We start from the raw sequence: 72,089 nt of genomic DNA, 5'->3' as shown, positions 1-72,089 counted from the left end.
TTGTCATATTGTCATTGGAGGCTACTTCAATTTTCCCCACCAATACACTTTTGACTCTTATTTCTTAGGGGGGTGTTTGTGAGTTGGGGTTTTGGAGGGAAAGAGAGGGAAAGAAAACATTTATGGTGTCATATTATGAATTTTTTATGCTACAATCCCTTCTTTCTCTTCCCCTCCCTCCAAAGTCCCACCTCGCAGATTCACCACCTTCTTTTTCTACATATAAGTGAAATATCCTCAAAAGAATGGATTGCCGGTATAACTATGCCGTTTGATATCATTTTCTTAATGTAATCTTATAATTTTAATGTACTATGTGTGTTGATCTTTGTGTTATGGGCTGTGGAGATTCTTTATTCTAATACTTTTTGGAAATGATTCTGTATGCTTCAGGTATTTGTCTTCAACTACTGCATAAATGCTGGGATATACCTGTTTTGGGTGTTTGCCTCGGACACCAGGTATTTTCTCCTTTTTTATGCTTTGTTTTTGCCCTTTTTTCCCATATAACGGTCTATTGTATGATAATATGGTAAAGGAATCCTTGTCCAAAAATAATTGATATTGGCTATGAAGTTATTCACCAATTTCTCTTGTAATCTTGGTGTGTTTTCACATCTTACCTGCTGCTATGTAGTATCTTAAAGTTAATACTTTTGTTACTCATCTTTTTGGTTCATGATATCAGGTTTCATCCTTTGCCTTTTGATACTGTAGCTCATGTTATGTTATTTTGGTGATGTATTTGCTTAATGTATGATTTGGTAGGCATTGGGATATGTCCATGGAGCTCACATTGTCCATGCGCCTGAACCAATCCATGGGCGTTTGAGGTATGACCCAAAAATTTAGTAACTTGTATGCTGGTTTTTCAGTAATTATTATGTACTTATTATCATCAGGAAGAAGCTTTCACCTAAATTAAAATGTCATTTAAAGGTATCATATTTATTCCTTACTTCTTTGTTTGTATTTTCTCTCTTTCTACCATGAAGTGAAGTTGAGCATAGCGGCTGCGAGCTTTTTCATGGCATACCATCTGGCAGGAATTCAGGTTTCAAGGTTTGTTTTCCACTATAGTCTAAAGATTATGAATTTGAATCCTCAAACATTTTAAAGAATTCAAATATTCACGTAGTATTCAATCCCGAAGTTATCATATTCCTAATTGAGACATAAAAGTTCTTCAATATTAACCAAAGATTGTTGCATTCAGCAATTCTAGAACATTTCACAAACTAAATGTCACTTGTTGTAGATCATTATGATAATTTGGATTTCAGGGTGAAAAAATTGCTGTGCAATTATATAAATTGTTGATAACATCAGAATATTACATCTGGTGCACCATGATGGGGATTGGATGTAAACTGTTCCCTTGCAATTTATGGTTAATTTGTTTTATTCTTGTGAAAAGTTGAACAAGAGCTATCTGATCTACCATCAGCTGTCGTAATCATTGTTTATCCTATATTTCAGGTGGTTCGATATCATTCATTGGTTATAGATTCTGAATCACTTCCTGAAGTGCTCATTCCAATAGCTTGGACGTCTTCCTCGAACACACTTCCATTTGTTGGGGCCAAGGATCATAATATCTCCAATGCTCTTGGAACACAGACAGAACAAAATGTCTTCGTTGATTCTTGTTCACCTAAAGCAGGAAACGGAACACCAAGAAGTTCAAGAGTTCTTATGGGGATCAAGCATTGTACAAGACCGCACTATGGTGTGCAGGTGTTATGTACAAACATTGTTTAATTATAATCGTTCTTTGTTTTTATTGGTTTGATCTTTTTTGTGAACTATGTTCAACTCAACACTTTTGACCTTCAGTTTCATCCAGAGAGTGTTGCAACATGCCATGGAAGTCAAATATTCAAGAATTTCAGAGATATTACAAATGAGTATTGGCTGAGATACAAGTCATCACAAAGCAGAGAAAAGCGTGCTCATTCTTATGGTAAAATGAAGAACTTTTTGTGTGTAAATGCAAATTCATTCTGTCATGTGTGCTTATCAAATTATTTTTGTATGGCCACCCTTCTTGCACAGTGTGGTATAAATATTAAACAGTATGTCGGGTGTACCAAAGTGATTAAAATCTTTTTAACACTGTTTACATGTTCCATGTTTTTATTATTATTTTTAGACATCCAAATTACCATTGAGTTCCTTGCAATTTACTTGAGCAGTAAACTTTCTTTAGCACACATGCAGGTTTCAAGTGCTAGTAGACATTGTGGAGATTTGCATAGAAGTATTAGTTCAGAGACCAGTACAGTTGATCAGCTAAATAAGGTAGTTAATGGTCATCGACATATGGTAGATGATAATGCTGAGAAGACTCGTTTAGAAAAGTGCAACGTTGCAAATGGTCATCATGCAAGAACTGATCGAAAATGTTTGAAGTTGAAATGGAGGAAATGCACTCACCTGGCTAGTCAAGTTGGTGGTGCGAAAGGTATATTTTGTGGGTTGTTCGGACATGAAACTGAAAACACTTTCTGGTTGGATAGTTCTTCCACAGAGAAGGTATTTTTTGTATGAATTCATGGCTTTTCTTTCCCCTCCTTTTCTTTTTAGCGTTTTTGGATAAGCAAAAGAAAACTCTTACTTTAATCATCTTCCACAGGGTATATCTTGTCACTTGGATCATCAAACTGTAATTTTTGTCAACTTGCATCTCATCATCTGTGCTAATGTATATGCCACATCTTCCATCACAACTTAACTGTTCTATATTTAACATTATTCTTGCCATTCTAATTAGGGAAGAGCACGCTTCTCATTCATGGGAGGAAAAGGTGGATCACTTTGGAAGCATTTGACTTTCAGATTATCTGATCAAAGGTTTGAAATTTATCCTATTTACTGTTGAATTACTTTGTAATTATCGTTTCCCCTTTCATCTATTCTCTTCCATATTATAGATTATTTTTCTCTATCATCATCATCGTTAATATAAATGTTATTTTCAACATTGGTGAATGTTCTAGTGTGCTTGTGTTTCAGTTTATGCATCATGCATTGTCATAGTTATCTGCATTGATGGATTGACATGAAAAAACCTTTCTATTTACCATTACAACGGTCATACCTTTGAGTCTATGGTATATTCTTAGATAAATAATGTATATTTCATTATTTTTCCAGTGATCGGTGTTCGAAAGGTGGTGGCTACTTGTCAATGGAAAATTGTCAAGGTTCCACTGAAACAAGATTTTTGGAAGAAGGTTTTTTCGATTTTTTGAACAAGGTTTGTAATTGTACCTTGTACCTTGGAACCGATAAGCTTCTTTATTGTACCTTGGAGATATAGGGCTACGCCTAATCCTTTTCTATTTGCTTAAGGTTGCTGGGAAATGGGTTCTTGACATGGGATCAGTGTCTTTATTAGGAATACTATCCTTATCATCTCCATTTACCATAATTACGTCGAATTTAAGCAGAAGGTAAAAATGGGTCCACACGCCTATGTTTCAATGCCGAAAATTCCACCCAGAAGGAGAGTGCTAGAGGGTAGAGATATAAAATCACTATTGGCTCAATGGCTCCTGCCTATCAACTTAAGATTTCAAGATAGTTGGTCTTGACACTTGTCATGTTTAGTTTCTATGGTTTGGTTTTTGGAGGATATTTTGCCTTTCCTTTGCTATGTTGTCCCCTTTTTCTCCAATGAAATTTCTTTTTCCCAAGGGAATATGTATATCCTAATTAATAAACAAGAAATATGTAGATATGACATATATAATAAAGATCCTTAATGTGCATGATTGTGATTTAGACCAATAAAATGCCATATATGGCCTTGAATTTTGCTCTTCTGATTAGAAATGAAGAAAAGGGGTATTTAGGATGCAGGATAAAGTAAACTGAGAAGAGACATTAAAAAAGTATAAATTTTCTTTAAACAGCCTTCATTGTGTACTTTGTATTTTTCTTTGTACAAACTTGTATCTTCTGAATATTAACAGGTCTATATTCATTTATCTAATTATCGTAACGAAATATCCAATATATTCTTTTTTCTTCCCATGTAAATAAATTGCCTTCTTCATTTGGCAGGAGCTTCAATCATATCACTATGATGAAAAAGATTACGAAGGTCTGCCATTTGACTTTCATGGTGGATATGTTGGTTACATCGGGTAGGTGGTAAACTCAAAGCTATTGTATGTCTACACTGAGTAACCTGAATGCTTAGTTCAAGCAATTACATTTTTTTTCCTTCCAGTTGTGCCTTTCTAGTTGTGATCTCTTTATTTTCTGCACGCGATCACCTTTTCTTTCTCACCTGTTAATATCCTCTGTTGCAGGTACAACCTCAAAAGTGAATGTTGTGTCACATCTAACCGTAACAAGTCCAAAACTCCAGACGCTTGTTTTTTCTTTGCCGATAACCTTATAGCTATTGACCACAAAAATGACAATGTTTATATATTGGCTATACATGAAGAAAGCTCAAGCATGACACAATGGTTGGATGATGCTGAGGAGAAGCTTCTGAACTTATATGGTTCTGAGATAATGGGGTCAGAAAAGCAGTATCCACATCCTCTAACTTGTTCCTCACAAAAGGTCGGTTTTGCAGCTGAAAAATCTAGAGAGCAGTACATTAAGGATGTAAAGAAGTGCCTGGAATACATTAAAGATGGAGAAAGCTATGAGTTGTGCCTCACAAATCAGATGAGGAAACCGATCAAGAATTTAGACTCTCTTGGACTTTATCTTCATTTGAGAGAAAGGAATCCAGCACCTTATGCTGCATGGCTTAATTTTCCGAAGGAAGACTTGTGTATTTGCTGCTCTTCCCCTGAAAGGTTCCTGCAGTTGGATAGAAATGATATACTAGAAGCTAAGCCCATTAAGGGTACAATAGCTCGTGGTGCTACCGCCGAGGAAGATGAGCGACTCAAATTGAAATTGCAACTCAGGTGATCCACTTTTCTCTGGGTACTATATAGGTCTTTTCATCATCATATCCTGAAATATTGCTACTGCAGTTTAAACTTTGGTTACTCGCTTTCTCGAAAGTTGTTTTGTCATGTGATATATTGATTCTCGGAGTTTATCTGATGCTTCTGTGATTTGAAAAACTATCAAGACTCTTTGAAATGTGTGATGACCTATGCTTGGTTGCAAATGAAGTTGTGTATGTAGTTCAGAATATTTTATCTATAGACTTGTGCTGTTTAAATTAACAGAATCCGAAATTTTAACATGCTGGTAGTTTAAGATGAAGATGGGTGAATATGTTATGAACTAGCTGGCTTGCTCTTTCAGTGAAAAGGATCAAGCTGAAAATCTGATGATTGTAGACCTTCTAAGGAATGATCTCGGTCGGGTCTGTGATCCAGGATCTGTACATGTGCCACGTCTCATGGATGTGGAGTCATATGCAACTGTTCACACAATGGTGAGCACGATTCGTGGGAAGAAGAGGTCTGACGCCAGTGCAGTAGATTGCGTAAAAGCTGCATTCCCAGGTGGTTCGATGACCGGTGCTCCAAAGTTGAGATCGATGGAACTTCTTGATTCCATTGAAAGTTGTTCTCGAGGTATATACTCCGGTTGTATCGGATTTTTTTCGTACAACCAGACATTTGATCTTAATATTGTCATAAGAACGGTGATTATACATGATGGTGAAGCTTCAATAGGAGCTGGAGGTGCCATTGTTTCTTTGTCGAACCCCGAAGACGAATACAAAGAGATGATCTTGAAAACAAAAGCCCCAGCAAAGGCTGTGCTAGATTTTGAATAGTTTTGAGAAGTCACACGGTAACTTCCCCCAACAAACTTCAATCAAAGCATTTATTTCATATCATCCCACTAATTATTTAATCTTTACATAGAAGGAATATTAAAGAATATATTGGTATAGGTACTTGATTCAATTGTTTTGGGGTTAGAATTCAATTGGTTTCCTTTTCAATCTGAAGTGTGTCTTATTATTCTGTTGTAGCAATGACTGCATTGTACTATAGGTTTCTGTATACTATAATTTCTCCAGTTTCTTGTATACATGAATTTCCTTGCAGTTTGGTGACAATTTTATTCATATATAAATAAATATACTCGTGTTTGCCTCACGCTGTTTCTGCTATTATGTTGCTGCTACATGAAGAATAATAAAATCATTTACTGTTAGAAAGATGTTTATATGGAATGAGAGTGGTTTATTTTGTTGCTTGGAAGCACAGAACAGAAGTTTTGTGAAAAGCCTTAATTTTGCGTTAATTCATGAATCGTTGTAAGCTCACAAGATTTAGTGTTTTTTTTTTCTTTTTTAAATGAAACTCCAACCGCTGCAACAATTTATAACCAGCATGTAATATCAATATTCAGCCATGGTCATTGCTTAGATCACAACAGTTCTCTCCTTGAGTTGGCATATGAAAAAACTAGGGGTGGCTGTTGCGGGTAGGGTTGAGTGCGGAGCAGGTTTGAGCGCAGGTCAAGTAAGGTGTAGGTTGAGTTTCATATTAGCAGCTAATTAAGATTGGGTTGCATCAATGTGTCACGTTAGCAAATTTTAACACTATAGGCTATTAGCGGCGAAAGTGACAGAAAGACTAAAATGACTAACTTAAAATCTTTGAAAGATGAATTTGATTAAAATTTTTTTTTTGAAATTCAATTTGAAAAACAAGTGATTTTTTAGAAATAATTTTGATTATTTACTCGTTTACTATTAAAGTGATAATTTGACAAAAATATATTAGCAAGTATTGAAATTTCAAAAATTCAAAGGTGTTTTAGAAAACGACCCTTAATTAATTGAGTATAATTGGCAAAAAAAAAAAAAAAATCGTGGTGATTGTTATCAATGTGATTATTTCGTTGGTAATTTAATTTATAGTGGTAAAATTAAAATAAGTGAGTATAAACATGTCTAAGAGATGACAACTAAGAATGAAGTGCACTTGCCCATAAGGCGCTCCCCTTGTACATCAGAGCCATGTCTCTTCCCTAAACCAAGACAAATTACAAATAGCAGAGATAAGATACCATAAGATCTTTTTTTTTTTTTCAGAAAAGAAAAGAAAATATTAAAAGCCACCTTGTGAGTTGTGACTCTCTAGCCGCCGTCCAATTATTAAGAGTGTTTTGTTTTTCTCAATTTCTTTTTTATAATAATACAACCTAAAGGAATAATATGAAGCACGATAATGAAATTATGATGGAAAGTTGGAAACTCAACTCAAAATTTATAGTAAGATGTTGAACATATCAAATTCCACCCCTTTTATAAAGGTTGGGCCGAGATTAAGCATTGTTTCCTTTAACACCAGCCCAAAATTATATTCGGAAGTTGAGTTTGTCAGAACAATATGCGACTATCACGACCACAAGATTGTGGCGAGAATGATCCTTTGCTGTTCAGATGGCATGCGCCTCTGAACTATTAATTACGCTCTGATCTCACTGTTATAGTTTATCCACCAACTTTGGTTCCTGTCCCCTTAGAACTTAAAGGATACAGATATATGAGCCTATAAAACAGTTCCTGTTCAAGTAGGGTGGTTGTGAGAATGGTGAGAATTGTGAGAATGTTGAGGGAACGGCTGACGGAAACCCATGAGGGGAGGTTATGTGAGAGGGGGGAACTCTCGATCGCATGAACCTAGAGAATATGCAAGACAAGATGGAGAACTTATACAAGAAAGATGAAAAAGGTGAGAAAATCCATGGAACGCGAGGTCTTTTTGGAAGGGCGACCAGTAAACCCCATGCATGAAGAATGGATGACTAAAGGGGAACCCAATCTTATGGATGATAATAACTGGAAGGGTGGCCAGAAGGAGAAAAAATCCTTTGCTAATGCAGTTCGCTCAGGAAATCGGGATGGAAGAAGGACAACAGAAAACAAGGTCAATAAAAAACCAGTCACAAATTAGAAAGATGAATTACAGGAAAGTATAACTGCAACGGAGCTCTATAACCTTGTTATCAGTGAAGTAGTGAAGAAAGATCTGATAGAGGCATGGTGGGAGGCCCTGGTCGTTAAATTCCTTGGAAGGAAGATTTTCTTACCAGTGCTGAAGAGAAGGCTCGAAGCTATGTGGGCCAAGATGGGAAGTTTAGACGTTATAGACATTGGAAATGATTTCTTTCTGGTCAGGTTCTATAACTCTGAGGATTTGGATTATGCTTTGATGGAAGGTCCATGAAAAATCCTGGACCATTACCTGACCATCAAGTTCTGGCAACCAGATTTCAACTCGAGTAATGCAAACATAGAGAAGATTGTAGTTTGGATACACCTTCTGGGACTACCAATTGAATATTATAACAGATTGATTCTGGAGAAAATTGGAAGCATTATGCGGAGAACTATGAAAATTAATACAAACACGGCACAAATACAAGAGGAAAATTTGCCAGGCTCTGTGTTGAAGTCAATCTTGATTAACCTTTAGTGTCTCAGCTCCAGATGAATGGGGTAACTCATAATGTGGAGTATGAAGAGATCCATCAAATTTGCTTTCACTGTAGGAAGATTGGACACGAGAAGGCTGATTGCCTAGAGAAAAAACAAAAGGAAGTAGTTATTCAACATAGAATGGAGGTTGAAGGCGGGAACAAAACTGGAAATCCTTCTCCTTCCAAGGGCAAAGAAGTTGCTGAAGAGGATTCTGACCGTTTTGGTCCTTGGATGCTAGTACAGAGGGCAACACGTGAAAGGAAATTAGTGAAGAATGGGGAAAGCTCAGGTAGTGGAAGAAACAAAAAAGGAAATGATCAGGATGGTGTGGGAGAAGGAAGGACGTCGCATTTTGCAGCACTACGGCATGAGGTAGTGGAGGCAGAGAAGGAATCTAAAGAAGGTACAAAAGCAGATGAGGTAATAGAAGCTTCTACCCTATCCAGAAACCCGACTAAAAACCCGCAAATAACCCAGAAACATAACCTGTCACCCAAAACTGGCCCAAATAAGACCCAAATAAATGTTATTAACCCCTCAACCCTTAAAACCCAAAGCCCAACCCAAGTCGTTTTTGTATCAACCCAACCTGACCTTATTGGAACCTCAACCCAGTGTCCCAATTTCTGAACAAAGAATTTTGTGAGCCATATCCCACCCTCTAACCATTTGAAAACAAACCACCCCCTAATGATCAACCCATCCCTCCACACCCTCTTCCGATCTCTCAATCTTCTAATGCCAACAACCAACAATACTTCCAGGAGAACTGGATGGACACCGCTTCTAGTATGGACATACAAACTTCAGTTATTTCGATTACTGAAAAAGATGATATTGACATGGAAACTCAACCGAAATCTAAACCACTAGATTTTAGTTTGGTGGAATCTGAAATATTGGTTAATGCCATGATTCAGGTGGAGAAGCATATAGCAGAAAAGAATGAAGAGGAGGTTCAAATCCAATATGAAAAAATAATCGTGAAGAATCCCTACTGCAGGGAGATAAAATGCAATTGGTGTGAAAGGCCTCCTTAGCCAACTCCTGGGGTTCGTATTTTCCTTCCTTCCTTTCTTTTACTATGATTATCATGGCTTGGAATATAAGAGGGGTCGTGAACAAAGCTACAGTTCACACCCTTAAGAATCTTGTTAATCAGAACAGACCTAGTATAGTCATGCTACTTGAACCTAAGTGCAGTGGAGATACTGCTAGTAAGGCTATTCGAGAAATGGGTTTCTTTTTCTCTATTAGAGAAGAAGCTGTGGGATTTTCAGGTGGAATTTAGATTCTTTGAAACAATAATAATCTAGGAATTCAATGCATTACCTCCCATAGGCAGTTTATCCATCTGAGAATCAGAGATAAAAGAAATAGGACTTGGCTCCTAACTACTGTCTATGCAAGCCTATAGGAAGGAAATCGAAAAATTTTGTGGGATGAACTTGTGGGGATTTTTATTAGTAACAAGGAGCCATGGATGCTGATAGGAGATTATAATGATATAGCAGATGAAGGGGAAAAGAAAGAGGGAGCTAGGGTAGACCTCCATGCTTGTCGCAGGTTCAAATGCTGGATTGAAATATGCAAATTAATAGACCTGGGATACACAGGGTCGAAATTTACATGGGTTGGAGACATAAGAGACAGTATGGATCGAGTATTTAAGAGATTAGATAAGGCCTATTCACACGTTGAGTGGCGTATCATGTTCCCTGAGGCCAAAATCTAGGTGCTTCCGCAAGTTTAGTCTGACCACCATCCTCTGCTGACAGTGCTTGACCCGGATCGTGTTGATAGGGGAGAGAAGCTCTTCCATTTCGAAAGAGTTGTGACTGAGTTTTGGAATGCACAGCTATCTTTTTCGCGTGCCCTGTCAAAATTCGGATGATTTGAGAAAATGGAATAGAGAGATTTTTGGCCAAATGTTCAAAAGAAAGGGGAGAATTTTAAATAGGTTGGCTGGAATACAGAAGGCTCCATCTTACGGACAAAACTCTTTTTTGGAAAGACTCGAAAAGGAACTAAAAAAAGAGTTTCAAGAAATTCTCGAGCAAGAAGAAATTTTTTGGCTTCAAAAATCTAGGCAAAGGTGGATTGTGGAAGGTGATCAAAACGCTAAATTTTACCATACTAAAACGGTTATCAGAAGGAGGAAGAATAAAATCATCAAATTGAGAGATGAAGGAGGAGCTTGGTGTGAAGATCAGGAAGAGCTGAAGAATAAAGCTTTGCATTTCTTTAAAAAGCTTTATCAGAAAGAAAATACTTCAAGGCCCTATCCCCAAACTTTGTTTACTTTCCCTGACATGACAAGCCAATAGAGAATTGATCTATCCAAGATGTCGATAAATGAGGAGATAAAAGCTGCTATCTTTAACATCGGTTCCCTTAAAGCGCCCGAAGAAGATGGGTACCATGCTGTCTTTTATAATGAAAACTGGGAGACCATTGGAACATCCCTTTGCCAATTCATCAAAGAAGCTTGAAAAAATTCGTCACTTATACAACATATGAACTAGACGCTTATAGCTCTCATTCCCAAAACTAACCAACCTGAGTTTATAACCCAGTTTAGACCGATCGTCTTATGTAATGTTATTTACAAATGTCTCACAAAGTTGCTGGTTGAGAAAATATAACTCCAAACCAGACCAGTTTTGTCCCTTGACGAATCATCCATGAAAACATCATAATAGCAAAGGAGATGGTGCATGATATGAAGAAGATGAAAGGGAAGAGTCAATTTATGTCTATTAAAATTGATTTTGAGAAAGCTTATGACCGGCTAAATTGGCATTTTTTGGAAGATGTGTTGAAAGAATATGGACTACCTGAATCTATTATTACCATCATCATAGACTGAATCTCCTCGATTTCTTATAAATTAATTTGGAATGGGGTCAAAATTGAAGCTTTTCATCCAGGAAGAGGTTCTCATATGATTAAGGAGAAAGTGATGAATGGAGAATGGGTTCCAATGAAAGCTGGGAGGAATGGACCTCCTATCTCTCACCTCCTTTTTGCCGATGACATTCTTCTTTTTGCCAAAGCTTCGGAGGAGCAAATGAGAACAGTGTTGGATGCTCTTCATCAATTTAGTGAGGCCTCAATATTGAAGGTTAGTGTGTTTAAAACATCTATTTATTTTTCCAAAAGTGTGCAAAGAGGAGAAAGGGCATATATTTGTGAGATTAGTGGATATAAGGAGGTCCCTTACTTGGGATGTTATCTGAGTTCCATGATAACGAATGAAAGAAAAATCAAGAAAAATTACAAGACAACACTTGAAAAAGCTAAGGGAAAGATGAGGGGATGGAAAGCACATTGCTTATCCTTTGTAGGTAGAATAACTTTGGCTAAGTCTGTGATAAGCGCAGCTATCAACTATAAGATGATGCATGAAAAAGTCCCTAAGGGCATATGTTATGAAGTGGAAAAAATGCAAAAGCAGTTAATATGGGGCGATAGTGAAGAAGGACGAAAGTTTCACGCTATTGGCTGGAAACACATGTGCAAGCATTTGAATTTGAGAGGATTGGGTTTTCGAAACCTAAGCCTGTTGAATGATGCTTTTCTCATGAAATCGACAAATTGTTATGGAAGATAATCATAGAACCGAAAGCTCTTTAGGCAAGAGTCCTGTACAGTAAATATGGGAGACAAAAAAACGTATGTGTTAAGTTTCCTATTACAAGCTCAGATTTGCGATATTGGAATAACCTTGCAAAGGTAATTGGGAGGAAACTCTGAGAAATATATCCTGCTCCATTAGATATCGGGAGAGAGTTAACTTTTGGCTAGACAAATGGATGAAACAGGAGAAACGTTGGTTAATTTGTTAATGTTCCTACAGAGAATTCAAAGCGAAGGACCTTGTTAGAAATAACAGGGAATGGGATCTGGAGCTCATAAACAAGTACCTTCCCACTCATATAATAAACAAAATTCGAGCCTACCACCCTCCAAGGGAAGATCTGGGCCTGAATAGATACTTTTAGAGCCTCACCAATGATGGAAGCTTTAGCGTGGCAAGCGCTTACAAGAACATTACGCAACATGGGAAAGAACAAGACCAAATTTGGAACATTGTGTGGAAGTGAAAAGGGCCGCAAAGAGTTAAAACTTTCAATTGGCTTGCTATCCACAACAAGTTGTTAACCTCTAGTAGAAGAGCTTGATTCATGGGATCATATCCGAACTACCACAAATGCGAGGGACAACTTGAAAACAACTACATATCCTAAGGGATTGTCTACTTAAGACATCCTGTATTTGGTCAGTCATGATCAATCATTCTCATCTAAACTCCATCTTTAGAGCTCCCTTTGATGTCTGGTTTCGCTAAAACCTTACAGTAGAAATCGGAGAACCAAACCACAATGACTGAAAATCCCTTTGTTTAGTAACTTATTGGTGGCTATGAAAATGGCAAAACAGAAAGGTATTCTCCCCACCTTTCCAAAGACAATCGAAGGCACACAAATTCATATTCGATTATGTCAAGGGCATAAAACAAGCCTTTGATAAGGAAAGTCTTGTCAAACCTACGCCCAGGAGAAGAGAGACACACATAGCAATGACAACCCCACCTAACGGGTGGATCAAGTTTAATCCGAAAGGAGCTTCTATAGGAAACCCAAGCATAGCCGGATGTGATGAAGTCATTAGAAATGACCAAGGCATGTGGGTGGCTGGTTTTATGACTAATATATGAGTGTGCATTGCATACCAGTCGGAACTTTGAGGAGTTTTACATGGCATAAACATTGCTTGGGACTTAAGGTTTAAAAAAGTGATGGTAGAAATAGACTCAAAGGCAGTAACAGTGATGCTCAATGCTAGAGAGAAAAGCAAATATCACCATGACCCTTTAATTCGGAGAATTGCTCAATGTATAGATCAAAATTGGATGGTAGTATTGAAACACAACTTCAGAGAAAGCAATCAACTGGCGGACTAGCTTGCGAAAGAGAAAGAGAATATAAGCATGCATCCAAATTTTCTTTTTCTAGATCAACCCCCTAAGGTGTTAAACAAATCTTAGCTGATGATTTAAGAGGAGTATTGTTACCCCGAATGACCTCTTCTCTGTAATCTCTTCTTGGGCTTTAGCCCCGTTTTTTTAACAAAAAAAAAAAATAATTATATTCGGAGGTTTATCATCCAACTCCTCTTCTGAACTTAGTTGTAGAAACTTTATAATTTTCGAAGTTCGAATATTGATCACAGCAACGACAAAGGAGGAAAATATCTTTCAGTATAAAATATAGGTCAATATAGACTCATTTCAACAAAGAGCCAAGAAACCATTGAAGGACACATCTAATGACAAATCCACCTAATATAACATAGCACATGGCACACCTAACCAAATGGTATGGATTTATGTTTATTTATTCAAACTATCAAGATTTGAAACCAAAACCTCTATGGATAATTTTAACGATATTAAGAATAACTCTAATAGAATGGTTTTAAGGTTTTAAAATTTACGTGTGTATAAAGCAAAATGGTTTTAATAATTCTTTGATTGAGACAATTAATAAAATAAAACTTGTTTCATTTTAGAAAGACATTTTTACTTTGGTAAAAATCTATTAAATTTTTAAAAATATTATATGCTCACAAAAAATAAGTCACCGTCTATGTTAAGTTTAAAAAATAATAATATTAGTTTGATTTTTTTTTTTTAGTTTACCCAAACAGTATCCCCAACTCGACACGTTAAGAACTAATCCGTTGCGGATCTGAGCTTCAATTAAGGGTCTGCCGCTGGCCAATGGGTTGCTGCATGCACAAGGTGAAATTTGAACTCCCGACACTTGTTTAAGCGGATAAGTGAGCTGACCACTCGACCAACCCAAATTGGTTATAATATTAGTTTGATGATGACAAATATATAAGTGTTTGGGTTTTTTTTTTTTGGTCGATAAGTGTTTGGGTTTAAAAGTTCAAATGGTATTTGATGAATGTTATTTATGTAGATCCAAATAAGAAAAGTTGCTCAGTACAAAAAAAACATTGATCAGTTTTGGACAAAATTAAATGGGCATTGCAGCTATAAGTTGGACAGGAATAACAAAAGTATTCTGCATTTTAGTCCATCATTTCATATTCGAGTATAGCCCATAGCAAGAAGAAAAAGTGTGTTTATTTCATCTTTGGCACCAAATCATTTACATCAAAGTATGATGGAGGAAAATTAACAAAACTTGGAGCCAAAAAAAAAAAAAATTAAATGGTGCAGTTTTGGTTTGTACAACCAAGGACAACTTGCTACCCACAAAAGAAAGAAAAAGAAACAACAAAGACAGCACATTCCTGCCCATGATCTTCTGTCACTGTAACATTGTTTCTCTGTCATTTTGCACCTCCACTAATCTTATGTTGTATTCATTTTTTGAAGGAGAATACAATCATGTTTTAGCCCTTGATGCTCAACAATTGTCACCAAGAACAACTTCAAGTTTTAGAAGCAATGCACTTATATAAAAGGAGCATTCAATCAAGAATTAAAGGTAAGGAGTAAGAGCACTAAATCTGATTTTTTTTTTATAGCATTCTTGTTATATTTATCTTCTCCTGTATGTTGTTCATTGAATATGTTATTTTTTAGTTTAGTTTTTTTTGTTTTAATGATAAAGACAAATATGTGAGGCATTAGTAAAGTTATTGAGAGAAAAGACAAAGAGAGATATACTTGTAAAAAAAGTCATTGAATGTATCAAATCTTTTTTATGTATTTTCTGTTTTTTGTCATGAACTTGCCAGGTTCTCTTTACTAAGTTTGGAAAGTACTTAGTATTAAAATCTAAATTAGGTAGCTTAATGGTTACAAATTTAGTAAGAAACTTATGTGTTCTTTGATAGGATTAGAAATAATCCTAAGAAATTAATGTATGTAATTCTAAAAACTATAATAAAAATTCTATCATTGTTATAGTAAAAACTAGATGTAGATCACATTATATTAAGTGGCTAAATTAGGATATACATGGTACAAGTTTTTTTTTTCTGTTCTATTTTTTATTCTATTTTTATGAGATAAAAATAAAAAATTTCCTACATAATTATTTTAACAGACACTATAACATTTAAGATTCAATCTGTTTTAGTTACTAAATTAAAAAGTTGTCTTAGATTCAATCCTTTTTTTCTAAGTTATTAATAATTTTTAATGTATTTATGTATAAATACATATAATTTATTTTTAATATATATTTATATTTTAATATATATTTTATATAAATAATTAATTTGATAGTTAATCTTTTATGTATATTTAATATAATTGTAAATTTTATCATTTTATATAAAATTTAAAATAAATTTAAACTAAATATTAAAACAATAAATTTTATATTTAATTTTAAATTATTATTTATCATATGTGATTTTACAAATATTAATAATATAATATTTTATAAAATTTAAAATAAAATTAAACTGAAACAGAATATTAGAAATACTTTAAAGTAACACACTATGAATAGTTACTCAGGCATTTTCTTCAATTTCTCTTTCCATGTTTTACAATGGTCAACAAAATTAACAATTTCATTTTCCATCAGGATCAACAACTCTTATGTTTTTTATGTGGACCATGTGGACAGCTAATCACATTACTTGGTTGCGTAAGAGTTTATTACTTCCCTTGGATAAAATTCAATTACCGGCCAATAATATCTAATTAATTAATTAACAATGATCGGTCAAGTGGATGATGATCACAGGATCTTATCCATGAAGCCATGCTACTTTGATATTATTTGAAAAAAGAAAAGGACACTAGCTAGCTGACACATGAAGCCATATGGTTTATTTGATGATTCTGGAATGCGTTTTTGTACTTATCTTTACTCAATTTCCTTTATCTTTTTAAAGAATTTAACTTTTATTTTATATCTAATGAAACGTTACTTTATTAATGTCTGTTTGGAAGACATCAAAAAATAAATAAGATTATCAGTTTGGAATGTCTTTAATTTCTTGGGTTAGTTCTTGGAAGCATTCTATCAACATCTTTGGACTTGTAATTTTTCAAAGAAAAGTGGCGTTGGATTACACCGCACTGGAATTTACTAAATTTGATAAAATTTTCATCTTGAAACCTTTATTGTAGTTTTCAAGTTTGTTCTCTCTCATTTAAGATCTCATATATACTACTCAAATAAACCATTATTACTAGACTGCTTGATTGCTCCTTGTGTGGGGTTTTTTATTTTCCATTTTTTGTGATTTATTCTCTGGACCATTTGCTTTGGATTCATTTTTTTCCACCAAAATACTATAATTGTGATGAATAGCAAACTTAATTAGGAGACTGATAATATATTCTAGTCCGTCATTTTTTCTGGCTTACTAACTCACTACTCTTTGTTGGATTGTCTTCTAGTGTTGACACACATCATAACTTCTTTTTTGGATCATCTTTAATTTCTAATTTCTTTCATCTCATCTTGATTTATTTATTTATTTTTGGGATAAAAGTTTTCTTACCTTTTTGGTAAACCCTCATATCATCTCGCATTAGAATGTCATGTGTCAGAGTCTAAGATTATATTAACCTTAAAATGTTAATTTTGTTGAGTTTAATTGTTAATGTACTAATTATCATCTAATTCGAAACTTACATTATTATTTACTCAGGCAATTTTTTTTATATAATAACATATAGTTGAATGTCTATTGGAAACGTTTTTACATTAATAAAATAACAACTTTCAATAAGCAGGATTAAATTCCAAAGTGATATCTAAAATTGGTATTGTATATTAAAATTATTCTAAAATTTTAATTATATTAAATACATTTTTGAGATAGACAAAAGTGTACTATCACGTTGATTTCTGACCTATTTTTTGTTACTAGTGTATTGATGTAATTTGATGACGTAGATTATTAACGACACATGTCAATTCATGGTTTAATCACATGTAATAATATGATGACGGGTTGATCAACGACATGTGACATGTCGACATAGACAAATGTGCCGCGCGCTATAATACTATTTGGCCATGTATCAAGTTGTGTCACGTGTCACAACATTATTCGTCTATGTTTCATTTATTATATCATCATTGTATATGCATCAAATTGGTCATTGACTTTACATAAATAACTCATTTTAGTTTTTGAAACTAAATATCATGTATCAAATTAGTTATTTAACTAATTTTTTTATTTGTTTTATAAATTCAAAATTCTCAATATCTTTAAATGCACTAATTTTAATTCTATTTTTTACATATTATTTAAATACAAATATTTTATATATATATATTTTTTAATTTTAGTTTTAATCATACAAATTTTTTCATAATAATTTAATACTAATAAATATGCAATGTGAAATAACTTTCCATACAATAAAAAAAGAAATTATACACTCGTTTTAGATAAGATTATCAATTCAAGCATCATCTTTCTCTATAAATATCTCAACAAATTCACGTATTTTTCAACTCAGTTCTCATATAAACTAGTTTAAATTCAAATTAATTTGACATCAAAGTCTCTTACAAATATCTTCAACCACCACCTTAGAATATATGAAGACACTTCAAATATTTTCACTATTATCTCTGGCCTTTTTCTCTTAGTCTATTTACACACAATTGGCTACAAATACACCTTATAATAATGATTATGATATTTAATAAAAGAATCATATAATTAATTTAAAAAATATATTTTTTAAGTCTAAAAGATATGTATTTCGTAGAAATCAAAAGATAAAAAATAGTATATTTTAATTTTTAATTTCTTAAAAAAACACGCGTGTTTTTGAAAAAACAAAAAAAAGTGTATTTGATTAATTATATAATTTTTTAAATAATATATTTATATATTATAAAATTTATTAATGTTAAATTATTGTAGAAAAAAATGTATAACTAAAACAAAAATTTAAAAACATTTTATAAAAGTACTTATATTTGAACGGCATATGAAAAAATAAAAGTGAAATTAGTGCATCTAAAAATATTGATAATTTTTAATTTAGAAAAATGATGAAGAAATTAATTTGGTTGAGACATTTAATTTTAGAAACTAAAATAAATCATTCAATATAAAATTAAAAACTAATTTAGTATATCTATAACAACGACATAGTAGATGATATATAAACGAATAATACTATAATATATATAGTACAATCTGACACATGTTAAATAGTATTGTGATATGTGATATATCTTTTCACATCATCATGTCATATATCATTGATTAATTTGTTATTGTATAATTATACGTGATTACATCATAAAATAATATGTGTTATTAATGATCCATATTATTAAATCACATTAACATACACACTGTTGACAAAAAAAATGATTAAGGACTAATGTAGTGTATTTTTGATAATCTAAAAAACGTATTAATGCAACTAAAATCTCACGAAGGATTTTACCCTTTTAGTAAACTATACTAATTCCTGAGACCACTTTAAAAATTAGATGGTCTTTATTATTATGTTTTTTTATAGGTAAGCTATATATAAATTCCAAAGTTAGAGAGGGAGACCCAAACAAGACAGCTAGACAATACTTACAAAAAAGAGAAACAACACATGCAAAGGTATATATGAGATCAGGATAATTATGAAAAAAATATTTTTCTGAGAGAAAATGTATAAGAGTATATAATAATTATAAAATAATATATTTTTTTATTTAAATATCTATTTTTTTATGAAAGAGAATTTTTATCTTTTTATTATTTTTTTACTATAGTATATATCATAAGATAAATGTCGGATTAAAATAAATAAATTACTATTTATTTTTTAAATATCATTTTTTATTCGATCTTTAAATTTAATATATTATTATTTTATTTTTTAATTAATCATATTTTTTATTTTTCAAGAACCACTATTATTTTTATTTAATTTAAATTTCATAATAATTATACTTAGCACTACAAAAATGATAACCACCTCTAATATACTGATATTTTTTTTCACAAAATCAGGATAGTTTTCATAACAAATTTAATTTTGTTTCTTAATTTACAACAAACTCTTACAACGGGAGTAAATGAGGGGATTCAATTTTATTCGAAGGAGGTGAATATTAAAGAAGAGATAGTGATAGTGGTGGAGAATAATAATATTGTGGGATGGATTGAAGGCATATATCAAGCTGGTTGGGAGCAAACTTTTGTGCGTAACAGAGTTGGGAATATGAGTAAAATGATGTAAAATGTGGATGTTAAGTACAAGATAGGAGGTGTATGCTTCACTAAGCGAATAAAGTGGGAGAGTATAGTAATAACAAAGAATGAAAGATGGGTGAGATGAGAATACAAAAAACAAATTATAGCTTGAAGATGGAATCAGGTGTAAGAAAGATGGGGAGTAATCTTGAGCAACTAACAAGATGCATTTTCAAAAGGTAGAAGTATATTGATAATTTTCCTTTTTGTTTGTATGCATTAGGAACTTATCTATGTTGTTGCTTTACCGTAACAGTTTTATATTCATGACACATCTAAAATAATAAGATAACATATAAAATATTTTTAGTATATATTTAAAATTTATTTAAATTTATGCTGATAATTTTTTAACATATTTAAAATAATAAAATAATACAAGTTATTTTTTGTAAACATCTAAAATTCTTTTAAATTTGTATTTATATTTTTTAATGTAATTTTTTTAAAACATCTAAGATTATATAATTGTGTTTATTATTCTTTTTTAAATAATAATATTACACTTAAGACCCAAAAAATTAATTTTGATAGTATTATTTTAATTTTAATTTATCTAGGATTTAATTTAGTTTATTATTTTTGTTTTTTTATGTTTAAATTTAAATATTTTAAATTTTGAAGATATTATTTTAAAAATATAAAAAAATTGAGACATAATATCTAAAAATAATTATTATAATTATTTTTTTAAATTTTTTTAGATAATGACCGAGTAAATAATAAATTTTGATAGATACCTAATTATATTATTTTTAAAAAAATACTAGGCGTCTCACATTCAAATATTTTTTTAAACCAAGTCTGCACGCTTTTTCTCTTTTGTATACACACTGGACTTTTTCTTTTCTTGCTTCTTTTTCTCATTGTCATTGTTCACTCATTCCCATTGTTGTCTGATCTTCTTCTTCTTTTTTATGTTGTTGTTTAATTTTTTTCTTTTTATTTTTTGTCCTCTTTTGTTATCATTATCATTGTCTTTGTTTTTATTAAGAAAACTAAAGCACATAAATTTTGATGTATAACACATAAATTTTGGTACACAACACACAAATTTTGAGTTAATACTTAAAATGGTCCCTGAAATTTGACCAACAACTCAATTTAGCTTTCAAGGTTTCAATTGACTCTAATTGTACCCTGAAATTTTGACCCGTGATTTAATTTGGCCCTTCTATCATTTTTCGTCATTGAAAAATTGACCTGACAATTTTAGTTAACACCTTGCACTGTAAAAATAACGTCGTTTAATTCTTGGCGCCAAAAATATTTAGAAACGACGTTGTGTGACATGAGAAAGAAGTTAAACCAAAACCCAAACAAAAACCACTTTAAAAGTGAAAGCCCAATTGACCCTTCTTCTTCCTCCTCCTCCCTTCATATACATACCTTCAAAGAAGAGCCATGTTGTTGCTGTAACTGAAGTTTGAAACTTTTCTTACTTGTTTCATCCCCCATTGTGAAGACTAATTACTTGAAAATTATCATCTCTTTAAAAACAGATTTGTAACAAAATCATTGCACTTAACATACCATGCTCTGTTTTTTGTAAAATGTTAGTTGAGATTTGTTTTCATTTTTTTCGCTCTATTTCATCAGTGAAACTTTGAGAAATTTTGGTTGATTATGGTTGTTGATGATGGTAGAGTTCTTGTATGTTAGGGTTTAATTTTTTTGTATCTTTATGGCTGTAATCAACTGAATCTTTTAATTCTTTGTCCGTTTAAACAGTCATTGATTCTTCATATTCTATTTTAGAATGACAATCTTACTTCTTCATATTCTATTTTAATTTAATTATCTGTTCAGTATTTCTTAGTTGAAATTACATATATTTATTTATTGAAACAACCATTGTTAGAATAATTGTATTACTCCTTGATTAATTTAAAATGACATTCTTTTTTTTTTATGTTTCTCTAATAGTATAACGGTACAATTACATATATTTAGACAATTATATTACTATAGCAATTATGATTCTCGTATAAGTTTGTCATTTTAAATGATTAGAACAATGTAGAAGAAATATAATTACTGTACATGACAAAAACATGGTGAAATCAGCAGTAAGAGTTTTTATTATTGTAAAAAATTGGTCTTGATAAATTAATTTGTATTGATAAAAAATTGTCAAATACATAACAATATTTCACTCATATAAATGATATCTCATTTATATATATTTTATCCCACTTAATCTATAAGTTATAATCACAACTCCAAAAATAATAACAAACACAGACAAATAATATTTCAAATTTTTAAGATTCTAATTTTAGTTTCAACCGCACTAATTTTTCATTCTAGAAAAAATTTTCAATGATTTTCACTAACTGGAGTTTTATTTCTCCCAACTATGGCTTTTTCTTCTTCTTCAACATCTGCCCATTTAAAAAGTCGCATCATCTCTTACTGGCAATTTACAACACCAAAAATCTAAAAAATAATTGAGAAAAAGAGCAACTACAAAACCAAGAAGAATTTGAGAAATGAGACACAAAATCAAGTTGCAACAATTCAACCAACTCACATTATAGTTAGGGCATCCATAAAATGGTATCTCTGGATTAGAATCTATCCCGAATCATCGAAGAATAGGACGCAACACACAATCGCACCAGTGCGGAACCTTCCCACCTCTGTTACGGTGTGCGTTTTTCACCCAATCACCATGTGAACGAGCTCTACTAGAACTACTAGAGTTTTAACTGCTGCTCCCCAACATTCTTCTCAACTCTTGGAGAGACTACTACGATTTGGAGAAATTAGAGCTGCTAGGTTTTATTTCAAATTGTTAAGGGTTAAATTGATGCCTTAAAAAATTTGACCACGTCATCTAACCGTTACAATGGCAGATGTCGACTAAAATTGCCACATCAGTTTTTCGGTGACGAAAAACGACGAAACGGTCAAATTGAGACATGGATCAAAATTTTAGGATACAATTAGAGTCAATTGAATTCTTGAAGGCTAAATTGAGTTGCGGGTCAAATTTCAGGGGCCATTTTAAATATTAACTCCACAAATTTTAATATGCAGCACAAAAATTTTTGAAATATCACATACCCAAAAATTAACACGCAACCAATGAAATATGCAAAATCCATAAATTTTTGTATACAACACAAATCTTGGTACATAACACATAAATTTTGATGTGTAGTACACAAATTTTTAGAGGACTATATATTCAGAATGTTGACTCACTCTGCAAAGAAAATACATTCGCAACAATATTTGTATGCTATGTGCAAAAATGTGTGTGTTATATGTAAATATTTATATACTATACCAATGAAATACACACAACACATAAATTTTAATGTATAATACAAAAATTTTGATGTGCAACATAAAAATTTTTAGAGGACTACATTCCCAAAATATTGATTCACTCAACTAACAAAATACATTCGCAATAAAAAATTATGCTATGTACAAAAATTTGTATACTATATTAATAAATTTGTGTTATATGTAAAATTTTGTATGTTGTACTTAAAAAAATTTGTATGCTATACTTTTGTATTTAACAAAAATTTGTATGCAATAGAAAATACAAAAGAAGAAAAATAGTATGTATGTACGTATTTTTTTTCATTAGATTTATACCAACTTAATTGAATTTAATCACAAAAATATTTGTACATATAGACACGTAATATCACTCTAAAAAAAAATTGATTTAAAAATGTAAATAAAAGAAAAAAGTAGTGCCCATTTTTTTTTTAATTAAAGAGACATAAAAGTAAACAAAAAGTCAAACAAAATCTAAAACAAAGTGACCTTCCATATCTGGTATTAAATTTGACCATGCAAAATGCAATTCCTTCTTCCATACACCTATTCAGCCCACCTCCTCAACTTAATAGCACTATTTATCCCATTCTCCCCCACTACTCCTTAGCAGTTTCACTAGTATACTCTCATTATCACTACACGTAAACTGCCACAACGAGACCCCAAATTTGAAGAAGCCAATTTACTTCTGTCCACTCCATGCTTTCATACCCATTTCTATTAGCTTCATTTCAAATTCCATTGGGTCCCCTTTATGGTGTTGATAGAAACCTCCCAATGCATAAGGCTTTTCCCTCATAAATTCTTAATTCCCTCATTGTCCTTCATTATTTATTAAATTCTTATAAAACAACTACTCTAATAAAATACTAAAAATATTTTTTTATGATAATTTGTGTTTAAAGAGTGTGATTTATTTATTTAGCCATATTTTAAATAAAAATAATATTTTTATAATATATAAAAATTAAATCTTGCCATCTATTATTTAATAGTCAAAATATTTTTATTTTTATATAAAGATAATTATAAAATTTTTATTAAAGTGTCTACCTTCTTATAATATTCCAAATTTTCAACTTCTCCATGCAATCTCATATGTGACTTTCATTCCCTTCTTGCAGTCTCATCGATTTGTTAACCATCAAGTGGCCTACCATTTTTCATCTTCCTCCATATGTTCCTTCTCTATCTTATTATTTGAAGAGTAAAGTATCGATTTTGTCCCAAATATTTAGGGTAAGTCCTAATCGTGTTCCTAAGGTTTAAATCGTCCTATTTGTATATTCAATGTTATTATATTATCAATTATACTAACAAATCAGATTATATTTTTCAATTATTCTCACTTGAATGTATTCATTCTCAATTAGGTTTCACTTGGATGGGTTCAATTTCAATATTATACCCACTATTTGTGTTTAGATTCAGTTATGTCCCTAAAAAAGTGAATTATGTAAATGTTATAGGAATTAATTTCAATATTTGATAAGCTATTTTTTGAAGTAGATCATCGATTCTATCCCAGGCATTTGTATTCTAACTTCAAGAAGAGATTTTTAAAATTCAAACTAAAGCGCTCATGATGTGTAATTGACGACAAGATAATATTGAATCACTTTTACAAACGTTAGGGATACAAATAGGACGATTTAAACGTTAGGGACACAAATAGGATTTACTCCAAACGTTGGAAACAAAAACAATACTTTACTCTTATTTGAACTTAGTAACCTTTCCTGTACTTCTTTCAAGTCTTATTTTTTTCGTTAATAATATGCTGCGATGAACTAACAATTATCTCCCTGGATTTTTTAATAAATATCTGAAATGATAATTGAAGGTATTTTTTATCTCAATTTATTTCTTACACAACATTAAAAACCTAATCTTAATTTTATTTAATTTTTTTAACAGAGAAAATTAAAGTAAAAAAATTTCAATTTTCAAATCAAATAGTCATTAGAGAATCTTAAAAGGGTTCAACAGCGAAAACAACACAAATATTCAATGTAAAAATAATATAGAAATACTTACAACACAATATGACAGCAACTATAAACAAACAAATGTATCAACTAAAGCAATAACAAGAACACACTAATATTTTAACGTAAAAAACTCCCTCAACGTGAGAGATAAAAAGCACGAATCACCAAGACTAAAAAAATAGCTCCATTATAATCAAATATGAGATACAAGAAAGTCTCAAATAAAACACAACTCATACATACAATCAGCCAACACATCAAAGCACCAAAGCTTACAAATGAATAATAAAAAATGAAAAAAAATCCAATAACAGAGCTACTGTTCGAAGCATATTTCTCCCTCTAAAGACCTTTAATCAAAATCTTCACCGTTCAAAATGAAGAACAAGATAAGATGAAACTTCCGTTCAAATTTTAGGTTAATTCAAAGGTGAATAAATGAAAAACTGCCGTTTTAAAATTACTACTCCACAAAAAAACAAAAATTCTGTTTAGATATGTTTAGATCTTGCATGAAAAGTAAACTTCTTAACAAGATGAATAATACTTTGACTGTCACACAACAACACATAATAGACTTGCTTGAAACCAAGCTCTCCAAAAAATTCTTCATCTATAACAACTCTTTATATGCTTCAGTTGTTGCAATAAACTCTGCCTCTATGGTAGAAAGTGCAACATACTTCTGTAGTCTTGACTGCCATGAAATAATTTCCCTACAAACTTGATCAAATAATCTGAAATAGACTTTCGAGAATCAATATTTTCTGTCATGTCTACATCAGTAAAGCCAACTAGTAAATGTTTCTCACCACCAAAACCTAAATTCAATTTAGTTGTATTTTGAGACATCTCATAATCCATTTAACAACATTCTAATGTTCTTTACCTAAATTAGAGAGAAAACGACTCACAGTACCAACCGCATGAGCAATGTCTAGTATAGTGCACACCATACCATATTTCAAGCTTCCAACAACTGAAGCATAAGAAATTTCATCCATTGCTTGTTTCTCCTCATCAGTAGTTGGACACTACTTGGTACTCAACTTAGAATGAAGAGCAAAAAAACTAGCAACATATTTGGCATCATTCATGCTAAACATATGAAGTACCTTCTTTATGTACTTCTCCTGTGAAAAATACAATTTTTTGGAATCTCTATAACGAATAATAGTCATGTCCAAAATCTATTTGGTAGAACTCAAGTCCTTCATAGTAAAAAACTTGCTCAACTGTTTCTTCAACTCATTAATCTTCAAAGCATTCTTACCCACAATCAAAATATCATCCACATAAAGCCAAAGATTGATAAAATCACCATAAATTTTTTTTGTACAAACACACAATGATCTAAAGTTGTCTTACGATAACCATGCTCGCCTATAAACAGATTCAAAATTCTTGTACCATTGTCTTGGAGCTTGCTTCAGCCTATAAAGACTCTTCTTAAACTTGCACACAAGGCCTTTTTTTCTTTAACAACAAAGTTCTCCGGTTGCTCCATGTAGATTTTTTTTTCCAAATCACTATGAAGAAAATCTGTCTTCACATCTATTTGCTCAATCTCCAAATTAAGAAAAGCTGTTAATCCAAGTACAATATGAATGGATGACATCTTCACAACAGGAGAAAAAATCTCCTCATAATTAATACCTTTTTTCTGGCTAAAGCTTCTAACAACCAATTTAGCTTTATAACGAGGTTTAGAATTGTGTTCTTCATTCTTGATTCTAAATACCCATTTGTTCTTTAAAACTCTCATATCCTTAGTAGCTTCACCAGCTCATAGGTATCATTTTCAAGTAAGAAATTCATTTCTTCTTGCATAGCTTCAAACTATTGAGTTTTGCTTCCATCTTCAACAGCCTGTCCAAAATATTTAGGTTCTCTTCCATCAGTCAACAAGACAAACTCATGTGGAGAATACCTTGACAAAGGCTTCCTCTCTCTTGTAGACTTTCTGAGTGCATTTGCCAGAATTTTCAAAGTTGGCTGTTCATCATGATCATCATCACCAACTTCATCAAACGTCGGATCAACTGTTCCATCTTCACCTGTACCTGTATCATGCTCATTATTGTGAGTTTCAACTCTACCATGTTCTACCATAGGCATAGATGGGGTAATATCCAAATCAGAAAAATTATCACTAGGCTGAACGATTGGTTTCTCTGTATTATCAATCATTCAATGTTTGGTCTTCAACAAAGATAACATCTCTACTTTGAATCACCTTCTGGTTAACAGGATCATAAAATCTGTAACCAAACTCATCCATACCATAGCCAGTAAAAATACATTGCCTAGTATTTACATGAAGCTTGGATCTCTCATCTTTGGGAATATGAATAAAGACTTTACATCCAAAGACTCTTAAATGATCATAAGAAACATCTTTACCTGATCATACTTTTTCCGCCACTTCAAATTTTAAGAGAACACATGGTATTTGGTTCAAGACATGAACAACATTACTCAAAACTTCGCCCCAAAAAAATTTTGTCAATCCAGATTGTGACAATAAACACCTAACTCTTTTAACCAAGGTTTTGTCTATCCTTTCAACCAAACCATTTAATTGAGGAGTCTTCGAAGGAGTCTTCTGATATCTTATACTATACTCTTTACAATAAGTATCAAATAAATTTGAGTACTCACCACCATTATCAGTACGAATGCATTTTAACTTCTTCCCAGGTTTTCTTTCAACAGACGCTTGAAATTGCTTGAATACATTCAAAACTTGATCTTTGGTCTTCAAAGTGTAAACCCATAATTTTCTATAATGATCATCAATAAAGATTACAAAATAGATGGACCCTCCAAGTGTTTTTGTTTTCATTGGCCCACATACATCAGAATTCACTAAGTCAAGTATTTCCGACTTCCTTGAAGGTGGATGGCTCTTGAAAGAAATCCTGTTTTGTTTTTCAGCAAAGCAATAGTTGTACTTTTGCAAAGCAACCTTACAGCCAGGTAGAAGATTTCTCTTGGATAACATATTCATGTATTTCTCACTCATATGACATTATCTCTTATGCCATAAATTATTCTATTAACAAACTCAGAAGCATTAACATCATCTTTCACAATCTTTTCTTGAGTTAAATAAAAAGTAGAGTATCGAGTACCTCTAATAACAACCATGGAACCCTTGGTGAGCATCCAACTATCACGAGAGAATGAGCTATTCAAGTCTTCATCACATAACTTACCAACAGAAAGTAAGTTCAACCGAATGAATGTCTGGAACATGCTTCACACGTTTCAAAATCAATTTAGTATCGTTGGAAGTTTCTAGCTAAACCTGTCCAACACCGACACACTTTGCAACACCTTGATAAGCTGTTTTTACCTCACCAAAATCACCAGGAGTATAAGATGCAAACAAATCTCTCATAGATGTAACATGAATAGAAGCACCATTATCAATTATCCAACTAGTACTATTATCAACAAGGTTAATAGGTTTAAACTCCTCAACAAAAAAATCATCATGAGTTACATTAACCTTATCTTCATTGGTACCATCATCTTTATTTATGATCTTGTCTTTGCTTGCCTTGGCTTTCTCCTTCTTTAGTTGCTAACAAAATTTTTTCACATGCCCTTTTTGACCACAATGATGACACTCAATATTTTTATACCTTCCTTGAAACTTGCTTCTACTTTGATCTCTATTTTTAGGACCTCGGCTTTTGTTTTTCTCTCTAGATTCAGAAATCAGAACATCTGAATGTGTAGTCGATGTACCTTGTGACTTTCTTCTCATTTTTTCATTCAAAATACTGCTCTTGACAAGATCCACAGAAAATTACACCATTAGGAGCAGAATTGAACAATAAAATTATGAGAATTTTCTACGAGTCTAGTAAGGAGCTAAGAAATAACAACCCTTAAAGCTCTTCATCAAACTTAATACCCATAGAAAATAACTAATTCACTATTCCTTGAAAGTTATTCAGGTGATCTATCATTGATGTTCCATCTGTATATTTCAAAGCCAACAGCTGATTAATAAAAAAAAACATCTTGTTATTCCCAGTTTTTCGAACATACAACTGTTCAACTTTAATTCAAGGGTCTGAACATGTGTCTCTCTAATAATATGGTTCAACACATTATTGTCAACTCATTACATAATATATCCACAAACTTGTCTATGCAATAAAATTCAATCATCATCGGATTTATCATTAGGCTTCTTTATACCAAAAACTGGTTGATGAAAATCCTTGACATAAAGTAAATCTTTCATCTTTGACTTCCACAAATCATAATTAGGACCATTAAGAGTGATCATTCTATTAGTATTAGTATTAGCTTCTGTTGTTCACAGAATTACAAACCCAGAAAAATACCAACAAGCTCTGATACCAGTATGAAAGAACCCAATAGTGAAAATAACACAAATATCCAATACAAAAACAATATAGAAGTACTCACAACACAATATGATAGTAACTATAAGCAAACAAATATATCAACTAAAGTAACAACAAAAACACACCAATATTTTAATGTGAAAAACTCCTCAATATAAGAGGTAAAAATCACGAGTCACCATGACAAAAAAAAAATAGCTCCACTATAATTAAATATAAGGTATAAGAGAGTCTTAAATAAAATCACAAATCGTGCATACAAACACCCAACACATCAAAGTACCAAAGCTTACAATTGAGTAATAAGAAGATCAAAAAATACCCAATAATAGAACTGTTGTTCGAAGTAAATTTCTTCCTCTGCAAACTTTCAATCAAAATCTTCACTGTTCAGAATGGAGAACAAGCTGAATTTAAGCTGTAGTTCATATTTCAAACCAATTCAATGGTGAATGAATGAAAACTGGTGTTTGAAATTTACTATTCTACACAAAAACAAGAATTTTATTTTTTCCTCTTCTCTCTCACTTTGTGGCTGCTCTCTTTCACTCTCAATAATCTCAAAAAATTTATTAGAGTTGTAACACAATGAGTGTAAAGAGACATCCCAAAAAATTGGGTTTGGACCTTACAAAAGAGAGAAAAAAGCCCAATAAATCCAACGTGATAATCGTAAGTCTATTTTCACATGTCGTTAACAGTTCTATGACAAAAACAGAATCATGGACTAAAGTGAGTCACGAATGCCAAGTTAAAAGACCAAATTGATTAAATTAAAACTTTAAAAATTAGAGAAGCACAAGTATAGTTTTTGGTAGTATTTATTTTGAAGTATTGGATTGGAACTCATTATTATATTTGACTTCTATAATAATGATTTGTTTATCTTGTTCTTTCATTCATCTTTCCTATATTTCAGTACTTGCTTAGGGACAAGCAAGCTTTAAGTTTGGTGTTGTAATGCCAGGGCATCTTGGCCAGTTTCACTGACCTTTTCTCTAATGTTTTAGGGTAGTTTCATGCATTTTCTTAGTAAATAAGCAAGTTTTGGATGAAAATACACTTACATCTTGATTCAAGCAAACATTGTGAACTTTACATGGTTTCATGAGAATTATGCAAGAATTGAATGAAAAAATGGATAATGCATGATCTCATGACTTGGAATAGAGTTTTGATGCACTTTATTTGCTTGATTTCAGGACAAAGGAAGCAAGGAAGAGCCACGTTAGCAGCCACGTTAGTCTACTTAACGTGACTACTAACGTGGAATGGGAATAAGCTTGTAGCGTTAATGGAAAAGGTGATCGCCAATAACACCTTCAAAGCCATCATAGCCCACGTTAGTTGCCACGTTGATTACATTAACGTGGTAGCTAACATGGAGGAAAAGGGGAGCTCCAACGTTAGTGGTAAAAGTGAATACCCCTAACGTTCCAAAATGGCATACTTAGCCACATTAAGAGTCACGTTAATCCAATTAACGTGAACTCTAACGTGGGAGGAGGAAGAAATTGCCAATATTAGTGACACTCACCTTTGTCACTAACATTGGACTAAGCCAACATTGTTCACGTTATTGGTCACGTTAAGACCACTAACGTGAAGGGTAACGTGGAGCAAGAAATGATAGGCCAACGTTAGTGACACTCACCTTTGTCACTAACATTGGAGATGGCAATCACCACCACGTTAGTGGTCACGTTAATGCAATTAACGTGAGACACTAACGTGAGAAAGAGGGGCATTTGAAGCGTTAGTGACAAAGGTAAGTGTCACTAACTACTCACCATTGGATTTTTCTATCAATCCACACCCTTCAAATCTCATCATCCTCCTATATAACGATCCCCACTCTAAACCTTTCCATATACAACTATCCTTCCAATCCATCTCTCTTTTCTTTCTTTCGAAACACAATCCTCCAAGCTACACCCTATCTAAACCCGATCGAATTCCATCATCAATCCATACTCCTCAATACCTTCACATACCAACTCCTACTCATGGCATCATCAAGCTCTAATAGGCGAAAGGGAAAGGAACTGGTGGAGAGCATTCCTTTCGATGAAGGGAGATTCAAAACCGCCTTCTATGAGCTCCAATTTGAACGGATAAAATACAAGAAAATATTGCCAGAATTGATATTCCAGTTCAACGATGATGAATACCCACAGATTAGAGAGAAGATTGAACAGAGGGGTTGGCAAAAGCTCACGAACCCAGAAACAAAGATAAATACAAATCTCATCAAGGAGTTCTATGCCAATGTACCCAGAGAAGACACTACAAAGGCTCCCACCTTCAAAAGCCAAGTGAGAGGAATAAAGGTGGACTTCAGCCCCAATTCCATAATGAGGACTCTTCAGCTGAGATTACAACATTTTGATGAGCTCAGTTATCAAGTAAGAATAAGTAATGGCCCCGACAATGATGAACTTGAAGAAATTGTGAACGATATGTGTGTTATATGATCTGATTGGGAAAGGTATTCGGACCACGGTTTATTAGGAGAGGATACCTCATCCCGGAAGCCAAGGGATGGTTTGAGCTCGTGAGGAGATCTATCCTCCCAGCCTCAAACAATTCTAAGGTCAACATTGCTCGAGCTACTATGGTACATTGCTTAATAAAGGGTGGAGACATCAATGTGCATGAAATTATAGCTGAGGGGAATCCAAGATGCAGCCGAGAAGAATGATCCGAGTGCTCGACTTTGGTACCACAGTACCATTCTTAGACTATGTATGAAAGCCAAGGTAGTATTCAACGATAACAATCCAAAATGGGTAAACCTTGGGAGGTTACTTACGCTCCAGCGTATAACCTATGTGGCACCCGCTCAACAACAAAGAAGGCCTCAGATAAGGAAAAGAACATCACAAGAGGAACCTCACCAAGAAGAACCTCATCAAGAAGAATACCAGCAAGAAGAGTACTATGATCCAACTCACATAAACCTGAGTCACATTCAAGGAGCCATTGAGGATCTAGCAAGGAGTTATATGGAGGGACAAGAACAATAACTGCACGTTCAATTCCAAAGGATGGATCGTCAAGAAGAACTGCTCTCTAATTGGATGGGTCAACAAAGGGAGTGGAAGAAACAACAAATGGAGCAGTGACGAATGGGTTTTTGACGGTTTAAAATTTCACAAATGAATTCTCGTTGCAAGTATAGTTTCTAAACCAACAATAATCCTTTCATACAAAAGATTGTTTGTCACAAGTAACAAACCCCTAATTTTATAAACCGAAGTATTCAAACCTCGGGTCGTTCTCCCTAGAAATTGTAATGAAGTGTCTTGTTATTGGTTGTGAGTTATATTTGGGGTTTTTAAGATTTTAGACAAGAAATATAAATGGCAAAGAAAATAAACTAACAACTAGCAAAGCTCTTGGCAAGATATGAGAACTAGAAGTCCTATCCTAGTTATCCTCCTCACTTGTGATGACAAATTGTCCATTGCTCCCACTTAGTTAACCTCTAACCATGGAGGAAAGTCAAGTGGATGAATCAATTTGATTCCTCAAATCCTAATCAACTCTTAAAGGAAAGACTAGCTTTAGAGGCATTCAAATCAATTAGCAATCTCTCCAATTATCAATCAACAAAGGAATTAGATAACTCAAGAGTCACTAATTACTCTACCTAGGCCAAGTGGAACAAAACTTACACTAAAACTAAAAGAGACATTTCAACAAACACATAGAGTGCAATAGAAGTAAACATTATTAAATGCAAGAATTAAAGGAATCTATAACTACAAAAACAAGAGATCAACAATGGAAGAGCAAAGAAGACACATTTAGTGTGAATTACCTCTTATTGAATTGGAAGAATGTAGAAGGAACAATACTAGATCTACAACAAAATATAAGAACAACATAAAGGAAATTACAACAAAAGAGTAGAAGAAGGATGAATCTAACAACAAGGAATTGAGAAGTAGAAGTAGAAGAAAGCAAAGATTAAAACCTAGATCTAAGAACTAATCCTAATCCTAATCCTAATTCTAGAGAGAAGTGAGAGCTTCTCTCTCTAGAAACTACTTCTAAACTAAACTATTACTAATGGTAACTAACATGTGTTTCCCTCTTCACTCCTTGGGTTAAATAGCATCAGAAATGAGTTGGATTGGGCCCACAAGGCTTCTAAAATCGCTGGCCACGTTTTGCTTCAAGTGGACTAGGTGGCAGCAACGGCGCGTGCGCGTACTATGCGCGTGCGCGCCACCATACTTGTAGCAACTATGGCAAATCTTATATCATTTCGAAGCCCCGGATGTTAGCTTTCTAACCCAACTGGAACCGCATCATTTGGACCTTTGTAGCTCAAGTTATGGTCGTTTAAGTGCAAAGAGGTCGGCTTGACAGCTTTCCGGTTCTTTCATTTCTTCATGAGTTCTCCAACTTTTCATGCTTTCTTTCTTCATTCCCTTGATCCAATCTTTGCCTCCTAAACCTTAAATCACTTAACAAACATATCAAGGCATCTAATGGAATCAAGGAGAATTAGATTTAGCTATTTTAAGTCCTAAAAAGCATGTTTTCACTCTTAAGCACAATTAAAGGAGAATATACAAAACCATGCTATTTTATTGAATAAATGTGGGTGAAAGGTGATAAAATCCCCTAAATTAAGCACAAGATAAACCCTCAAAATGGGGTTTGTCAAGCAGCAACAGGAGCATTACTCCCAGCTCACCCAAGCCATCAATCAAGTAACTGAAAGGCAAGAGCGTCAAGACAAACGCCTTTAAGAACTCAATCAACGTCAGTTGGCTCAGATGAAAGCATTCAACGAGTTCAGCGTGCTCAATAAAGGACGGCAACTACATCGGGAAGAGTTTAGCATAAACACTCAGGCCAATTTGACTTATGTGGCTGGGCATATGCATAATTTGCACCCTGCCATCCCAAAATATGATGCAGTTCACAAAGACCTAACAGAACAAGAGGAGGGGAAGGTAAAACAACAGAAGAAAGCATTGAAGAAGAAGATGGAAGATGCTGGTTTCTGGAAAAAGCTGATCGGGAAGCGTAAAGGAAATGGGGATTCGAGCAATCAAGAAGGATCCCAAGACAAAGGAAACAAAGGGACTTAAGCATTCCAATAAGTAAAAGGTGGTGGAGTTCCCTCTTCGTTCTATCTTTTTCAAGTTTTGAATAAGAAAAATCATGTATGAAATAGAACATGCTTCCATAGTAGCTTAGAAATTTTCAATTCTGCCTTTAGGATTTCATTGCTTAGGTCTATGTGTGCTAGTCTAGGTCTCTGACTTTCATTTTCATCATACTTACATGTATGCTTGTCCTTTAAGTCAAATAAAAGAAAATGTTATGAAAAACAAGAGTGGAGTTTATCTTGTGAAGTAAGTTCTGAATGTTTGTGGTATGGTAATTGATTAGCTAAGTTGGTTCACCAACAAGGTATATAGGCAACTATATGCTCTAAATCACATGCTTGAAACATATCCTATGAGACTAGCCAAACAACAAGATCCTAATAAGAAAAGGAGAAAGAATAATAAGAGTTAAAAAGGAAAGAAAAATAATAAGAAATAAAGCTAGGCACCAAGGGTTTAAATCTTGAGGCATGTGTCTGTGGTGCTCCTGTGCAAGGGATATGCTTGGATGAATAAGCTCTCAGATGTGCCTTATCACTTGGTAACTTAGGTTAACTAACCTAGGATTATCAGCTGAAAGTCCACTATCAAGAGCAACCTTTGCTATAGAGCACTTAATAACCCAAAGAGGTGCTGGACACCAAGGTCTCAAGAAAGAAAATAACAAATCGTGTGCCTGTGGTGTGTATGTATGGGGGAAAGAGACTTGAGGGAGTAAGTCCTTAGGGGTGTCTTAACACCTAGCACCTTGAACCAACTGGTTCGGGAGTGTTGGCTGAAAGCTTATCTTAAAGAGTCGCCCTCTTATAGAGCACTTAGCCTAACAAGAATGTAATAAACCCTGGAAAAGAAGGGAGGATAAAAAAAACAGTAAGAGGTCTCATAGGGTGCAATCAAGTGAGTGTTCAAGGGCATGATAAGGACCTGAAAACCAATAAAGGAATGAACCTAAGTTGCTATGCATGAAACCCCATAAACCAAGAATTTGACTTCTATAATAATGATTTGTTTATCTTGTTCTTTCATTCATCTTTCCTATATTTCAGTACTTGCTTAGGGACAAGCAAGCTTTAAGTTTGGTGTTGTGATGCCAGGACATCTTGGCCAGTTTCACTGACCTTTTCTTTACTGTTTTAGGGTAGTTTCATGCATTTTCTTAGTAAATAAGCAAGTTTTGGATGAAAATACACTTACATCTTGATTTAAGCAAACATTGTGAACTTTACATGGTTTCATGAGAATTATGCAAGAATTAAATGATAAAATGGATAATGCATGATCTCATGACTTGGAATAGAGCTTTGATGCACTTTATTTGCTTGATTTCAGGACAAAGGAAGTAAGGAAGAGCCACGTTAGCAGCCACGTTAGTCTACTTAACATGACTACTAACGTGGAATGGGAATAAGCTTGTAGCGTTAATGGAAAAGGTGATCGCCAATAACGCCTTCGAAACCATCATAGCCCACGTTAGTTGCCACGTTAATTACATTAACGTGGTAGCTAACGTGGAGGAAAAGGGGAGCTCCAACGTTAATGGTAAAAGTGAATACCACTAACGTTCCAAAATGGCACACTTAGCCATGTTAAGAGTCACGTTAATCCAATTAACGTGAACTCTAACGTGGGAGGAGGAAGAAATTGCCAATGTTAGTGACACTCACCTTTGTCACTAACGTTGGACTAAGCCAACATTGCCCACGTTAGTGGTCACGTTAAGACCACTAATTTGAAGGGTAACGTGGAGCAAGAAATGATAGGCCAACGTTAGTGACACTCACCTTTGTCACTAACGTTGGAGATGGCAATCACCACCACGTTAGTGGTCACGTTAACGCAATTAACATGAGACACTAACGTGAGAAAAAGGGGCATTTGAAGCGTTAGTGACAAAGGTAAGTGTCACTAACACTCTCGAAGCTTGGGCATGCCTACGTTAAGGGCCACGTTAGTTACACTAACGTGGATCACTAACGTGGGGAAAAGAAGCAAGAGCAACGTTATTGGTAAAGGTGAATACCAATAACGTTTGTGAAGGACCAAGAGGCAACATTATTGAAAAAGGTGAATGCCAATAACATTTGCGAAGGACCAAGAGGCAACATTAGTGGTCACGTTAGTGCCACTAACGTTGAAGTTAACGTGGATCATCTTTGGTTCGAAACGTTAGTGAAAAAGGTGATCGTCACTAACGTTCTCAAACCCACATTTTCACTTAACGTTAACACCACTAACGTTCTAACTAACGTCCATCCATGCCTAACTCACACTTTTTCGGCAAGCAAAGCTGAGCCCACTGAAGATAGTAACTGCTTCAACTCAAGATCAAAGGCCCATATCCAAGACTTGAAGAACTAACTAGAAGATCAAGAAGAGTAGTATATATAGGAGTAGTTTTGAACTAGAGAGAGCTTGGCATTTTGGAGAACTACCCTCTGTATATTTACTTTTCCTACAACTTCTAGTTTACTTTAGAATGTACTCTTTTTTATCATCTTCCATTCCCAGAGCTATGAACAACTAAACTCCTTTCATTGGGTTGGGGAGCTCTGTTGTAATTTGATGGATCAATTATAGTTTTCATTCTTCTTCTTCTTTCTTTTCTCTTGATTTGCTAGAAAGCTTTCGATCTTAATTCAATTGGTTAGTTGTCTTAGAAAAGAAACTCTCCATAATTGGATCTCCTCTGAGCCTTGGAAAAGGGATGAGGAGATCATGCTAGAAATGCTTTCTCATGTTGGCCCAAATTGGGGTTTGGACGGATATAGTGACATATAATCCTCCCAACACTTTGATTTGGAAATACATGTGGTATAATCAGTGACCATACTTCATCTCTTCCCATGAGCAATTAAATCAAGGAATTAGAAAATTGTTCAAGTTTAGAGAGATTGGATTGCTAAGGAATTGGGATCCAATCACCTAAGATTGCCAAGGAGATCAATGAATGCATTGATTGAGGAAGAGATGAGAATGAACTTGATTCGGAGAATGCAACATCTCCTAAGCCCAATGAATCCCCCATTTCTGATCTTACCCATTCTCTTTACTTTCTGCCATTTATCTTTATTTTCATCTCCCCAAATCCCCATTTAAGATTATGCACTTTACTTTCTGCAATTTACTTTCCCGCCATTTTATTTTTCGCAACTCTCAACTCAATTTCTGCCTAGCTCAACTAGAACATTATTCCAACTAAAGTTGCTTGACCAATCAATCCCTGTGGGATTCGACCTCACTATATTGTGAGTTTTTACTTGACTACAATTCGGTATACTTACCGAAGGGAAATTTATTGAGAGACAAGTTTCCGTGCATCATTCACCAACCCACTTTCTCTGAAATTGGGTTTGCTTATTTTTCCAAAAGTTTTTTAACTTTAAATTCTTTTTAAGTATTTTCATATATTTGCTCTCTCAACCACAAGTCTTTATGAGCTTCGAACTCATGGATGCGTTGTTGAGTTTGATAGGTTTGACTTGTCTTGATTTGTCTTCTATTGATATATTCAATGAGTTTTTGTGTGATATTACAAACGGTGGTTTCTCATTAAAGAAGTTTGTACTTTCCGATTGTTACAATTACTCTGAATTTTTCAAAATTTTTTACTTGTTGAGGAAGTGTAATCTTTTTATGACATTTGGGCTGCGTTTATTTTTGAGAATAGAACAGGACAAGACACTGAGAACAAGACAAGACAAGATACTGATGGATAGAAACACAAAATTTTGTGTTCTTGTATTCTGTTTGGTGATAAACTATAACAAATTATAAAAATCTAATTTATTCTCATTTTTTATTTAAAAAGTTTGAGATAAAAAATATAATAATAAAATATAATTATGAAAAATTAACAAAAATAATGAAAAATAAATTGTATCTTTTGTTAGTGTCCCTGTGTCCTTCTTGTTAGGATAGACACAAAATACACTAATTCAATATCTCTAGATACACTGTCTCTGTCCATATCACCTCTACCAAACATAATTTTGTGTCTCTGTGTCTATGTCTCAGTATTCTGTCTCTGTAAACAAACACAGCCTTGGTTCTTTGCCATTCAATCTTTTCTCTTGATAATTTGTATCTTTTGCTTGAAAATTTGATATACGTAAAGTTTAGGAGAAACTATTTAATTTTTATTTATTTATTTATTTGCCCTTCAATCGACCCGTGAAAGGAGGTGGTGTAGGTGAAGGAATATAAGAGAAAGAAAGAAGAAAAAAGAAAAAAATAGATTTTTTTAATAATTAAAAATATTTTAGTAATATATTATCTTTATTTCGGTCTCTATATCCTGAATTAAATAGGATATTAAGACATAATTCAGCCTTATACTCTTTGCATCAAATACAATACAAAATTTAATTTAATTTCATTCTCTTAATATTTGTTTTTAATCTGTCTCTCAATTTTAACCTCTTTTCCAAACGTAGCCTTAAAAACTTATTTAAGTATTAATTCGATTCTCATATATCACCTGTCCTCTTGCATAATTCATTCATTATCATTAATTTAAACTTCATTATTTTCTTCCGAATGCAAAAATTACCTAACAATTCTTGTTTAACATATAAAAAAATATAGAAAACCAACTCTATATATAAGTAACTTATTAACATAGCAGCTAATTTTTAAAAAAAATTCTGGTTTTAAAATTTTAAGAAATATGCGCCACTCCCTTTCTCCTTCACCTCCTTTCAAAAAACGCAAAAGTTGTAGCATTTTTTACTCGCTTCCTACCACTTTTCTTCAATAATTACTATAAGTAAAAGAGTTTTTATTGTGTTTTTGAATATTATTTACATGTTTATTTTCGGATGCTTATTGACCCTCAAAAGAGGGAAGCAGTCCATAAGACAAAACAAAGCAAAATCACATGATGAGAAAGAGTTTTACACACTATAGAGCACCATTAGGATAAAAATTAAATTAAATTAAATATAAACATAAACGTTCAACATCGATAGCTAGACCAAAAGTCCAACCTACTCTACAATGCTCGTGAGGATATATATGATTTACAAAATGCACACATTGACCCAAAGTTGGAAACTTGCCTCAACTATTTTTCAGATTATTAGGTGATACAAGAAATGCAGTGTGCGTACTTTTATTATTTTCTGTATAAACTCACTTACCAACAATCTGTGCTAACTAAGTGAACATATATATATCAATAAAATGCATTGCATGCATATATAAATATCTGGTGGCTTGGTGTTCTTGGTGGTGACGTCTTAATATATATTCCAATAAATGTGCTTAACGCCAATTTGAATAATTAGCTTAATTATATTTTTTAAAAAAATAATTTAAATAATAAATATTTATATTAAAAATAATTTATAAATAAATTATTTTATATTTAGTCTTTTAGTTTTAAAAGTGTTTTTTTTTAAAAGAAATATGATAAAAAATTTTATATTATGAGAGAAGTCATTTTTTAAATTTTTTCATAAACACTAAAATAGCTTTTTAAAAAGTTATAATTTGATTTTAAAAATTATACTAAATATTAATATTATTAACCAAAAGCTCAAAAATAACTTTTAAACTTTTCAAACTGTAGAAAATATAGACACTAGTGAAGTTACATAGGGTATGCTATCACTATAAATATAGAATCTTTAGTGTAAACAAAGGATCACTCTGCAGCAATTTTAGATCAATATTATTCATCTCAAAAATTAATCTTTGCTCTCTCTTTCTTTTAATTGCTTTCAACTCTTTCACTTTTTCATCATTTTCACATGGTATCCAGAGCATTGGTTTGATTCATGGCTTTACCTGTGAATTCAGCAAATCAAAAAAAAATTTCTTGCTCCTATTTTGGATAAGCTTGAAAAAATAAATTTTATTACATGGCAGCAACAAGCACTCTTCACAATCAAAGGACAGAATCTGGAAGATCACATAATTGAAGGGAATGTGCCTGCTAAATTTGAATCTGAAGAAACAAAGACCGCTGGCAAGATTTCTTCAATATATTCAGAATGGATGCAACAAGACTATAATCTGTGTTCTTGGTTCTTAGCATCTGTCGATTCTTCCTTCAAGAATCGAATTGTTCATTATAAATCAGCATTGGAGATTTGGCAGAAACTTCAAGACTATTCTGCAGAATCAACTAAAACAAAGATCAAGCAATTGAAGAATCAATTGAAGATCACCAAGAAAAAGAACCTCACCATATCTGAGTATTTGTCAAAAATCAAGAAAATTGCAGACTCGTTAATAGCAATTGATTTTCAGCTTAGCCATGAAGATTACATTAAAACTATTTGTGAAGGTTTGCCAGAAGAGTTTTCTAGCTGCATCAGCCTCATCCAAACTAAACCTGAATTGTTTAGTTTTGGAGAGGTTGCAAATCTCCTCGTATCTCATGAAGACACCATTGAAAAATTCAAACAGAATTCTTTAACAATGGTACAAGCAAATCTTGTTCAAACAACTTTTCCAAATCCAAGAAACCCTAATCGTCCCTATGGAGGTAGAAGGGCTGCTAGAGGTGGCAGATTCTCTCGTGGAGGCAGAAGCTCTTGGCAACTCAATAATAAGCAGATTTGTCAGGTTTGTGCCCTTCAATGCTTCTTTCGATTTGATCATAATTACTAGAGAGTTTCTACTACAAATTCGTCAAACTCCTCCCCATCAATCAATCAACCACCTCCTCCACCAGCTTCATTTCATCAACCACAATCATTTCTTGCATCTTCTTCTCAAAATTCAGATATGTCCTGGTATCCTAATTCTAGTGCCTCTCACCACCTCACTAATGACGCATCCAGTTTGATTTTACCCTCAGATTACACAGGACCCGATCAATTATACATAGCCAGTGGTTCAGGTTTGCCTATCTCTAAATCTAGTTATTCATATATTCAGAATTCATCCAACAATCATGTTTTCATTTTAAAGAATCTTTTGCATATCTCTCAAATAGCTAAAAATTTAATTGGTGTTTTAAGATTCTGTCTGGACAATAACGTCTTCTTTGAATTTCATCCATTTCATTGTGTGGTTAAATCACAGGATACCAAGCAGGTACTCCTTCAGGGATAACTTAAACATGTACCATATGTGTTTGATCAATTTTGTATTCCAAAATCATGTTATGACAATTCAAACTTTCATGCCTTTTTAGCCACTTGTAGGACAAATTTGGAGTTGTGGCATAAACGCCTAGGCCATTCATCTCCAATTATTGTTGAATCTGTTCTTAAAAAGCGTAATTTTTCATTTTCTAATACAGTTGATTCAGCATCTTTTGTTTGTGAAGCATGTTGTAAAGAAAAAATGCATACTTTACCTTTTTTCTATTCTGAAACCACTTATACTACACCCTTACAATTAGTTTTCTTGGATGTTTGGGCCCTGCTCCTTCTCTATCTCGTTCTGGTTTTCGTTATTACTTGAGTATTGTAGATGCCTTCACTAGATACACATGTATTTACTTATTAACTACCAAGTCTCAATTGCTTACTATCTTACAACAATACAAATCTATGATGAAAACTCAGACAGGTCAAATTCTTAAATCTATTCAAACGGATAATGCTAAAGAATTCTTATCAAATGAATTCAAAACCTTTCTCAATACTAATGGCATCATTCATAGATTGTCATGCCCTCATACTCACCAGCAACAAGGGATTGTAGAGAGGAAGCATAGACATATTTGTGAAATGGGACTTACCCTACTTACTACTGCACATTTGTCAATGAAATATTGGGAGGATGCCTTCTTGACTGCTACTTTTCTTATCAATCGATTGCCCACTAGGATACTTAATATGAAATCACCCTTTGAGGTTCTTCATTTCAAGCCCCCTGATTATTCTATTTTGAAGATTTTTGGGTGTGCTTGTTTTCCAAACTTAAGACCCTTTAATAAACATAAATTAGACTATAGGTCTGAACAATGCATTTTTTTGGTTATGCTCCTTTCTCAAAAAATTTTAAATGTTTAAAACAAGATGGTACAGTTGTTATTGCACGTAATGTTATTTTTTATGAGAATATTTTTCCTTTTCCCTCATTTTTTCATAAGAATGTTGTCTCTAATTCATCACTAATCTCTTTTTATGAGCATGAGATGTTGTTACCTCAGATTCCTGTTTCAAATTCTTCTACATCGCAGTTACCTTGTACCCAAAGTTCAGCTTCACCTACTTCAACTATACTTCCTACCTCTAATACAAATTCTCCTCGTTTAACTAACAATGCTTCATCAACTGTTACTCAATCACCTTTTGAGACGGTTACTATAGATTCTGCACCAGTATCAATTTCTGGTACTGAAATTGAGCCTCCAAGGTTACCTATTATAGAATCTTCATCTTCTCACAATACTCATGCTATGGTAACTCGTTCCAAGTCTGGTATCTCTAAGCCTAAGGTTCTTATTGCACATTCTAATCATCTTGACTTTATTAATAATGTTCCCAAGATAGTTTCTCAAGCTATGCACTTCTCTCATTGGCTTCAAGCCATGAAGGAGGAATATACTGCTCTCATGAAAAATAAAACTTGGCATTTAGTACATCCACCACCCAATTCCACTATTATTGGGTCTAAATGGGTGTTTGCCATTAAGCGTGGACCTGATAACTCTATTAAAAAATATAAGGCTCACCTTGTGGCCAAAGGATGCCATCAAATTGAGGGCATTGATTATTCTCAAATCCTTAGCCTGGTCATTAGGCCAACAACGATTAGAGTCATTTTTTCTTTGGCTTTATCTAAAGGTTGGCCTCTTAGACAATTTGATTTCAACAACGCATTTCTCAATGGAGATCTAACTGAGAACGTGTACATGGTACCACCTCTTGGCCTCTTTAGTTCTAATTCTGACTTAGTATGTAAACTTGATAAGGCCATTTATGGTCTCAAGCAGGCTCCCAGGACCTGATTTTCTAAACTGTGCAGTACTCTATCCATATTTGGTTTTCGAAATACTTCATCTGATCTTTCCTTATTTGTTCGTTTTACAACTTCTTCTACTCTTTTTCTTCTTGCTTATGTTGATGATATAGTCATCACAGGTAATGATAAATCTGAAATAGAGTCTATTATCTCTCAATTGAATCAAATATTCTCTTTAAAGGACTTAGGGACTCTGCATTATTTTTTAGGCATGCAATTTAATTTTTTGCCTTCAGGAGACTTACATATCTCACAAACTACCTATATTTGTGATCTTCTTAAAAAGGCATCCATGGATAAGTCACGTTCAATACCCACACCTATGCTTTCTTCTGAAAAACTAACACTGTAGGGTTCAAATTCCTTTCATGATCCTAGTCTCTATCGATCAATAGTAGGAGACCTTCAATATGCAACTCTCACACATCCTGAAATTGCATATTCAGTCAACAAAATTAGCCAATTCATGCATTCACCCATGATTCATCATTGGAAGGCAGTCAAACGCATTTTGCGTTATCTCTCAGGTAAGATTAATTATGGTATTCAATTTTCTAAATCCTCTGATCTTTATCTTCTTGCCTTTTCAGATGCCAATTGGGCCACGGACCTTGATGATCGACGTTTAACAAGTGGCTACTGTATTTACCTTGGGTGCAATCCAATCTTTTGGAGCAGCCGAAAGCAAAAAGCTGTAAGTCGTTCATCTACTGAGGCAGAGTACCGTTGCCTGGCAGACACAGCAGCTGAGTTAGTTTGGGTTCAAAAGCTTCTACGAAAATTTCATGTTACTTCTCCATTTAGGTGTTGTTCTTCTTGCTGTAAACCCAGTTATGCATAGCAGAAGCAAGCACTTCGAAGTTGATCTCCATTTCGTTCGTGATCATGTTCAAAGAGGATTGCTAAACATTGTTCACATACTTTCTCATGCTCAAGTCGCTGATATTTTGACGAAATCATTACCAGCTCCCTCATTTACTGTGTTCATGGACAAATTAAGGGTGCAACCAAATCCCACCCTTAGTTTGAGGGGAGTGTGTAGAGAATATAGACACTAGTGAAGTTACATAGGGTATGCTATCACTATAAATATAGAACCTTTAGTGTAAACAAAAGATCACTCTGCAACAATTTTAGATCAATATTACTCATCTCAAAAATTAATCTCTGTTCTCTCTTTTTTTCAATTGTTTTCAACTCTTTCACTTTTTCATCATTTTCACACAAACGCATCCTAAATCATGTTTAACTAACTTTTATTCATTTGAACATTATTTTTTTCTTTAAAGATTTTTTATGTTTACCCACAACATTATTATTAGCATTAAGAGAATTACTTTACATTATAGAGGCCATTAGGCCAACTATTTTAACATTACTTATGTAAAAAGAAAATAAAATTCTAATTCCAAAATCCTTTAACTTTCTTCCTTTTTTTTTTCATTCTTTCCTTCAATCCTTTCCACCACAAAGTGAAAACTTCCCGGTGCAACATCTCATCCAAGGGATGCTTTATGTAGAAATCACAGTCGCATTGCCGGATCTTGAGAAAAATTTTAGAGAGCTAAATATATAATTAATTATATATATTATATAAAAGTATTTATATTCAAATTAAATGTATTAACTTTTATTTTTTAATCATTATATATTTATAATTATAGGAATAAATTATTAAAAGATTAAAAAATTATAATTAACATAATAGCATCTAAAATTATAATAAATATATTTTTTTTGTCCAAATCAATTTTTTTTTTCAAAAAATATTGAAGATCAATAAAAAATATAAAATATAAAATAAAAAAGTTCAAATATAATAAGATTTTTTTATTTGATATTATGATACCAATTACTACATTGTGCTGCATATTAAAAATACTAGTGATATAAAAAACCTAAAATATTAGACTTATTTTAATAAATACTTATATATATATATAGTTTATCTATTTTATAATTTAGTTAAAAAATAATTTTATTTTATAAAATATTAAAATTAATAAAATAATATAAAATTATTTATTTGTATTATTTATTATTTTATTAATAAGATTATCTTTTTTATTATAAACTTAAAAAATAAAAATAAAAAAAATTTGTTGACCTTAAAAGAGAATATATATATATATATATATATATATATATATATATATATACAAAGAAAAGAATGTGATCGTAGTAAGTTTTGAACCCAGAATTAAGAGTCGTGAAAAATTTGTGACAAAAATAAAAATAAATTGAACAATTTGTATCAAATTAAACAAAATAAGTGATTACAGTTTTAATTTTATAAAATATTTGAAGGTCATGACCTTTCATTACCTCTATAAAACTCCCCACTCCTATTTTCTTGGGCTACAAGAGTGAAAATATATTTAAATTTTTTACGCATTTTCGCAGACACAAAACATGAAAATGTTTACTTGATTTGCTTCATTTTTCGCCGTTGATATAAGCGAAAATAGTTTAAATTAATTTGTCACATTTTCGTATGCTTCGATTACGAAAATAAGATAGAACTTTATACTATTTTTGTTGGCATAGAAAACAAAATTTTTTTACAAATTATTTATGGATTCTTAGACTGTAAAAAGTGTAACTGAATCTTACTTTGATAAATCTCCTGAAATTGTTTAAAAATGGTAAATAATATAATTTTTTATTTAAATAATAAAAGGTCTAAGTATCACTGTTGTACGTTAATGAAATTTATAATATCATACATACATGCGATTATTAATAATGAACGGATATTAAAAAATATGATTGAATAGAGGCCAATCATGTAACCCAGATTGAAATGGCCTTTTCTTCTGATAAATGGCTACATCTTTTCTTATTTAAAATATACGGTCAGAAATCCTTTCAAAAAAATAAAATGAAAACAAACACATCAGAAGCTGCTAGCCTGCTACTCTGCTAGCATGTGTTGCAGAGTATGGCAAATTATATCACGAAAGATAATATCTACTCCTTCTATAATGTTTAAATTATTCTTGTGGGGGAATGCGTTCCCTGTTTGAACTTTTTTAGAGTTAATTATTTTATTAGTATTTATAATTTTATTAAAATTATAATTAAATTTTTATATATTTTATAATTAATTTTTTATATTATTTTTAATTTTATAATTAATTTTTTAGAATAAAAAAAGAGTATTAGAATAAAATGTTTTAGTAAATTAAAATTTTGAATAATTATTTTTTAAAATCATTAATTGTATTTTTTAAAAATTTAAAATTTGATGTAAAATAATTAAACAAAAATTTTTAAATTTAGGTAATATGCGGAATGATTTTTATTATTTATTTATATTAGACTAAATAATCAATTTATTGTACATATTATCAAGATTATTCATTGTGTCCGTAACGAAATTTTGTATATTACATGTAATTAGGGTAGCGTTTGTTTTCGGAGACAGGACACAAAGACATGGATAGCACATTCTTAAAAAGTGTTTGGAAGCAAAGACATGGACACTCAACATATTGTCTCCGGGACAGTTTTTTATACTTTTGTGTTCACTCTTTTATGAAGGACAACGATAGACACGGGATTTGAAAGAGGGACACGAACTGTTTTTATGAATTTTTTTCTTTTTTGTCCATGGTGCTATTTTTTATTATTCTACTGTCACCACCTTCTTATTTTTCCTATTTTGCGTTGTTCTCAGAAAGTACTTTTTTTACTCCATGCTCTTTTTCTATCTCTACGTTCTTTTTCTTTCTCTTTTTTTTTCTCAAGTACTCTCTCCTTTTTATAAAAATTTTTATTGGACTGGATAATTTCTTTTTTCTTATCATTCTTACTTTAACATCATTTTTTCTTATCATTCTTACTTCAACATTATTTTAACCTTATATTATATTATTTGATTTGTAATAAAAATAATAACAAAAATAATTAGTCTGGAGACTTTTAAAAGATAAATATTATAAAGGTAAAATTGATATTTTAAAATGCTAAAAAATAATTTATAAATTGTAATTGATTTTATATAATTTAAAGAAAAATTAATTTTTTGAAAAGAAAAATAAAATTTTAGATAAAAAAAATTAATTTTCTAAATAAAAATAAATTTTTATGTGCAAAAATTATTTTTTTTCCATTTAAAAATGGATTCTTTTTTTAAAACTGATTTTGTATTTAAAATTAATTTGGCTTATTAACTTAAATGAAATTTTTTATTAATCAAACTCAGATTTTTTTTGTTAATATTAACCATATGTATTCCTACATATTAATAATAAATTTAAAAAAATAATTATATTTATAAATTTTATTTTAATATAAATACTATTATATAATTTTTTATTAAAATTTTTGACTGCTTCAAATATTTTTTTCAAGTTTTCACTGTCTGTACTCTTACATACTCTCATTATTTATTAAATTAGTTTATACTAAAAAATTTGGAATCACATGGCTATTTTAGTCATTTTATATAATATTTTAGTCTTGTCCATGTGTATCCAAACATAATACTGCACATTACATTAGTGTCCTATCCATCGTATCCAAATACGATGCACAAAACATAATTTTTAATGTCTCTATCCTATTGTCTTTGTCTCAGTATCCTATTCTGTCGTGTCTCTACAAACAAATGCTACCTAGGGGACAATATTATACGTAAATATAACTTGATCTATTGATTGGTTGACATTATTTCTTATTTTTCACAGTAAATCCCTCTGTTTTTTTTCTCATGCGAGTCATTACAAGATACTGAGTAAAATAAGTAGATTCATGTATCTAATCAAACTTTAATAGAATTAAATAAAGTTAAGAAGTATATTGTAAAATATTTATTAAAATATCATTTCTATATGAAAAGATTTTTGTACTTCATTTTTATGTAGAAACTAATACAATTTTCAATTATCGAACAATGATTTAATTTTTAGATTAAAAATTTAAAAATGAGATTATTTTTAATTTTTTGTAAAGTATGATTCAATATATTTTTTTGTCCTACTTAAAAAATATATAATAAAAAATTATACTTTATAAAAAATTTAAAAAAATCATTTCTTATTATTTCTTGAGTATTTTTTGTTTTTTATTTTAGTTTTTTAATCAGTATTTTCTATTTTGGAAATAAGATTAAGTGGATTTAGATTTTTTAAAGTTTAAATTTTATTTTAAAGAATAAAATATAATTTTTTATTCTTAAATAATTTTTTTATATTTATTTTTTATTTAACCTATAAAATCTATGATAAAATATCACATTATATTTTATAAAATAAAATTTAAACTTTAAATAATCTAAATCCAGATTAAGTGATTAACTTGTTTTAAATCAAAAGGAGTAATAGCTCAAATGGCACAGACTCTCCATACTCAATTAAGAGGTTGCGGGTTCGAGTCTCCTATCTTTCTAAATTTTAGCTAATGAGCAATAGCTCAAATGGCACAGACTCCCCATACTCAATTAAGAGAGGTTGCAAATCCTACTCCCCCGAGGTTGGTTTTATCTGTGAAACAAAAAATCAACCTCGACAAGTTGGTTTCAAGGAATGGTTTATTATAGATCCGGATGGATTATCATGGTAGATTTTTTTATTGCGGCATCAGTTCTGACAGCTGGTTCTAATGATCCCTATGGTGTTCTAGGTGTTTATCTCAGTTCAAATGATCAACATAGAATGGCTCAATTTGCTGAATTAACTTCAGTCACCCAATATTGGGGGCAGAATCTTGAAGGGTTTTAACCACACTCATATCTGTCTTATTCCCAAGATTTCTGATGCTAAAGATATGACTCAGGTAAGACCAATAAGCCTATCTTCAGTCTTTTACAAGATTATCTCCAAAGTATTTGTACATAGGCTTCAGAGTATGATGAATAGACTAATTAGCCCTACGCAAATTGCTTTTATTAAAGGCAGATTAATCTCTGATAATATCCTAATTGCTCATGAGTGTATGCATTACTTGAAGAACAAAAAAAGGGGTCTCGAAAATGAAATGGCGCTAAAATTAGATATGAGTAAGGCATATGATAGGGTGGAATGACACTTTCTTTGGTTTATATTGGAGAAGTTTGGTTTTGACTCTCGATGGATCATGTGGATTCGAGAATTAGTGACAACTGTTTCTTATTCTGTTATTGTGGAAGGACAACCTTATGGTTTCTTCAAACCAAATAGAGGTATTCGACAAGGAGATCATCTATCCCCCTATCTTTTTCTTTTTTGTGCAGAAGGTCTCTTCTTCTTGCTACACAAGGCAGAACAAAACAGACTAATTCAGGGTCTTCAGATACATAGGCGATGTCCCAAGGTCAACCACCTCCTGTTTGCTGATGATTCCATTTTATTCTGTAAGGCTAATCCTGAAGCATGTTCAAATATCCTGCATTTATTGAATTCTTATGAAAGCATCAGTGGGCAGAGGGTAAATCTTAATAAATCTGCTGTATTCTTTAGCCACAACACTCCGTCCACTACTCATACACTACTGGCTAACTCTATGAATATTAATCATATTGGGGCTCAGGATAAATACCTTGGTTTGCCTTCTACAGTCTCTAAATCGAAAAGGCTTCTTTTAGTATGATCAAAGAAAAGGTTCAGAAAAGAATCCAAGGGTGGAAGCGCAATCTTCTTTCGTCAGGTGGTAGACACGTATTGCTTAAGGCAGTGGGAGAAGCTATTCCTATTTATACATTGTCTTGCTTCAAGTTGCCTGATGGTTTAATTTCGGAAATTCACTCTCTACTTTCTTAGTTCTGGTGGGGACAAAAAGGTTCTGAAAGGAGGATGGCTTGGATTAGCTGGGACACTATGACTCGCTCACGAAAAGAAGGAGACCTTGGATTTAAAGATTTCAGAATCCAAAATCTGGCGCTTTTAGGCAAACAGTTTTGGCGACTTGTAACACAGCCTACTTCCTTATTATCCAAAATCTTAAGAGGTAAATACTTTAGCAATGGTAATGCTATAACGGCAGAAATTGGAGTCTTACTTTCTTAGGGATGAAGGAGCATACTAGAAGGCCGAAAGATTGTTGAAAAAGGTCTTAATTGGGCTGTGGGTACTGGTGAGGATATCCGAACCTTTGAGGATCCTTGGCTGCCTCCTCCGTATCCTTTAATGATTTCTGACATGCCAAATAGACAGGCTATTTCTAAGTTGTTTCCAAGAGTTAAAGATCTAATTACTGAAGATAGAAATTGGAATCAGAATCTCATTCAAGAACTATTTCCCCAAGACATTGCAAACAAGATTTTGTCAGTTAAAATTCAGCAGAGTAGGGACAAATTGCAATGGAATTTGAACAAATCCAAGTAATATGATACAGCTTCAGGTTACAGAATTGGCTATTTATTTTACATCCGCCTCTGGAGCTTTGCCCTAATTATATGCAACAGAAAAAGTCGTGGATTGATCTATGGAAGTTGAACTTGCCTTACAAAATTAAGCTATTTATCTGAAAAGCTCTCCATGGCCGACTTCCGGTGCTTGCTCAGATTCATCACCGCATCCCATCTATATCACCAATATGCCCTTGCTGTCATGAAGCAACGGAAACAGTCACTCATTGTTTGATCGATTGCTCTAAAATTAAAGACGTATGGTCTCAGAGTTATCTTCGTGACTGTCTTCCCCCTCAGAGTTCTAATGACTTTTGGACATGGTGGACTGCATCAACAGAGATACTTAACCCGTTGAAGAATGCTGACCGTAATCTCAATTGCTTGCCATCATTTGCTGGAACTGCTGGAAAGCTCGCAACCAATTGATTTTTGAAGGTTCTACTTCTATGCCGTCTGCTATTCTAGCAAGCTCTGTCAAGTTGCTCCGTGAAATCCAAAGAACTCCCAGTTTAAGTCGTCATCTCCATGAGACAAGCTCTTAGATGCATTCAATTTGATTTATCATTATTTCTTCTTTAAGATTTTTCTTCGTTTTTCGACCACGCACCGTTGAATGAATACCTCCAGTGTAGTGTTTTTGGGAAATCCCCACCTTTTATTATGCTGTCCTGCTTTTGAACATTTTTATATTTTATTTTTTAATAATTAATGAAATATAACCTATTATCTTTGGAAAAAAAAAAAAAGAGCAGTGACATGAGACACCTTCCAATAAAACAAGAAAAGTGCGCATGTGGCGCCACGTCACTGAACGTTATCCATTCCGGCGAAGAAATTGATAACTTTTGGGAGCTATCCGTTTCCGTTCCTAAAGTCTAAAGATGACGGTGGCTCTCCAACACTGAAACACATATTATTGTGAATCCCATTTAGGTGAATATTAATTCAATCGGTCAAAGTTTTCTTAGTTAGTATTAATAATGAATAAAAGGGTTTATAATGTTTCTTGGTTGATTGATATTTTATTTTATTTTAATTTTTTTAATTGAACATAAAATAAGATTTTTTAATAAAATTAAAAGTTATAAATTTTTAAAATATACTAATTAATCTTCTAAAAATATATTTTACACTAAAATTAATATAAAAATAATTTTTTATTTAAACAAAACGACCCATCAATCTTATTTTTTAGACTTTAGTGTAAAATACAATGTTAAAAAGTTATAATTTTTTATATTAATTTTGATATAAAGTATAACTTTAAGAAAATGATTAGTAGTTTCATAAATTTATAATCTTTATTTTTATTTTATAAATAAAATAATATACCTATTTAATATTTTGAACCGAAGAACATTATTAATTGTTCTACACGAGGCTTTGATCGCTAAGTTAATGCTAACCTAACTGAAATCGTAATGTGTATGCTTTATGATTGCTTGAGCCACATCATTGTTCTTAGCAACTGATGTTTTGGACATCAACGGAGTGTGTGTTTGGATTTCAGTTTGTAAATGGAAGTTTGCATAAAATTAATTTTGTAAATTTGATTTTGATCAAAAGTAAGTTTGTGTTAAAGTGATTTATGTTTGATAATTTTTATATCAAAATGAATTATAGTAAAATAAATGTTGTTTGGCTTGTACCATTCAAAATCAATTTTAAATAAAAAATTACTAAAATAAACATCAACTTAAAATTTTTTTATATTATCCTATTATTTTAATTTAGATATTTAAATATATCTTATTAGTTAATTTTATAATAAAATTAATATTTATTTACTAAAATAAAAATAACATATAAAAATAGATAAAATATATTTTTAAATAAAAATAAAAAATATAAATTATATATATATATATATATATAAAAGAATATTTAATCAAATATGTTACATTTTTTAAGTATTAAATGTTACTTTAGTATTTTTTACATCGTACTCTTATTCTAGTACTCTCAATAATCTTATTTTTAATATTAAGGAAAAGTATGTGGAACAAAAAAGGATCAGCCAAAAGATAAACAAAACAATATTAAATTAATTAATTTAATTTTTATTTAATTTTTAATGTTTGTTATTAATTGCCGTTTTGAATAAAATCTCTCATTGACTAATATGTTTCAAATCCCCAATAATCACTCCTGGGATCACGGAACCCTTTCAGCAAGCCCGATCCAAAATTTATTTTCCCTTTTGTCAAACACAAATTCAAAAAATACATACAAAACATCCATTTAATATGAAAAAGAAACATTCTCATACTTAGTAGAAGAAACATCCATATATATTAACTCGTAAAGATTTTGAATTCATCGAAAGGCATTTGGCTGGATTTTGGCTGATATGCTTTTGGTTCCCTAGCTTTACTCTAATATTAATTTGGAATTCAACGTTTATGATTTTATTATTATCTATGATTAATTTTTTATTTAATTTATCTTTTTTAATGGAATCATAATCTATATTATAAAAAATTACACTAAAACATAATATACGAGAATTACAATTATAAAAGAGAATACTGAAAATAATAAAAAAAATTAAATATTTACTTTATAGTGATTGAAACAAATATAAAAGTTTTTGATAATCTTTTTATATAATATATTTTTAGTATTTTTGATACTCGTTTTTTAGTATGTTATAATTTTTTACTATTATTATTATTTACAGTTAATTTTTTTGTTTAATTTACTTTACCTAATAAAATTAATAAATTATATTATAAAAATATAATAACAAACGTAATACAAAAAAATCACAATTATAAAAGTGTATAATGTCAAACAAATAGTTGTAAAAAAATAAAAATAATAAATAATAGAAAATAGAACTCATATAAATAGAAATAACAAAAATTTTATAAATAATACAATAACATATAAATGATAAAGTTGGTAAAAGATAAATAATTGTTAGTATCTATGACTAAAAGCCAGTTAAAAAAACGCAGAAACTACAAATAGTTACTTTTTGTAAACGTGATTTTGGCAGCAAAATCACTTCTGCTTTTATGAAAAAAAATTGCCAAACCAAAAATTAAAGCTTTCAAAAAATTTAAACGTACTTCTTCCTTCACTTTTTACATTAAAAAAGGTTTATCAAATTAATTATGTTCCAAAATGATTAATTAAATTATGGATTCAGTTATTATATATACCTTGAGAATACTTGTAAAAGTTACTAAGTAAAAAAGTTAGTATAGAAAAATACGTAAAATTCAGTTTTTAGTGTAATTAAAATAAAAATTTAAATATTTTATTACTAGTAATATTAATTTATGTCTTTGGAACCTATGTTTTTTTTAGGAATGCTAGATAAACAATAATTATTTTGAACAATATGAATAATTACCAATCAAATAAAAATACATTATATTTTAATTTAATGCTATTAATTAAATTTACTTTTTTAACCCTATTAATTCATATTGTTTACACCTTATTCAAAAAAAATTATTAGTTACTTATATTTTTCTTTTCTATAGTGACTTCTAAATCAACGAATCAAAAGATTAATTTATTATAAATTTAAATATTATTTAAAAATTTATCATTAATTAATAAATATTATAAATTTTCTTTTTTATATTTCTCTTTTATATATATCACTTTTTACTTTTAATTTTTATCAATGATTTTCAATATAAAAAATAAAACACATGTAAAAGAAGGATATATGATAAGAAAAGTATAGAGTATCAATATATTATCTGTTAATTTATTATTAATAATAATTAATTATTATATTTTAAACACATGTATAAAGAGATACATCTAAAAAATATTTATATAAAGACACTTTCATTATATATAATCATACAAAAAATATTTTTATTAGATACATCTACAAAGATACTTCTATTAAACACAATCATAAATAAAAGTTGGTAAAAATTGACAAAAATACTGTTAGTAACATAACAAAATGATATATAATAATATAAAAGTAATATATAATATCTTTTAATTAATATATTAATTTAATTTTGATACAATAATTATATAAAATAATTTTATACGTATAACTAATATCGTCTAAATGATTATAAAAATAGACATAGACGACCATCTAAAGTAATTTATATTGATACTTTTATCAAAAATCAACCTCTTAATATATTAGTTCTTAATATCCGAATCCTTAAAATGATAGCTTTTTCTAAAAAAGTAAATTCCTTAATTGATTGAATAACTACTGGTATTCGCATGTCGTATTATAAAATCCAGGGTCTAATGCCTCATTTTTCCATCGTAGCTTTCTTTTCTTTTTCTTTGTTCTTCATCTTCCACTGCCATTTCAGTTCTTCAACCAAAAACCTTCCATTTTCAACGTTCTTGCTTCTACTTATCTGTAAGTATCTCTCTCTCTCTCTCTCTCTCTCTCTCTGCATAACACTGTGATAGCACACAAAATTCAGAAGGTGGCAGCATATTAGGCATGCAGTTTAGTTGTGATTCTTGTTCAATTAGCTTCCTTTTGTGTTATTAGCATCTTGTGTTCATCTGGGTGTTGGAATCTTGTATCAAAAACTCTCCTTTTCTTTGAGATGAGATTCTGGTTTTCCCAACTTTCCAATGAGTGTATTATGTTTCAAATAATGGAATTTATGAATTCTGACCCTTTCCTTATTTGGATTTGTTTCTTTTTACCCCTGTTCCATTCTTCAATATATGATGCTGATAAATCTGAGAACCTTAAGTGTTCTACTTATAAATCAGAATTTATGACAATTATGTAACCTTTGTTTCTCTCAGCATGCTCATAGATAATTTTCTCAATTCACAAGTTTTATGAGTTTTCTAAATCTATTGTTTTCCCTTGTGAACCTTTTTTTACCCCGTTAAAAAGTTTTCAGTACAATTGGCCACAGTACATAGTTCATCAATGAATAGTGACTGAACTATTGTTTTCTCTTACAGCAGATCTAGAAAGAATTCTGTTTCTGAAAATTGATTTTGTGAATGGTGCTAAAAAAATAAATAAAAGAAGACAAAATGATTTCTCCTTCTTATCCATGGTCAGAATATGAATGATATATGATATATCCTAGTTTCGTTGATATGATTTTCTCAAACATTTCTAATTGCCTTTTGCTTTAAGAGATGGAGAAAACTCTTCTCATAAACTCTTAAATTATTAAGCAGTTAAATGGGGTGTCCCTGCAAATTAATGTTTGGTCTGTTATATGATATAAAGTTTAGTAGGTAACACACATATTTAATACCTGTAACTGTAGTAGTCCTTTTTTTTCTTTAATTGTTGTGATTGTAAACTCTGAAACTGGGTATTGCAGTAAAACTTGTTTCTAACTTCTTTGAAGAAATAAACCACAAACTAACAGAGTAATAGTTTTTTTGCGCATACTTTATTATTAACAAATCCTTCTCTCACACACTGCATTTGGCATTGGATAAGAGAAATTTTTGTGTTGTTACAAAACTGCTGAAGAGAAATTTTCAGTAAGTTCATTTCTGGTTTTGCACACAGTTTAGGTTGTCATAATTTCCTCAACAACAAACATAATTTTGTCTCCTTCAAAATAAGCGTGACAATGATATCAATTTTTTTTTTTTTGGTTTTTTTGGGGCCATACTAAACACTAACGAGTAGTGGTGGTTGCAACTTGAATTTATTACCTCCCTCCAATTTCCTGCCCTACTTCCAACCCAACCAGCCATGATTTCTAGGTAGCATTAATGTAGATCACCTTAAAGTTGTTTGAACTTCAATGTTGTCTTATAAATTTAAATGTTTTCTTTTTTTCAAAGAAACATCTTAATTATCTTTTTCCCCATGAATCACTTGTATTGAGAATCAATTAATTTTATCCTAACTAATTTAGTTATGATTGAGTTGGTTTAGCGCAAGTCTTTTCTATTCGAATCCAAGACTTTGCTAAAGGGAAACAAATACTAATCTGTTATGAGACACCAGAATTCTTACATTCTGTTCTTTGTGCATTTCAGGTTCAAGCACCTGCAAGAGAAATCAGTACTAAAACAAACCAAAAATATGACCTCAGATCAGTACTTCAGGGATGCTGCTCGCGAAATCAGTACCTTCGAAGACATACCCTCCTTGGAAAAGTGGAAATCTTCCACCAATGCTGGTGTAGATTTCGATCGAAATGCCACCGAAGGATTCGACTGCAACATCTGCCTAGAATGTGTGCAAGAACCGGTAGTTACCCTTTGTGGCCATCTCTACTGCTGGCCCTGCATTTACAAATGGCTCCATATCCAAACCATCTCTTCCAAAAACATGGAGCAGCAGAAGCCACAATGTCCTGTGTGCAAATCAGAAGTTTCTCAATCCTCCCTAGTTCCACTCTACGGCCGGAACCAAGTCGCAACGCCGTCCGGCAAAAATGCTCGCCAATTAGGCTCTTCGATACCTAGAAGACCCCCTGGCCGGAGACCATACAATCCTGCAGCATCTGTTTTACAATCTACTTCTGAAACTAGTCAACCTCGGCCATTCGACTCGATTCAAAGCAGTTACACTTCAACATCTGGAATTTTTGGTGAGATGATATATGCAAGGGTGTTTGGTAATCAATTGAGGAACATGTATACATATCCAAATTCTTATTGTCTTTCAGGGAGTAGCAACCCAAGGATCAGAAGGCAATTGATGGAAGCTGATGAATCACTCAGTAGAATATGTTTTTTCCTCTTCTGCTGCTTGGTTATGTGTCTTCTCTTGTTCTGAGTCAAGGCTCTACTTCATTTCTCATATATATATTTTTTTTTAAATGTACAAATTTGTAGAGTATCATTTAGTCAGATTCAGGCATATATGTTGTGAACTTGATAGAGACGTTGCAAATTAATGTTGAGTTATATATGTAATTCAATTATTACCAATCTTGCATTTCGCTATGTGAAATAGATGTATGTGTAAATTTGAATAAATCCTATAATGGTTCTTGAGATTAAGCGGATTATCCATTTTGGTCTTTAAGGTTCCAATTTTATTTTAGTGGTCCTCCAGACTCAATTTTAGACACCATAGTGGTCCCTCGATCAATTTCGGATTTTGATGTTTCATCCTTTTGTTACAAACTAAACTAAACAAACAATTTTTTTTTTTTTTTAAATTAAGTGTTTCGTTTATTTTTTAGATTCATTAAAAAAGTAAAAGAGAATTATTTTTAGAGGGAAGAAGTATTTATTTGGCACTTTAATATTGTTACATTACTAAACTAACTACAGCAGTTAAACAAGTTTATTTTTCTCGGATGTGGTTTATTTCTGCTAAAGAAATGTTCATATTTCCATAGTTAATTTCTATCGATGATTTGAAAGAAAATGAATATATTAAAAAATAAAAAATAAAAACCATTGATAGGGATATGAAATTGAGAAAATATAAATTCACTATTTATTTCTTTTTAGTCGTCATCAATTATTTCTTTAAATTCTAAAACTTTTGTCCATATTCAAAATTATTTCTTCCAAAAAAAATTGTGAGACGTATTCAAATAATTTCATATCTATCAACTTTTGATCAGCAAAAGGACGAGAAATTTAGTGCTTCTTTTCTTGCTTGTCTAGCTTGCATATATGCATTCAAATTTCAAAGTCAGGACAAAAAGGACATTATTTGGTAGTAAAGGGAGGCATATAGAAGCAAGTGAAGTCTGCTTTTGGAAGATATGCATTATTCATTGCTTGGAGTGGTACAAAATTGTTGTGGTCCCAATTCTATTCACTGAATATGTACTATATATTTTCAATTCTAGAGTGGTAATTATACGCCTTTCCTTCTTTTTTTTTTTCCCAAACATAGTTATACATCTTTCAAGAGTTTAAAACTAATACCTAATTATCTATAAAAATTACAAAGATTATAAGATGGATAGAATTTTGTAGCAATTAAATAATTAGAAAAGTTTTTTTTTCATCTTTTTACTAAAAATTACATGAGAGGACATAGCTCGTAGGACAAAAATGACAAGAAAATTAAAGGTATACAGGTTAGCCAAACCCGTTTATAGTCCAATCCTTAATGAGCTAAATATTAATTGAATTAGGTTAGTTTGGAAAACAAACGTGAACCATTAGTTATAATTCGGCTCGTATTACCTATTAATTGGAATTAGTGGTGGATCCAGAAATCTTATAAAGAGGGGCTGAAAATAAAAAATTGAAAGTGTTAAATTAAAACTAAAAATTTTAATAAAAAAATAATTATATATTTTAATATTATTTTAAACTAAAATTAATTTTAAAAAAATCATTTATATCAAAGTTTTTTTTTCATAAAATTCTAATTTTTATCCTTATTATAAAAGATATATCATAAATAATATAAATTTGTTTCTCTAATACTTTTAATATATGTATTTAAAATAAATTAATAAATATAATATATAAAATATATTCTTATTAATAAATAATTCACTTGATATATTTTGATATATTTTCTTATTATATTTAATTAAAAATTATTATAAAAACTAAAGTATTTTTATATAATAATAGATAGAAGAATTACGAAAAAAAAATTTGAAAGAACAAAAAAAATAAATTTAAAATGCAATAAATGGGATTTGAACTAATGTTTTGGAGGATAAAATATCTCTCTTTAGTTATTGAACTAAAAGATATATTGTTAAAAATTTTAGATATTATATTAAATATATTTTAAATTTTGAAAATTTAGAGGCTATGCCCATGCTGGTCCTCCTAAATCTGTGTAAGTAAAATACTCACACTTAATTGGCCCTAAGATCACTCACTCATATAAATGACGCTATCATATTTTTCATCTCTCAACTTCACTAATACTCATATGAAATAATAGAACAAAAAAGGATTTCACATAATCATATCTTTTTTCATTTCATGGAACACACACATATAATACACAAGGTATATGTGCTTTTATATAGGCAATGCTTCCTACTAAAATAATAATTTATGAATCACAAATCAATTTTGTAATGACTACCATTTCATGAGTTGGCTTCATGAATCATCTTTCAACTTGTATTCATGTAGTTTCTATAATCTTCTAATTTGCTTGACTTCCAATTTCAATTCAATTTGATTTTGAATTTTTTCAATGTTGTAGAATGTTGTAGATGTACTACTCTCTTGAATATTCTTCAAAAATCTTCAAGCTTCCAACATCTTCTAGTAAATAGATGATTATTGTTTTCAACTCAAACTTTTCTTCTTCAATTCTTTAACCATGTTTCATGAAGATTCTAGTTCATGCAAGTTGATATAAAATTTTTAATCAACATTGCCTCCCTTAAATCAAACTTGCAGAATTAATCATTCCAAGCATCTTCTTCAATTTGAAAAATAACTTTGTCTTCAATGGCTTTGTAAAGATATCTGTAACTTGTTCTTCAGTTGGACAATACTCGATCACAACTTCTTTTTCATTCACCAACTCTCTGATTTTGTGAAATCGAATATCAATATGCTTCGATCTTCCATGGAATACTGGATTTTTGCAAAGTGCAATAGCTGACTTGTTATCACAAAATATTGTTGTTGGAGTATTTTGTTTCTCATTCAATTCCTCAAGAATTCTTCTTAGCCAAACTGCTTGTGTTGCACAATTTGCTGCTGCTATATATTCTGCTTCTGCTGTAGAGAGAGCCACTACTGGTTGTTTCTTTGAAGACCAAGAAATTGCACCAGAACCAAGATGAAATACGAACCCTGAAGTACTTTTTCTTGTTTCTATATCTCCAGCCCAATCACTATCAGTGTAGCCAACAAGGTTTACTTCATTAGTATTCTCATAATAAATTCCATCATTGAAAGTACCTTTGATATATCGAAGAATTTTTTTTGCCGCTTGCAAATGGTTGGTACAAGGTTCCTCCATGAATCTGCTAAGCAAACCAACTCCAAACACAATATCTGGTCTAGTCGCAGTCAAGTACCTTAGACTTCCAATCAAGCTTTTGTAGTATGTGGGATTTACTGCTTCTCCTTTATATTCTCTCAGCAATTTGAACTTCTCTTCGACTGAAGTAGAAACTGGTTTTGAGTGCTCCAACTGAAATTTCTTTAAAATATCATTTGCATATTTCTTTTGAGAAATGAAAATTCCACAATCTTTTTGAACTACTTCAATGCCAAGAAAGTAAGACATCAAGCACATATCTGTCATTTCAAAGTGCTTTATCATAGCCTCCCTGAATTCTGCAATTATCTTCAAATTGTTCCCAGTAAAGATCAAATCATCAACATAAAGACACACGATCAAGATATCTCCATTTTCAACGAACTTGATATAAAGAGTATGCTCAAACGGACATCTTCTGAAACTATTCTCAATGAAATAAGAATCAATCTTCTTGTACCATGCTCTTGGTGCTTGCTTTAATCTGTACAAAGCTTTCTTCAATTTATAAACTTTATCTTCTTTTCCAAGAACTTCATATCCTACAGGTTGCTCAACATACACTTCTTCTTCTAAAGTACCATTTAGAAATACAGACTTAACATCCATTTGATGTATCTTCCACTTATTTTGAGCCGAGAGTGAAATAATCATACGAATAGTATCTAATCTAGCAACAGGAGCAAATACTTCAAAGTAGTCGATACCTGGTTTTTGTTTGTATCCTTTTGCAACTAATCTTGCTTTGAAACGATCAACTTCACCACTAGGTTTGTACTTAGTCTTGTAAACCCACTTTACTCCAATCGGCTTCTTATCTGCTGGTAAATCTGTCAGCTCCCATGTGTCATTCTTTTCAATGGCATGAATCTCCTCATCCATTGCTTTCTTCCAATTGTTATCTCTAGAGGCTTCTTCAAAGTTTAACGGCTCACAATCTGAAAATAGAGCAAAATTTATGATTTCTTCATCGGACTGATCGTTGTCATTGCCAACCTTATAATCTGCTAATCTAGCTGGTAGTCTCTTTTCTCTTTGAGGTCTTCTAGATGATTCTGGTTGCTCGGTTGCATCAGGTTGTCTTTCTTCTTCATCATCACATGTATTTGAAATTATAATCGGATGCTTTTCTGTCTTTGTGTTCCAGTCCCATATGTCTTTCTCGTCGAACGTCACGTCTCTGCTGATGATCACTTTCTTTGATACTGGATTGTACAACTTGTATGCTTTTGAGTCTGTGCTATAGCCAATAAAGATACACTTCTCGCCTTTGTCATCTAACTTCTTCCTTAATTGATCTGGTATGTGGGCATAAGCGATACACCCAAAGACTCTGAAATGATGAATGGAAGGCCGCTTTCCACTCCAAGCTTCCTCTGGAGTTTTATCACGAACACTTTTTGTTGGACACCTGTTTAAAATATGAACTGCTGTTGCGACTGCTTCTGTCCAAAACTCTTTAGGCATTTGTTTTGACTTGAGCATGCATCTGACCATATCCATGATGGTTCTGTTCTTTCTTTCAGCAACTCCATTTTGTTGAGGAGTGTATCTAGTTGTTAGTTGGTGTTGAATTCCGTGTTGCTTAAAGTATTCTGAACATGTAAGGTATTCTGTTCCTCTGTCTATTCTGAGAATTTTTATTTTACAGCCACTTTGTTTTTCGACAAACGCCTTGAATGTCTTAAAGACATCACATGCTTCTGATTTTTGCTTCAGAAAGTATACCCATGTATATCTACTAAAATCATCAATAAAAGTGATAAAGTACCTGCTACCACCATTACTTGGAACTTCTATAGAACAAAGATCTGAATGCACAATTTCAAGTAATCTTCTAGCTCTCCAAGACTTTCCTGTAGGGAATGGATCTCTGTGCTTCTTTCCCAGTTGACAAATCTCACAAACACAATTGGGAATATGAATCCGTGGTAGACCAGAAACAAGTCCTTTTCTTGACAGGTAGTTTAGGCCAGAAAAATAAAAGTGCCCAAACCGCATATGCCACAACCAGTTATCATCAAGTATCACAGAACTCATGCAAGAGGGATTAACATGTTGAATTTTTTAACGGAAACATTCTGTTTGAAGTCATCTTTGCTTTATCAATGAACCTTCTATTGTTGTCAAATACAGTGCAATATCCATGATAAGTTATCATCTTATATCCCTTCTCAGATAATTGTCCCATACTCAGTAAATTATAATCAAGTTCAGGAGCATAGAAAACATCAGAAATATAACTCAGAGAACCATCCTTCAATTTAATTGGTATGTGCCCTTTTCCTTCAATAGAGATCTTTGTACTATTACCAAACTTCAATAATAGTTTAACTGAATCATCTAATGAAGAAAATAACTCCTTTCTACCAGACATATGATTACTGCAAGCATTATCCAAGTACCATATATTTTCATCTTCATCACATGAATTACTTGTAAAAAATAAAGTCTGAGTACCCGGATTGTCATCAGTATTTTGATGCTGATTTTCTGCAACGTGTGCTTGATTATTATTCATCACTTTGAATCTGCAATCTGCTGCTTTATGTCCATACTTTCCACAATGAAAGCAATTGGAATTGGTTCTTTCTTGATAAAAATTGCCTCGACCTCTTCCTCGGTTGACAAGTCTGAAATTCGTTCCACCTCTTCCTTGATTAGGTGGTGTAAAATTATTGTAACTTCTTTGGTTGTAATTGCCACGGCCTCTACCTCTGAAACTTTCTCTGCCTCTACTTTGAAAATTAAAACCACGACCTCGTCTTTCTTGTGTACGGATTGATTCTGCAACGTTGTTGAAATTCACTCGGCTTTTCAGGGCTTCCTCGGTTGATTTTTCTGATTTCTCCAGTATTCTACTGATGTGGCTTTCCATGGTTCCTTGCAACTCTGCAATCGTCATAGTATACATATCATGAGACTCTAGGATCGTAGTCACCACATGGTCATACTTCATCGGCATGGTGCGAAGAATTTTCTCCACCACTTTGCTATCAGACATATCTTCTCCATAGACTCTCATCTTATTGACAAGGTCTGTAACACGAGTAAAATATTGTTCAACAGTTTCTGAACTAGACATCTCGTACCTTTCATATTCTCTTCTCAAAGACTGTAGTTTTGCTTTCTGAGCTTTATCTACGCCTTTGTATGACAGCTTCAACGTGTTCCATGCTTCTTTTGCACTTTTGGCATTTGCTATTTTGCCAAACACCGTATAATCTACTCCTTGATGAATTTGAGATAGCGCCAATTGATCTCTCCTTTGTTGGGCAGCATCTGCTCCTTCTTGTAAACCCGGTTCAATGAAGTTCCATAGGTTTTGGGCCTTCAAATGGGTAGACATCAAAGTCTCCCAATAACTATAATCGAGTTTCCCATCTAACTTGGGACCGGACCACACAATATTGAAAGTGTTTGCCATACTGACTCTAGGAATCAACAACTATGTGAGAACTCTCCCACACCTCACAAACTCTCAGACACCAGACGCTGGATTAACCAGCTCTGATACCAAATGTAAGTAAAATACCCATACTTAATTGGCCCTAAGATCACTCACTTATATAAATGACGCTATCAATCTGCCTCTTATTAGAAACGAATAATTAAACGTGTTTATTCAAGCATATATACTAACACTTATAATGAACTTTTTGGCAAGAGCTTAATAACATTTAAGAGTGGTTACACAATATTAGGTCAACAATGTAACCATTTTAAGACACCTTATAAAATAAAAAATCTTAACAAAAGAAAAGATAAGACGAAATGTTATATTATTTGAGTACACACTATTTATTTTATTCTCTTTTTTTATTTGAGTGTGGAAATGTCTTTGTAAATATCCACCATCACTTATTCTCTTGAAAGTGAAGTATATCATCTCATCAACTTCAAGTAAGGACAAACATACACTTAGATAAGACGAGTTATACATCCTTGACGAAACTCACTACACAGGAACAAGACGGATTGTCTAAAATGAAAACCTGTGTTTGCACCACTTTAATCCGCACAGGTTCACTTTGCATCTTTATTATTTTGACTTGTCGCTTATTATTATGCATCAAAAATAAATAACAAAAATAATGACCATATTAGAATATATTAAAATTAATTAGTTTTCATTAGAATTATTTATAGGATATTATGTTTTTTATAAAAAAATTATATATTTTTCGTCACCTTTTAATAATTTATCATCTCTTCATCTTTTATCATTTTTTTAATATTTTTTCACCTGTTAGAATATATTAGGATCAATTAATTTCTAATATATTCTAACAGACCCAATTCTTCTCATAGTCTAAAAATTAAAGATAAAATTTGATATTTAGAGAGGTTATTGAAGTGTGCGTTTTGTTAGCGTACCATAATATATGTTTTTAAGGTGGACTAACTGAGCCCGTCACACTGCGGCCGCAGGCTTAATTAATTTAACGTGTAACTTAATTGATGTGAATTAAACACTTTTGTTAAATATATGGATTCAACTAGTATGGGTTACGATTTAAATATGTTCTTGTGTAAATAAACATCTGAAGTATAACTCGTTTCTTGTAATATTTTAATATGTTTTTTTATGGAGTAAATATAATTCGAATACCAAAAAATATGGTAGGTGGTACTACTACAAGAAAATTGGTTTTTGTCACGTTTAAAAAACGTGCCAAAAACCTAAAAAAAAAAGTATAACCATAAAAATTGGACATGTCTTTTTACCTATTGCCACACTTTTTAAAGGGCCACCGGTTCAATCGTGGCCAATCCTCTATGACTATGTTTTTTGGTATCAATTGCCACACTTAATTTTTAGCCATGCTGTTTTTATGTATGTGGCTATTAATAGAGGTCTATTGTCACATTTTTTTCTTTGTATATAGTATACCTGCAAAAGATATTTTGACACTCAAGTCACTAAATATTTAAAAAGGATAAGAATTTTATAAATATAAAATGTTAGACATAAAATAGAATTTATAAAGCTCATCACATGATACTTGTTTGATAGTAGATACAAAAGGTGTCTTTGATATGCAAATGATTCGTGAATAACATTGATAATATGACTGGTTGATCATTAAAATAGTAATAAGGGTCATTAAACTTGTTGGTTACAAACTTCGAATTAAGACAAATAAAGTCAAGTTATGAGACATTATATACAATAAAAATTGAGTTATAGTATAACAGATCATAGTCTCTAAACTTTGTCTGCTGGTCATATAATCCAGACTAAACTTAAAACATAAAATAAATTATACTCGGTTAAAAAATAACGTGAATAATAATAGATGAGTCCCCAATCCTAGTCGGGTTATTATGTCAGCACTTATTCAAAAAATATGTGAATGTTAAAAGTTATTTAATCAAGGCAATTGTGTGGGGATATTTTTTCGCCGAAGAACAATTTTTCACGGCATAAATATAGCATTTAATTGTATGTAAACTGAAAAGTTCAGAGCTATATATTCGTTGATGGAATCGTCTACATAATTTGAGAATATATTGATCAACTTTTTTGAAATATTTTTGACCCACAACAATTTATTGATGAATTTTTTGCTCAAAATAGTTAATTATTAAATATTTAATTTGTTTTATAATAAAGTTCTTATGATATGATAATATGAATTGAAATAATGAATATATATATAAAGTTACGACATATATTGAATAATATATCGTGTAAAACTAAAAGAGTTCAAAATAAAAAAAATATACCTTAACAAAATTTATCATTACTAAGAAGAAGTAATATGAATGTCATATAAAATGCAAAATCGATATATATTTAATGTGAATTATTTAATTTCAATTGTTAAATTTGAATTTTATTTTGTGGAACTTGCATTAACTTGATAATAAAACAACAAATTAATTAGTAATTTAATATCATGTTGATCTCCCCCTTTCTTTTATTCGGATATTCCCTGAATTTTGAAATTACTTTTAAAACAGCAATGTTTGTGCAAAAAATATAACTAACATTCACAATTATACAAAATAGTTTGGTCTATCAATCTAGCCAGATCATTCAACATTAAGACCAACTTAATAATATATTAAAAAAAAACTCAATAAACTGTCAATCCTCAATTCAATAAAGCAGCACCAACCAACGAAGGATTAGCACTAAAAATAGCACCAAACATAACATCAAACACACCTAATATTCGTCATTCATTCAATTCATTTTTTATTTTTACTCTCTCTTTTGTCATTGAAGAAGTAAAAATATACCCTGCACAAAATGTTTTTGTTAGGCATAAAAATTCAGCAGCTCAAAGTTACACACATAGCAGGAACAAATTTTAAGCAGTAACAACAGAGACAATGGTCTAAACATCAGAGCTCTCATCCTCGGTTTCCAAGATCTCTTCATCTTTTTTATCAGATTGAATCGATTCATCTCCCAAGGAATCAATGTAATTAAGAAGTACTTCAACTCGGTCCTAAGATTTTTTCAAGGAATTTTTATTCTAAATTGCTAATTTTCTTGCTTACTTACTTGAGTTGATGAGATGTTTGGTCATATTTACGAATTCTTGTAGAACATCTTTCACTACGTCATTGACCAAATACCTATCGGAGGAGGATATACTAGTAGCTGAGGGTGGAAGGAAGACTTTCATTGTCTTCTTCTTCCATGATAGTGATTTTTTCAGCCCTAGTCCTTTTTTTCTTAGATTGCTTTATTGCACCACCGCCTTTCAAATAAGAAGTTCTATTCTCTTGTTTCTCATCAGTTAGATCAACATCAAAATATTTGAAAAAGCAGGTTAAAAACATATCATATGGTAAGAAAATATTTTTGTCACTGCGGATGCAATCGTACAAGTGACACATCATCAAGTATGTAAAAGATATTTTAGCTTTGTTGAGAATGGCATATAGAACTAAGGTGTCACAGATATTAACTCTTTGATAAGAAATGCTTTGAGGCAAGAAAATATAAGTGATGATTCGATGCAGTTGAGCCCTAATACGGCCTAGAGATTGGTGATTTAAAGTAACACCATCCATGAGAGAAATGTTCACACATATATTGGCCAAAACATCTTGGTATGAAATGCTAAGATTATTATCCCACTTACCAGAGGTGTAAGCATTTATACCTAAGTTATAATAATTTAGGGCTTCACTTATAGAATCTTTGTTCAAATAAATTTCATGGTCTTTTACATATGAATGAATAATTTCGTCATGCGAGTACATGTTATGATAGAACTTTCGAACCAAATCAGGGTAAACTGGTTTTCGGATTTTAAAAAAGTTTTTCCAGTCCAAGTAAACAATATTTTTCACAAAATTCAAACCTTTTTTAGCCAATGCATCTAAATCAGCCAGATATATTGAACATAAAGGGCGATTAGCTATAACATCCTTGGAAAATTCAAAGTTCATGCCTGAAGATAAATGAACGGGATCGAAGTGAGAATGAGGGAGGTTTTCAAAATGAGGCTTGAAGCTGACAAGATCAAAGTCATCAGGTTCCTTTTACAAAATTAAGAAAAGGAGAGCAGTTACCTTTGGTTGAACAATTTGAGGGAGTTTTGGGAGTAGAACTTCCTTGTGGACAAGAAGAGGATCGAGGAGGAGGAGATGTTGGTGATTCTTTCACTGCCATTGGTTTCTTATCCTTGGCCACATTTGCCCCAGAAGTACCAACTTCTGGAGACGTGCTAGTTGAACAACGAGTAGGGTTCTTCGTTCAGGCCATTGTCTCGAAAACTGGTGAAGAATGTGAAGAGAAGTGAAAATGAATGTATATGTGGGTGTGTTCTTGAGTCTTTAGAGGAGGGTTTGTAGGAGGATAGTTTGCTAGAGAACCTCTACGAGTAGCCACCTTCTTTCTCATTTTAAGGAAGCTAATGAATGCAATTTTTGAGAACAATAGAAGTTGTGAGGTTGTGAGGTGAGGAAGATGAGTGACGATTGGATTTTTGACGGTTTAGAATTTCTCAAATAAATTCTCGTTGTAAAGTATAGTTTCTAAACCAAACAATAATCCTTTCGTACAAAAAGTTGTTTGTCACTAGTACAAACCCCTAAAATTTATAAACCGAAGTATTGGACCTCGGGTCGTTCTCCCTAGGAATTGTAATAAAGTCTTGTTATTGGTTGTGAGTTATTTTGGGGTTTTTGATAAGAGGCATGAAAGTAAATGGCAATGAAAGTAAACTAACAACTATAAAAAGCTCTTGGCAAGATATGAGAACTAGAAGTCCTATCCTAGTTATCTTACTCAATTGTGATGAGAATTGTTCATTGCTCCCACTTAGTTAACCCTTGCTAAATAAAGGAAAGTCAAGCGGATGAATCAATTTGATTCCTCAAGTCCTAATCATCTCCTAAAGGAAAGACTAGCTTTAGAGGCATTCAAATCAATTAGCAACTTCTAATTATCAATCAACAAGGGAATTAGAGAACTCAAGAGTTACTAATTACTCTACCTAGGCCAAGAGGGACAAAAATCTATTCTAAAATCCAAACAAGCATTTCATCAAACACTTGGAAGGCATAAAAGGAAAACATAGTAAATCAACAACAAGAATAGAATCTAACAACAATTATTGCAAAGAATTAACAACAACAACCAAGGAAATCACAATTATCATGAATTACCTCAAATTGCATTATTGAAATGAAACTAAAGAACAACAATCTATCCAAAACAAAATGAAGAACTACAATTATAGAAACACATAACTAGAAAGAGGGAGAGAGATGAGAAGATTGAGAATTGATAAAAGAAAATTGAATCAAAGCATGAATTAAACCTAGATCTAAGAAGAAAGATTATCCTAAACCTAATCCTAATTCTAGAGAGAAGTGAGAGCTTCTCTCTCTAGAAAACTAAACTAAAACTAATCCTAGTGAGGGTGTATGTATGTATGAACATGTGTTGTCAATCCCCTTCAATCCTTGGCTTTTATGTGCATTTTGGCGCCAAAGTTGGTTGCTGAAACCTCTCCAAAATCGCCAGGCACGTGTTAAATAAATGAAGTCATGTGCCATCATTGGCGCGTGCGCGCATGGTACGCGTGCGCGTCCTTGGCCTGTTTCGCAGTGTGCGCGCGAGCGCCTAGTGCGCGTACGCGTACATGGCCTGGATCAGCTCTTTGGCTCTTAGTGCTTCTCTCCACTTGCATGCTTCCTTCCTTGCTTCCTTTGATCCATGTCTAGCCTATTTCAACCTGAGATTACTAACAAACACATCAAGGCATCTTGTGGAATCAAAGAGAAATTAGAATTCATCAAGATAAGGCTTAAAAAGCATGTTTTTACACTTAAGCACAAATATGGGAGAAATAACAAAACCATGCTAATTCATAGGCTAAATGTGACAAAAGGTTATCAAAATACTCTAAATTCAATACAAGATAAACCCTCAAATTGGGGTTTGTCAACCTCCCCACACTTAAACCTTAGCATGTCCTCATGCTAAAATAAGAAGGAATTAAAGGTGATGACATTTAATGAATGCAACTAAACTATATGAGTCCTATCTAAATGCAACTATCCTAAAATAAATGCAAATGCTAAATTCAAACAAATCGATTCCCAAGAACATGTGTAAGTACAAGAGCTAGGCAATAGGAATTAAGTCCAAACCACAATTGTATTGAATTATCAAAAAGGAGTTCAAACTTGCAAGAATATAGATAATATAGATGAACGCATGTGATTGAACTTTTGAACCCTCACCGGATATGTATCCGCTCTATTCACTCAAGTGTTTAAGGGTCAATTCACTCATTTCTCTTCTAATCAAGCTTTCCAAAATTTGATTTTCTTCTAACAATCAACATTTATTCAATGCATGCATACATTCATCATGAGGTCTTTCATTTTGGTTGTAATGGGGTTAGGGTCAAGGTAGGATTATTTATGGTTAAGTGGGCTAAGATTGAATCTTTGATTAGCATAGACTTTCCCACCTAACTATATAATGACCTATACAAGTTCAAACTATTCTAACTACCCATTCTTCACGTTTTCTGACATATCCATGCATCCTTATTTGATTCATAACACCTATGCATTGATTTCTTTTTATTGACTTCACTTTGGGGTATTTTGTCCCCTTTTTATTATTTTCTTTCTTTTTCTTCTTTTTTTTTCCTTCTTTTTTTTTCCTTTTGTTTTTCTCATTTTCACTTTTATTTCTCTTTTTTTTTTCTTTTCATTTCTTTTTTTCTTTTGTCAAACTATATACAAGAGCATCAATGCACAAGGTTTATTCATTTAATCAATACATGAGTATGTACCCAATTCCTAAACATGAAAGTGTACTACCCCTTTTATCCCATCCAATGTTCCCAAGCCTCACCAACTTTGAATAATGAACACTCTCACTAGCCTAGGCTAATCAAAGATCCAAACAAGGACTTTCCTTGGTTTTTCGCCTCGGGCTTGTAATGTGCTAAATTGAAGACAAGTTGGTTGACATAGGCTCAAAATTGGCTAACAATGGAGAGTAAAAGGTTGGCTATTTGGGTAAGTGGCTAATGAAGTAATGGCCTCAATCATATAAATGCATAAATACAAGAAATAAATGGACATATAGAATCAAGCAAATCAAGGATTACAATCATAGAAAGAGAACAATTTCACACAAGAATGGGAAATAAGTGGTTATAAAATGTAACCACATCAATAGGCTCAAGTCTCACAAGCTTGTGTTCTTAGTTCAATACATGCTTTACTAAGTATGAAATTCAAGCAAGTTCTACCAAAAATTTTCCTTTCAATCAATTGGGTTAATGCCCTATATTTAAACTCCTTGGAAACTTTCAATGTTTGACTAAGCATTGTTGTGATTGAAAAATCCAAAAATTTTCTTAGTTCACCCTTTTCTTTTTCACTTTCAACCAATTTCTTATGCAAAAAGGGTGACTAAATATTTGCAATCCAAAATATGATTTCTAATCACAACTACAACTAAAAGACAGAGATAAACAAAATGTGTAAAGAAAAATTCAACTAAAAGTACGAAATCTAGCATCCACAATATCTAAAAATATCCAAAAGCATCAAAGTAACTAAAATCCAAAATAAGCAATAAAAGTATCTAAAGTAAACTAGAAATGCATCCAAATATATACAAAATGTGCGAGATAAGATAACTAGGCTGAAAAAGTTCACCGGTTCCCAAATAATGCTACCGGTGCCCTCCCCACACTTAAAATCAAGCATCGTCCTCGATGCTAAACCGGAGGATCAGTGGGAGGTACAACGATAGGCTCAGGCTCTGTCTGTGGGACCGGCTCCTCATGAATCTCTAGTGGCTCTGTAGTGGCAGGGGAATGCTGCTGAACCGGCGCCTCCGCAACCTCCTCCTGATGATCCTGCTCATCGGAGGCCGGAGAGTCGGGAAGAGGGGGTAGCTCAAGGCCCTGGGCCACAAACATCTGGTCTATCCGATCCAAGCGGCGTCTGATATGGCGCTTCTCACGCTCTAGGAACCG

The 72,089-nt window shown here is 32.1% G+C and overlaps 3 protein-coding genes and 1 pseudogene across 4 annotated transcripts in view; 2 read left to right on the top strand and 2 right to left on the bottom strand.

The window, feature by feature from the left end:
- LOC112789787 (aminodeoxychorismate synthase, chloroplastic) overlaps positions 1-6,095 on the top strand; it is a 7,933-nt gene extending 1,838 nt beyond the window's left edge. The window contains exons 4-14 of one of the 2 annotated variants that reach the window (XM_025831829.3): positions 394-461; positions 769-833; positions 996-1,062; positions 1,480-1,737; positions 1,837-1,963; positions 2,210-2,535; positions 2,774-2,853; positions 3,157-3,259; positions 4,069-4,151; positions 4,320-4,937; positions 5,287-6,095. In XM_025831829.3, the coding sequence (XP_025687614.1) occupies positions 394-461; positions 769-833; positions 996-1,062; positions 1,480-1,737; positions 1,837-1,963; positions 2,210-2,535; positions 2,774-2,853; positions 3,157-3,259; positions 4,069-4,151; positions 4,320-4,937; positions 5,287-5,767 (2,276 nt within the window). In that variant the 3' untranslated portion in view covers positions 5,768-6,095. Of the gene's footprint in view, positions 1-393; positions 462-768; positions 834-995; positions 1,063-1,479; positions 1,738-1,836; positions 1,964-2,209; positions 2,536-2,773; positions 2,854-3,156; positions 3,260-4,068; positions 4,152-4,319; positions 4,938-5,233 lie in introns of both variants that reach the window. The other variant, XM_072232531.1, reaches the window with a different exon arrangement.
- Positions 6,096-7,321: 1,226 nt separating this feature from the next.
- Positions 7,322-7,531, bottom strand: LOC112793607 (small nucleolar RNA U3; annotated as a pseudogene).
- A 47,343-nt stretch (positions 7,532-54,874) lies between these two features.
- Positions 54,875-57,677, top strand: LOC112789786 (E3 ubiquitin-protein ligase RMA1H1). The gene is made up of 2 exons (XM_025831827.3): positions 54,875-55,089; positions 56,706-57,677. The coding sequence occupies exon 2, from the start codon at positions 56,752-56,754 to the stop codon at positions 57,448-57,450; it is 699 nt and encodes a 232-aa protein (XP_025687612.1). The 5' UTR covers positions 54,875-55,089; positions 56,706-56,751; the 3' UTR covers positions 57,451-57,677.
- A 4,982-nt stretch (positions 57,678-62,659) lies between these two features.
- LOC114927452 (uncharacterized) lies at positions 62,660-64,036 on the bottom strand. The gene is made up of 2 exons (XM_029297386.1): positions 63,070-64,036; positions 62,660-62,952 (listed from the first exon to the last, which is right to left on the bottom strand). The coding sequence occupies exons 1-2, from the start codon at positions 64,034-64,036 to the stop codon at positions 62,660-62,662; spliced, it is 1,260 nt and encodes a 419-aa protein (XP_029153219.1).
- Between the last annotated feature and the right edge of the window lie 8,053 nt (positions 64,037-72,089).

This window comes from Arachis hypogaea, chromosome 3, assembly GCF_003086295.3.
Source record: "Arachis hypogaea cultivar Tifrunner chromosome 3, arahy.Tifrunner.gnm2.J5K5, whole genome shotgun sequence".
Taxonomy (NCBI): domain Eukaryota; kingdom Viridiplantae; phylum Streptophyta; class Magnoliopsida; order Fabales; family Fabaceae; genus Arachis; species Arachis hypogaea.
Note: the sequence above shows the minus strand (reverse complement) of the source record. Positions and strands in the feature narration are given on the sequence as shown.

Excerpts from the sequence above, each read along its gene's own strand:
- LOC114927452 (XM_029297386.1), bottom strand. The coding sequence starts at position 64,036 with ATGGCAAACACTTTCAATATTGTGTGGTCCGGTCCCAAGTTAGATGGG. Across the intron at positions 62,953-63,069 it reads AAATACTGATGACAATCCGG|ATGATTCAGTTAAACTATTA; the intron begins GTACTCAGACTT and ends TTTCTTCATTAG.
- LOC112789786 (XM_025831827.3), top strand. The coding sequence starts at position 56,752 with ATGACCTCAGATCAGTACTTCAGGGATGCTGCTCGCGAAATCAGTACC.